The sequence below is a fragment of the Chenopodium quinoa genome, unplaced genomic scaffold, assembly GCF_001683475.1.
Source record: "Chenopodium quinoa cultivar QQ74 unplaced genomic scaffold, ASM168347v1, whole genome shotgun sequence".
Lineage (NCBI taxonomy): Eukaryota > Viridiplantae > Streptophyta > Magnoliopsida > Caryophyllales > Amaranthaceae > Chenopodium > Chenopodium quinoa.
The window spans coordinates 4,344,528-4,415,911 of NW_018743697.1; the positions used below are offsets into that span (position 1 = coordinate 4,344,528).

At 34.0% G+C, this 71,384-nt stretch overlaps 7 protein-coding genes across 8 annotated transcripts; 1 reads left to right on the forward strand and 6 right to left on the reverse strand.

Annotated features, from left to right (window-relative positions):
- Positions 1–5,837: 5,837 nt before the first annotated feature.
- On the reverse strand, positions 5,838–9,678 carry LOC110684379 (transcription factor bHLH47-like). The gene is made up of 5 exons (XM_021860835.1): positions 9,395–9,678; positions 8,720–8,855; positions 7,880–7,998; positions 7,658–7,785; positions 5,838–6,509 (listed from the first exon to the last, which is right to left on the reverse strand). The coding sequence occupies exons 2-5, from the start codon at positions 8,788–8,790 to the stop codon at positions 6,105–6,107; spliced, it is 723 nt and encodes a 240-aa protein (XP_021716527.1). The 5' UTR covers positions 8,791–8,855; positions 9,395–9,678; the 3' UTR covers positions 5,838–6,104.
- A 1,474-nt stretch (positions 9,679–11,152) lies between these two features.
- LOC110683973 (growth-regulating factor 5-like) lies at positions 11,153–14,901 on the reverse strand. The gene is made up of 3 exons (XM_021860370.1): positions 13,590–14,901; positions 12,288–12,786; positions 11,153–11,759 (listed from the first exon to the last, which is right to left on the reverse strand). Exons 1-3 carry the CDS (start codon positions 13,789–13,791, stop codon positions 11,750–11,752), a joined length of 711 nt encoding a protein of 236 aa, XP_021716062.1. The 5' UTR covers positions 13,792–14,901; the 3' UTR covers positions 11,153–11,749.
- A 4,898-nt stretch (positions 14,902–19,799) lies between these two features.
- Positions 19,800–21,706, reverse strand: LOC110683974. Its single transcript, XM_021860371.1, has 2 exons — positions 20,658–21,706; positions 19,800–20,280 (listed from the first exon to the last, which is right to left on the reverse strand). The coding sequence occupies exons 1-2, from the start codon at positions 21,027–21,029 to the stop codon at positions 20,029–20,031; spliced, it is 624 nt and encodes a 207-aa protein (XP_021716063.1). The 5' UTR covers positions 21,030–21,706; the 3' UTR covers positions 19,800–20,028.
- A 129-nt stretch (positions 21,707–21,835) lies between these two features.
- Positions 21,836–28,493, reverse strand: LOC110684380 (E3 ubiquitin-protein ligase SPL2-like). The gene is made up of 6 exons (XM_021860836.1): positions 27,976–28,493; positions 24,912–25,013; positions 23,584–23,754; positions 23,297–23,418; positions 22,846–22,965; positions 21,836–22,437 (listed from the first exon to the last, which is right to left on the reverse strand). The coding sequence occupies exons 1-6, from the start codon at positions 28,333–28,335 to the stop codon at positions 22,137–22,139; spliced, it is 1,176 nt and encodes a 391-aa protein (XP_021716528.1). The 5' UTR covers positions 28,336–28,493; the 3' UTR covers positions 21,836–22,136.
- A 619-nt stretch (positions 28,494–29,112) lies between these two features.
- On the reverse strand, positions 29,113–31,184 carry LOC110683975. The gene is made up of 5 exons (XM_021860372.1): positions 30,845–31,184; positions 30,139–30,567; positions 29,756–29,848; positions 29,504–29,571; positions 29,113–29,396 (listed from the first exon to the last, which is right to left on the reverse strand). Exons 1-5 carry the CDS (start codon positions 31,130–31,132, stop codon positions 29,273–29,275), a joined length of 1,002 nt encoding a protein of 333 aa, XP_021716064.1. The 5' UTR covers positions 31,133–31,184; the 3' UTR covers positions 29,113–29,272.
- A 3,026-nt stretch (positions 31,185–34,210) lies between these two features.
- LOC110684381 (probable GTP diphosphokinase RSH2, chloroplastic) lies at positions 34,211–38,916 on the reverse strand. Its single transcript, XM_021860837.1, has 6 exons — positions 37,839–38,916; positions 37,241–37,426; positions 36,282–36,742; positions 35,982–36,140; positions 35,517–35,868; positions 34,211–34,721 (listed from the first exon to the last, which is right to left on the reverse strand). The coding sequence occupies exons 1-6, from the start codon at positions 38,493–38,495 to the stop codon at positions 34,410–34,412; spliced, it is 2,127 nt and encodes a 708-aa protein (XP_021716529.1). The 5' UTR covers positions 38,496–38,916; the 3' UTR covers positions 34,211–34,409.
- Positions 38,917–46,982: 8,066 nt separating this feature from the next.
- On the forward strand, positions 46,983–59,456 carry LOC110684382 (exportin-T-like). Of its 2 annotated transcripts, XM_021860839.1 has the most exons (16): positions 46,983–47,365; positions 47,509–49,273; positions 49,369–49,458; positions 49,574–49,663; positions 49,794–49,883; positions 50,242–50,301; positions 50,821–50,883; positions 50,963–51,058; positions 51,827–51,991; positions 52,250–52,423; positions 52,529–52,594; positions 52,664–52,762; positions 58,187–58,330; positions 58,554–58,723; positions 58,832–58,879; positions 58,997–59,456. In XM_021860839.1, the coding sequence occupies exons 2-14, from the start codon at positions 47,519–47,521 to the stop codon at positions 58,641–58,643; spliced, it is 2,982 nt and encodes a 993-aa protein (XP_021716531.1). In that variant the 5' UTR covers positions 46,983–47,365; positions 47,509–47,518; the 3' UTR covers positions 58,644–58,723; positions 58,832–58,879; positions 58,997–59,456. The 2 variants fall into 2 exon arrangements, with proteins under 2 accessions (XP_021716531.1, XP_021716530.1); XM_021860838.1 differs by having other exon boundaries at positions 46,983–49,273.
- The last annotated feature ends 11,928 nt before the right edge of the window (positions 59,457–71,384 follow it).

Sequence of the window (71,384 nt, forward strand, 5' to 3'; positions counted from 1 at the left end):
AATTTATTCATCCACTCACAATATTATATTTATCTCCTAAAACTATGTGCATTCCCAAGTGATGCATATAAAAAAATACGGAGGGAGTACTATATTTAACTCTTAAATTTAAGAATGATGCTCCTTTCTTTTGCTGGCCTGGACCGACTTGGTCTCCCTAGACAAAATTCTTTGATCAACAATAATAAGGTGGTCTAAATTGCATTTAAGGTGATTTAAAATCGGGTCAAGAACAATTTGGGTTGAATTTAGGCCGGGGCAATAAAAGTCGTGTTAATTTCGAGTCGGGTTAGTAACAGATCGGGTTGAATTTTTAGGTCGGATAATTAAAAGCTCTGGTAGAATTCGGGTCGAGTCAGGTCTATAACAATTCGGGTTGAATTTGGGTCAGGTCAATAACAAGTCGAGTTGATTTCAGGTCGGGTTTGTAACATGTAGGGTTAAATTCAAGTCGAGTTAGGAACGTGTCAGGTTGAATTCAGGTCAGGTTAGTAACAAGTCGGGTTAAATTCGGGTATTGACGGGATAAAACGAGTTTGGGTCAATTTCGGTTCAAGTCGGGTAAGGTGCAAGTTTATTAAATTGGTCGTTGTAAACCGGTAAATCGGTGCAAGTTGTAAACCGGTAAATTGGCCATTTAAAAGAAAATTGGATGGTTCCATACACCCAATTGGACTCCCGAAGGCTATTAGGGATCATGGTAAACATTTCGACAATTTTTATTTTCGGGCGAAAAAAAGTCAAAAAATTCCAAAATTAAAGGCTAATATCCATGTTTTCAGAGAAATTCTGGAGGTTTTGGGACCCGGTGCCGAAAAGCCATGAAATTCTATGGGATACATATCAAGGTCATATAATGCCATTTGGAACCATATATGATCATTATTTGTTGTCATAAATGTTCGTGGTAGGCTTGAATTAACGAAATCGGTGCAAGTTGTAAACCGGTAAATTGGTCGTTTAAAGGAAAATTAGATGGTTCCACCCACCCAATTAGAATCCCAAAGGATATTAGGGACCATGGTAAACATTTCGACAGTTTTTATTTGCGGGCAAAAAAAAAGTCAAAAAATTCCAAAATTGAAGGCTAATATCCACGGTTTTTGAAATATTTTGGAGGTTTCGAGGCCCTGTGTAGAAAATTCTTGATATTTTAGGGATACATCTCAGGGTCATATAATGCAGTTTGGAACCATATATGATCATTATATGTTGTCATAAATGTTTTTAACATGCTTGAGTTAAGGAAATCCGTGCAAATTGTAAACCTGTAAATTGGCCTTTTATAGCAGGGTTCCACCAACCCAATTGAACTCCCGGAGGGTATTAGGGACCATGGTAAACATTTCGGCAATTTTATTTTCGGACGAAAAAAAATCAAAAAATTCCAAAATCGAAGACTATATTCACGCTTTTTGAGAAATTTTGAAGGTTTCAAGGCCCGGTGTCCAAAAGTCTTGAAATTATAGGGGATACATCTCGGGGTCATATAATGCTACTTGGAACCATATATGATCATTATTTGTTGTCATAAATGTTCGTGGTAAGCTTGAGTTGAGGAAATCGGTGCAAGTTGAAAGTCGGTAAATTGGTCGTTTAAAGGCAAATTGGATGGTTCCACCCACCCAATTGGACTTCCGGAGGGTATTAGGGACCATGGTAAACATTTCGGCAATTTTTATTTCCGAGCGAAAAAAAGTCAAAAAAATTCAAAAGTTAAAGGCTAATATCCACGCTTTCTGAAAATTTTGGAGGTTTTGGGGCCCGGTGTTGAAAAGTCTTTAAATTTTATAGGATACATCTCGGGGTCATATAATGCCGTTTGGAATCATATATGATCATTATTTGTTGTCATAAATGTTCGTGGTAGGCTTGAATTAATGAAATCTGTGCAAGTTGTAAACCGGTAAATTGGTCGTTTAAAGGCAAATAGGATATTTCTACCCACCCAATCTGAATCCCGAAGGATATTAGGGACCATGGTAAACATTTCGACAATTTTTTTATTTCCGAGCAGAAAAGGTCAAAAATTTCCAAAATTGAAGACTAATATTCACGTTTTTTGAGAAATTTTGAAGGTTTAAGGGCCTAGAGTCGAAAAGTCATGAAATTCTAGGAGATACGTCTCGGGGTCTTATAATGTCGTTTGGAACCATATATGATCGTTATTTATTGTCATAAATGTTTGAATATGCTTGAGTTAAGGAAATCGGTGCAAGTTGAAAACCGGTAAATTGGCCGTTTAAAGGAAAATTGGATGGTTCCACCCACCCAATTGGACTTCCGGAGGATATTAGGGACCACGTTAAATATTTCGGCAATTTATATTTTCGGGCGAAAAAAAGTCAAAAAATTCCAAAATTGAAGACTAATATTCACGCTTTTTGAGAAATTTTGAAGGTTTAAGGGCCCAGTATCGAAAAGTCTTGAAATACTAGGGGATACACCTCGGGGTCATATAATGCCGTTTGGATCCATATATGATCATTATTTGTTGTCAGAAATGTTCGTTTATACTTGAGTTAATGAAATCCGTGCAAATTTTAAACCGGTAAATTTGTCTTTTAAAGGCAAATTGAATGGTTCCACCAACCCAATTGGACTCACGGAGGGTATTAGGAACCATGGTAAAAATTTCAGCAATTTTTATTTTCAGGCGAAAAAAAGTCAAAAAATTCAAAAATTAAAGGCTAATTTTTATTTCCACGCTTTCTGAGAAATTTTGGAGGTTTTGGGACCCGTTGTCAAAAAGTCTTTAAATTCTATGAGATACATCTCGGGGGTCATATAATGCCATTTGGAACCATATATGATCATTTTTTGTTGTCATAAATGTTCGTGGTAGGCCTGAATTAATGAAATCGGTGCAAGTTGTAAACCAGTAAATTGGTCGTTTAAAGGCAAATTGGATGGTTTCACCCACCCAATTAGAATCCCGAAGGATATTAGTGACCATGGTAAACATTCCGGCAATTTTTATTTCCGGGTGAAAAAAGTCAAAAAATTCCAAAATTGAAGGCTATATCCTCTCTTTTTATGAAATTTTGGAGTGTTCGGGGCCCGGTGTTTAAAATTCTTGAAATTCTAGGGAATAAATCTCGTGGTCATGTAATGTCGTTTGGGCCCTTATATATGATCATTATTTGTTGTCACAAATGTTCGTAGTAAGCTTGAGTTAATGAAATCGGTGCAAATTTTAAACTGGTAAATTGGTCGTTGAATGACAAGTTGGATGATTCCACCCAACTAATTGGACTCCCGGAGGGTATTAGGGATCATGGTAACCATTTTGCTAATTTTTATTTACGGGAAAAAAAAAGTCAAAAAATTCCAAAATTGAAGAATATATATCAACGTTTTTTTGAGAAGTTTAGAAGGTTCTGGGCGTGGTGTTGAAATGCCACTATATTTTAGGGGATACATCTCGTGGTTATATAATGTCTTTTGGAACCATATATTATCATTATATGTTGTCATAAATCTTCGTGGTAGGCTTGAGCTAATAAAATCGATGAAGTTGTAAGCCGTTAAATTGGCCGCAAATTGGATGGTTCCACCCACCTAATTGGACTTCTGGAGGGTATTAGGGACCATGGTAAACATTTCGGCAATTTTATTTTCGGGCGAAAAAAAGTTAAAAAATTCCAAAATTGAAAACTAATATTCACACTTTTTGAGAAAATTTGAAGGTTTAAGGGCCCGGTGTCGAAAAGTCTTGAAATTCTAGGGGATACATCTCGGGATCATATAATGCCGTTTGGAACCATATATGATCATTGTTTGTTGTCATAAATGTTCGTAATATGCTTAAGTTAATGAAATCCGTCCAAATTGTAAATCGGTAAATTTGTCTTTTAAAGGCAAATTAAATGGTTCCACCAACCCAATTGGACTCCCTGAGGGTATTAGTGACCATGGTAAACATTTTTCAATTTTTATTTTCGGGCGAAAAAAAGTTAAAAATTCCAAAATTGAAGACTAATATTCACGCTTTTTAAGAAATTTTTAAGGTTTCAGGGCCCGGTGTCGAAAAGTCTTGAATTTCTATGGGATACATTTCGGGGTCATATAATGTCGTTTGGAACTATATATGATTATTATTTGTTGTCATAAATGTTCGTGGAAAGCTTGAGTTAATGAAATCGGTGGAAGTTGAAAACCGATAAATTGGCCGCAAATTGGATGGTTCCACCCACCCAGTTGGACTTCCGGAGGGTATTAGAGACCATGATAAACATTTCGGCAGTTTTTATTTACAGGCGAAAAAAGGTAAAAAATTCCAAAATTAAAGGCTAATATCCACGCTTTCTGAGAAATTTTGAAGGTTACGGGGCCCGGTGTCGAAAATCCTTTAGATTTTTAGTAATACATCTCTGGGTCATCTAATGCCGTTTGAAACCATATATGATCATTATATGTTGTCATAAATATTCGTTTTAGGCTCGAGTTAATGAAGTCGGTGCAAGTTGTAAACCGGTAAATTGGACGTTTAATGGCAAGTTGGATGATTTCACCCAACCAATTGGACTCCCGGAGGGTATTAGGGATCATGGTAAACATTTTGCCAATTTTTATTTACGGACAAAAAAAAGTAAAAAAAATTCCAAAATTGAAGGCTATCCACGCTTTTTGAGAAGTTTAGAAGGTTCTGGCCTGGTGTTGAAATGCCTTGATATTTTAGGGGATACATCTCGTGATTATATAATGTCGTTTGGAACCGTATATGATCATTATATGTTGTCATAAATCTTCGTGGTAGGCTTGAGTTATTAAAATAATCGATGAAGTTGTAAACCGTTAAATTAGTCGTTTAAAGGCAAATAGGATATTTCTACCCACCCAATCCGACTCCCGAAGGGTATTAGGGACCATGGTAAATATTTCGGCAATTTTTTTTACGCGCGAAAAAAGTAAAAAAAAATCCAAAATTGAAAATCCATGCTTTTTGAGTAATTTCGAAGGTTTAGGGGCCGGTGTCGAAAAGAAATACGATTTTAGGGGATACATCTTGGGGTTATATAACGCCGTTTGGAACTCGGTGCAGGTTTGAAACCGGTAAATTGGTCGTTTAAAGGCAAATAGGATGGTTCCACCCATCTAATAATTGGACTCCCGGAGGATATTAGGGACCATGCTAAACATTTCGGCAATTTTTTTATTCGGGCGAAAAAAAGTAAAAAAATTCTTAAATTGAAGGCTAATATCCATGCTTTTTGAGAAATTTTGGAGGTTTCGGGGCCTGGTGTCGAAAAGCCTTTAGACTATGGGGGATACATCTCGGGGTTAGATATTGTCGTTTGGAACCATATATGATCATTATATATTGTCATAAATGTTAGTGGTAGTCTTGAATTAATAAAATCGGTGCAAATTATAAACCGGTAAATTGATCGTTTAAAGGCAAATTGGATGATTCTATCTAGCCAATTGGAGTCCCGAAGGGTAATAGGGATCATGGTAAACATTTCGGCAATTTTTATTTCCAGGTGAGGAAAAAGTCAAAAAAATTCAAAATTAAAGGCTAATATCCACGTTTTTTGAGAAATTTTAGAGGTTTCGACCTCAACAGTAAAAAAAATCTACTCTTTAAGCAAAATTGTAAAATGGTAACACGGCTTTGTGCCGGCCATGAGGCTTTTTTTGCCCAAATTTTTGTCTTGGGTCCAGTGCTTCTAGGTTCCAAGTTCCCAACCGAAACATACAACCCACAGCCTAACACACAGAAAGCATCGTCCACTGCTCGTGCTGGGCTGTTTCGTGCTCCTGGTGGGCCCGGCACCGCACAATGCAAACTGTCAAGTGTATGCAAGAGGTTATGAATCTTATGATTCATAAACTTTTGGAAAATCTTGTTTTGATTAATGAAAAAGCAATTGAGAAGCATGACCTATGAAAGAAGCTAGTAAACATGTACATCAAGACTTAATATTGCTATAAATGCTAGAAACTCCATTGATTTACAAATATGAGACTGAATATAGTGACATAAGCTAATACATGGATTACTTGCATTCCTTACGTAGCTATATACTATAATCAGTGAGGGAATTGAAGTCGAGTCCACCAAGTTGTCTGTCTGCTAATTCTACTACACCAAGTGCAATCTATGATGTTGTCTGTCCTATTATCGTCTCCACTGGCTTCGACAACAGCTGCAATGGCCACGAGTCAGCTGGTGTGGGATATCTAGCATGAGGTTTGCTCACAGTTCTAGGTAAATTAGAAGCTGCATCAGCCTTTTGAAAAGTTTGCAGGTCAGGATTGATTGGAATGACATAGAGTGGGCCAAGAATTGGCTGTTGTGAAGATGGATCAGTGGTCGCCAATGGTGGTAACTGGCCTTCCATGAAGTGTGAAGGTGTTTCTCCATGCCAACATTCAAGAGGGGGGCTTGCGTTTAGGACAGGCTTAGATTGGCCTAGCTTCTCTTCCACTTCATTTTGCATTTTCCTTATCTGCACTTCAAGTGCAGAATTCTCTTCTTTAAGCTCATTCTTCTCTGCTGTCATCTAGCCAGACAAGAAAAAGTCAGAAAATACTGCTTATGGAAAGAAGGAACGATCGCAAAGCCAAAGTAGTCATTCAGATATAGTTGCTGAGTCGTAGCAAACATCCAGATAGGTTTTTTTTTTTTTCCCAATAAAATCTATATCTATACTTAGTATTTAAAAACACAAACCATAATTTTTCATATGACACATGTCATCACAAGTTACTCACTACCACATATGACACATGTCACCCTTTTTGATCTTTTTGTTTAAGTCTTTATACATTCTATAACTTGCAAATTCAATTAAGAAAATGAAGTGTTTTATTTCCATCATAATAAAATAAAGTTGAACCAATTGATATACATCACATATACATATGAATTGAATTATATAAAAATTGTCTTTTCAACTAATAAACTTAAAATATAACTTAAACCAATATGTCATTTCATACCCTACAATCTAAATTCCTTTATCTTTTTCCACAGTTCTACCCTCATTCTTTTTTTTCCTTTTAAGTTTTAACAATGAAACAATTACTTCATATTTCATATCAAAAGTTTCAACTATTGAAAAACATACCTACATATGAAATAACCTAGATAAGAACCCGTGCATCGAACGGGCCAAAAGGCTAGTTAGTATTAACAACACAAAGGAGACAGATGATATGCATAAATAGTAAGATGGCCACATCAAGTACTATCAATTGTTCAGAGAATGTAGCTTTGCAATTTTGGTTCAAGAATGATTTCCTATATGATATCCCTTATTCCTAAGTTCAGGCAATCAATCTAATGATACCAACAGGAAAGGCATAGAGCCATAGCAGAACTATCAGCACTCAAACATTTTTAGTTTCTGCAATCCCTTCAAAGTTCAAACAATTGTCTCCTTTTACATAATAATAACAATTTATCCCAGGACAAGCAGATGTTAGGATGAGCATATAAGCAAGGTCATTGGCTTTCTCGTTTGCAATTACATCACATTTTGAAAAAAAAGTTAAAACCGGATATAAAAAAGTGGATGCATCATATACAAATCCATTTCAAGCATCAAAGATGAAGGCCAGAATCATTGCTAAAATAGCATGCCTAATATCATGATCTTCAACCCAATAGCAAATATTAAACACAATGGGTAGAAGTTGAAGAGCTTACATATTGAGACTCTGACAGCAGAGTTGCATTCTCCTTTCTGAGGCTTTGAATATGAGAAACCATATATTTCATGAGCTTAATCGTCTCGTTCAGTACACAAGCTTTACCGTTGTTCTCTTGGTTTAAATCTACATGGAGTTTTAAGAATGAGTCTTTGACCTAAAGTATAACAGGACTAATATCTATGTTGATGAGTTCAACAAATTCAGAAAGTGAACTTACCAAGAACACCAGCCAGTTTATCGAAAAGCACATTTAGTTGTTCACGCTTCAATCTTTCTCTCTCTGCCTTCATTATTTTTTTTGGTAATTTACCCCGCTTTCTTTTGTTGGACTGAGGACTGCAAATAAAACCACTTTAAGTAAAAACATGCTTTAATCACAAATGGAATTCCCATAGAACTGAAATAAATGGAAATGGATAGGAGGTAGGAGCTTGATCATAATCCATGTAAACTCAAGCATAATCAAGCCTTCTATTCTGGTTTCAATTAAGGTAATTCATAACCCAAGCAAACTTTGAAAGAAAATTCAAGTCTCATATTCGTAATATATAATAAATCTTCTCTCTACTTTTCCATTGAAATTGTTACATATTGTATGTATGCTCCACCATCTAATTTATCTTCCTGATTACATGTCTACCTTACCTGCTCTCTAAAGCATCGCATTATTCACACACCATTTGCACTTGAAGCTAATCTGTCTATAAACAGAAGAAGACTACCCGTCTCCCCCGTCTCAGTTTTAAATAGTAAGTGGCAATGATAACTAGTATGAGCTAGTCATTTTGTAACCCAAAAGACAAATCTTCAATGAAATGAACCATTGAACAACTACACATGTTCGCAATAATACTAAAAAAGTCCCATCATGTATAGCAATCAAGGAAACATAGTTGTAAACTTGTAAATTCATACAAAGATAAGTATGATCCTTCTTTTCGCCCGAAATATAAAAGAAATGGTGAAGACTACCCCGTATTGTGCACAATCAGACTAACCATAAAATACTGCAAAATGTTTTCTACCATAATATCATAAGCTCAATCAGATTACTTACTCATCCACTACATCCTCCGGAGCATCGCTTTCCTCATTAAGAACGGGATCATCGATAACATCCGAACCCATTTGTTTCTAGTCACCAATTACCAACCTTCCCCTTTAGTTTTAGGGTTTGCTGAAAGTTTTCTACCCTGAGAAACAAAATCAATTTCAACCCAAATTTCAAATTTAGTCAATAAAATTTCAATTTGATCAAAATGCAATCTTTATCAATATCTGGCTTTAATTCCATACCATGTACTAAAAGCTTGAAGCAGCAATTATCAAAAATTTGAACATACAACCAAATAATCAAGCAGTATAATTTAGTATAATCTTCCAACTTCAATGAAGAAACACATCAAAAATTTGCAAATTTTTGCTGCTCAATCAACACAGCTCAATTAATCCGAACTACAATATAAAAACTAGACAAATCCAAGAAAATTGAACACATAAATATCAAATTATATCACCAGAAACTTGCAAATTAATTGCTTTCCAATCATTCAATTCAAACATAAAATCACTCAATTACCCACAAATGAAACAATAGCACCATGTAAATAAAAATCAAATCACCAGAATAAAACTTAAAAAAAAAAAATCCAATTTATGAACATTAAAAATCAAAACCCAATTCAAATACCCAACAATTTTTCAAACCCAACTAATTAAATTTCAAATTTACCTTGAATTCAATTTCAACAAAGAACAAGCAAACAATTGGTGGGGTTTATCTTTTCTTGCTCCTCCAAAAATCAAATTGAAGGGGATTAAATTGTAGGAATTGTGTAGAAGTTCATCAAAAAAATTTATTGTTTAAATTTGGGGAAGTTTGATTTTTTTGTGAGGAAATAAATTTCCAAATTATAAAAGGAAATACTAAAATTTGTGATACGGAGTAGCATAGTTCCACGTGAAATTGGGCAACCTCCCACTAGTAGAATGTATAAAAGCATACGCCAAACACACGCCTTGATCATGCATAATGCTTGAAATCCAACGTGTAATTTCAACACCACGCAATCCACCATTATATAAAGTGTGCTTGTCATAATTCGTGTGTTCTCCATAAGTCTTAGAAAAGGACAACTTTTGTCACAATTTTTTATTCTACGAAAAAAGGTTTCCAATTCTAAAAATGTTTGGTGGATAGAGCAATAATAATATCATACATAATCTAGTGTGTTTTGTGTGCGACTAGCTATATCATATTACTAATTGTAAAAGAATAAAGTAATTTCAATAACGATGACTGAATAATCCCAATAATACTAATCGAATAATCCCTATAATAAGGATAAAATAACCCTATAATATTAACCAAATAACCCCTAAAACACTGGCGAAGTAACTCATATAACACTAACAAGGTAACCTCCATAATAGCTTGACATATGGTGTGGCCAGCGCCCAACCATATATAAAAATTTGTGTATACGATATATTTTATATGACAGTTTTCTTAAAATGTTATTTGTTTATAAAAAAAAAAAAAAACTCTGTGTATCATATATAAAAATAATTACAAGTATAATTTTTGTAGGTAATTTGATTATTTTATAGTGGTCCACTGGTCCTTGTAAGACACAATATGGTTGATAAAAGAAAAAAAAAGTATAAAATTTTAAAGTCAACCGAAAAGCAAATACTTAAATTATGCATAGTGCAAATTATTTAGCAATTTAAAATTTATTATATTATTAGTATCAAGTTTGAGATATTTAATCTGTTAGTGTAATTACATACATGATCAACCATATTTTGGACCATAATACTTAAATTTGTATGTAATTATATGATTGCTATTTTGGAGCTTAAAAATATTACTTACTATATTTTAACATGAAAAAGTATAGGGCTTTAAGGTGTTATTAAGAACTACGTATTTGTCTAGTCAACGGTTTAAAATATAAAGCTAGCATGATTGTTTTGTGTATGTATAATTCCATATATATTGAGGGTGTATATAGAATTATAAACTTTTCAAATAACACATGCAAATGTGTAACACTTTATTAGGCTAATGATCTACTTATTGGTTTTCCGGTGATATTTTTTTAAAAGTAATGCTATCCTAGTTTTGGTAACCTAAAAGTAAAACAAATTCTACGTAATACTACTACGTGGTATTGAATTTGCACAATAACTGGATACAAACAAGATGCATGCATTCCTTATTAAGAGTACATTGGCCTAAAATTCTTTGGTACAAGTCCAGTAATTTTGGGGCCATGATGCTTATATCCAACTCAATGGGTCGAATCTAAAGTTTATAGCATGATGCTCTGCCCAACTAAATGGGCCAATCTAAAATTTTTGAAACATGTCGAACCAAACTTATAAAATTGTATTAAAAGTGCTAAAATGTACCCATTATAATGCATGATGCAAGTACCAGGACTCTAGGAGTATAATTTAGAATTAAGAGTATGAAGGATTGTAGTTGAAAATTGGAAAAATATCATTTATTGTTTATGCATAGATATGTTACAGCTTACAAGCCTAAACAGTGATATTCTAATAGAGAATTTGAACATGATCAAACCTGTACAAAATTATCGCGATTTCAAATCACTACAAGTGCCCAATAATGTACACCAAATTAAACTTGTGTACTCCATAAGTATTGAAACTGTATGAAGGCACGCACAAGACCATTGTATAACGATTATTGACAAACATATGGAACATTAAAGTGGTTGCCCGTTCAAAAACATCTACATACAAGAAAGTTCAGTGCCACAAGATCAAAACATGTTTTACATGTGATGCATGCTTATAAGGTTATTACCTTCGTATAAACTAAAGATGATCACTCGTTCTCTTTTTTTTTTCCCTCCTTTATCAAATGAGGATTTTCATTATTAATCACGATCTCTAGTTAGTTAGTCACGAACAATCATCTATGGAATAGCTTATGAGTTATGAGTCTATCGTCGTCTTATCAAGTCCAAATCTTTGATTTCTTAGTCCCTTTCGATGTCTTCGTACAATAGATCTTGATATGGACTCCGTTTGTTTCCCTAATTGCTTCTTTCATCTACAAGTACCTGTATTATAAGAAAATCGATATTTACAATCACAAAATAATCAAAACGTGTTGCAAATATAAAAAGTAGTCGCATTTTTGTATATGTGTGTGTTACAAAAGTTGATATTGCATCCAAAAATTAAATTTCAAGCAATATGTTCTACTATTTAAAGTAGTATAAATTTATTATTCACTAATACTCACTTTTATCTAGCAAAGATCATCTTTACTAGGTGACTAATAACCACACAAGAGAAAATAATCATAAAAAAATTGAATATTTTTAGCCCTAGTGGCCTCTCTCAAGATAAATTTGCCACCCTAACACCATCAAAATAAAAGGATTTGGTTAAGATTATCCATCAATCTGGTGAGCTCTTTCCACCTAAAATCCCGACCTATCCAAATTTACTAGTTTTACTATACCTTATCTGAACTTTTTTTTCCGGAATAATCTTTTAACATATAAAAACAAACATAGAAACTCGAAAATGGCCTATCTACTTGAGCAAATGTACAAAAATGTAGAGAAGTAAGAGAGTCAAACCTCATTTCTTTCTTAGGCTGATCATATGACTCAGAGTCCAATAGCCAGTGAGGGGCAGTAAAATTTTGAGTTGACTGAGTGAAATTAGTGGAATCAGATTGAGGAGACATAAAAGGGTAAAAAGTGGTGGGTTGATAAGAGTGAGCTTGAGTTTTTTGACCCATAATATAAGGATAAGTTGTAGTAATATCATTATTAGATGGTGAAATTGAGCAAGAAATTGCAGGGGAATTTGGGATGCAAGTTTTTAGATTAATTTTGGGTGATGATGTTGAAAAAGTGGAGTCATTTGTTGATGATTTTGGTGTTGTATTGGAAAAAACTTGTTGATTTTGTTTCTTAGTTTTGTTCTTTCCTCTATGCATGTGCTTCTCACAATACTTAGAATCTGAGCATGCTTCTTTTGAACACCTCCATTTTTTACCATCTGTTCTTCTACATCTTCCTGGCTCTGGGTCTATTTTTCTTCCATATCCCATTTGAAAACAACCCCATCCAACTACATGACACAAAGATTTCAACAAATGGGTTAGCGGATAATGCCATCAGTTATGTAAAATCTCCATAGGTGACCGACGTAAGAGATGTACTGTATGTGATGCACGCACTGATAGATGCACTTTATCCTATCTCCTATCCATCCACCCTTAGCAATAATTTCATAAGAATTCAATGAATGGTTGAAGATAAGGTTTGACTAGATATTAATATAGATCTCTAATATTGAACCCAATTGTATATACGTAGTACTTCGATATATATTGGCCATAATCATTAATCAACATAAAAATGTTGTACCACAAGAGTGGTGAATGAAATGACACAACAATGTTGGCCTAGGCCAAGGCATGACCCTTCATTGTCTCCATAACCCTTCACAATTGAACAACAACATTGAGCCCACCACAATCATAGACATATAAACCAAAACATTAAAAACATAATCTAGAATATGTTTAGCCTAATTAGGGTTGATGACAATGATTTTAAAGTGAAGTGATACTTCCTATTTTTAGCCCCAACAGCAATTAAACCAATAAATAGTGTCTAACCACATCTATAATAAACACATACATATCCAACAAACCATAAATCAAATATATCTACACATATATCTATCAGACTTAGTCATCTCAAATAACATAAAAGTCGCCAAATTATAAAACTATCTTCTACGAAATATTATGAAATGAAATATATAGTACTATAAATATATGCACTTGTTGTATACAAGACCTGTTATCGTAAAAAAAAAAGCAACAACAAGATTAGATGCAGAGAATAAAAGGGTAAGTAGCTTACATGGAATAGATTGTTGATTAGAGAAGAGTCCAGAAGAAGAGGAAGTAAATGGGTTTCTGATAACAGTAGAGAAGAGTTCAGGTGGGACAGGAATTCCTGACATAATATATTTGAAAGTAAGAAGTTGCTGCTCTAATTCTTGCCATTGACTTGCTGTGAAAGGGAAAGGAGATTTACGGTTATTTCTTCCAGATATCATCATCTTTTCTTTTTTCTAAAGGAGAGAGAATTTTATACACTAGTTTTGTTTCAAGATTATTTTTGAGAGAAGCATATAAATAGTGGGACTGAATGAATTCTGAAACTTCTTTTTTATCAGTGGAATTTTTGCAGAATAGTATTATTATTTGTTGGGCTTTTTTTTCAGAAATTATTTTTGTGTGAATGATGAACTGTTATGAAGATTGTATGTAATAATAACATTTGATGTTACTAGTTTAATATAGGTGCTGGCTGGCTGTGTATTACTAGACCTCAGAAATATAAGATGTATGTCTGCAGTCTGCAGTCTGCAGTCTGCAGTCTGTTCTTATTTTTTTTGATTTTTTTTTTTCATGTACCATTATTAGGTTTAGGGGGAGAAGTTGTTATTACACCCGAGTCTATCGTATATTCATGGGTATTTGTTCTCATTTTGATAATTGTTTTTCATTTTATCATGAGATGAAGAGCAAAAATCAACCTTGATTAATTATTGAGTGTACGGTACACCCGACTGTATATAACAAATTCTAACTTAGGGGCCGGAGGGTAAAATTATAAAATTATTTTAAAGAGGAAATAAATATTTAAATGTTTTGGGGGGGGGGTCAAAGTGTTAAATTTAATTTACGCTTAACTTCTAAGAAAAAAAAACTTGATTAAAAAAATAAATTCAAGCTAAGAGATGTCGCGGTTCTTGCCTGCCTGTGAGGGGGTGATGTGTTCCGTCCCTTACCCTTATTATCGAGGGATTAAGGAACCAAATTTAGAGACGGATAAGCATATACAAAGGGCATTTTGGATATTTCAACTTCAAGACGAGGTCACTACGATTCATTATTGTCCCTTTATCTATGAAAATATACCTTACAATTTACATGATACAGCACATATGAAAAACGTTACCCTGACTAGCTAGACCTAGAAGCCTCTGGTACCTCAACAATTTATTCCCATCACTTTTTATTATTATCACCATTAATTTTTTTTTTCTCTTTTTATTTTTAATGTTCCAATACTTATCCTCTCCTCCCCTATCTTGTCTTCTAAAATTGCTTTTCACAAATGTACAGAAAGTACAACGTTTACATTATTGTGCAAATGAAAGGAGGCAACATACCAATTAAAAACAATCTATAATAAGATTAATAACACTTATATAATACATATTTTACAAGTTTATAGATCTAGATTATTGATGATGATTTTATGATAAAATTACGACACATACTTTGAATTAAATCATATAATACGTAGAATTGAATCATATTATTGACATATACTATAAACTAGAATCATATAGATTCACTGGTTTTAATACATTACAGCCAGTAACTTAACCTACCATATCAAATAATCAATTATGCATGTTACCACTTGTAACATAGATGATGGACCTTAGGACCTAGTAAGTTATCTAGCTAGGTTGATACAAAGTACTTAGTTTCCATAATAGAGGTCAGCTACTCCATACAACAATAGTGAACCACGTCGTCCATTCTACCATCATCAATCACTTAAGACATTTTCTCTGATCTTCAGCTTAATTTCAGTTCGGTTTCTAATTTCCTGATCTCATAAACAATTTTGTTTAACTCAATTTACTTTAGTTCAGTTCAATAAATCAGAACAAACCCTTAATATAAGTAATGACATACGGCATACAAGTATATAACATACTGTTTTCCCGAACATTAAATATATTTAACGTAACTATTAATTTGGAACATAGAATGTTTAAGACACAAATAAAAATGTTAGGTTACATACAATAATAAACACATGCAGAATATATGAATGGATGGAGAAAGGAGGACAATAGTTGGTGTGAGAGAAATCACTTTCACGGAGTTAAGAAGAAGAAAAAGAACAAAAGCAGGACTGTAGAATTGCATGGGACTACTTAGAAAAGGGTGCCCTTTCTGATAATGATATGTTTGTTTCAGGAAAAAATAACACCAGAGATTATTCATTATTGGTACATTTTCTTTCCTGCTTACTTCTTCCCAATCTCATTATACCACTCTTACACTTGGAAGAGAGACCATATACCACACTGACTCACCCCCATTATCATTGTCGCTACGTGTCCACCCCCGGTTGTGAGATGTAAAGGCTACGCCGGCCCAGGTGGCAAATTTATCATTTCAGTTCAGATCAGATCGTCGAATTTGGTCTATTTTTGTTAACTGTGATTTTGATTTGTAGATGCAGCATGAATTTCCCCACGTTAATAATTCCACTTTAGATGAAAGAAAGAGGTGGATGAGATTTTCAGATCAAATCGTCGGATTTGGTCTATAAATCGTCTTATATTTTTGTTCACTATGGTTTTGATTTTTAGATGCAGCATCAATTTTCTCATATTCTCTGCTAATAATTCCACTTTAGATGAAAGAAAGAGGTAGATGAGATTTTAAACCAATAACATACTAGTCATATTGTTATATACTCATACTAGTTTAGTTCTGATACCATATAAAAGAATTAGCTTAATTAAAACTTTATTACGTAGTAATTTATGTCTCAGGACTGATTTTATACTCTACCACGACTTTTATCACCGACTCAAGCAAGACTTTACCAAAGGAGCTATAATTAGTCCTTGGTAGTACTACTTGGTTACCACTTTGATATAGCAAAACAAAGGATACTTTCGCATCTTATCTAACTTTGCATTTCCTTCTGCAATCTCTTTAGATTCGATGCTCTGCCATCACTAATTTAAAACTAGAAAAAATAACATTCAAAAATAATAAAAATAGATGCTGTTTACCAATGAATATGATTGAGCTAGTAATATAAAATCACATCTAATCAAAACATTGCCAAAAATTAAGAGGTTGAAATGAAATGCAAAGTTAAAGTATACCAAAAAAAATTTGTACACAACATAATAATAATGAAATGTACAATATGACACGATACTAGCATAGTACCATGTATGTTTTGTCACCGCATGTTTATGTCGGTAGATGGCTTAATATACATTTCAATACACTTTTGCATTGGGAAAGTAAGTTCGATATTATTCACATTTTTGGATATGTGATTCAGAGTAATTGTGAATATCTGTAAAATGAATTATGTTTTGGTTCATCTGTATTTAGGTTTGATTTAATTATTGTCATAAAAGAATTTTAATTCAAGATGCATGTAATAGTTAGACTAAAAGTACCATAAAAACAATAATTTAATGTATGTATTGATTATAAAAGATGTAATTCATTTTGAGAAATCTCTAGGAGGACACCTACGAATGTATGTCAAGGAATTGTGATTTTATTAAGTTAAGAAAAGAGAATAAAATAATGAATGGGTTTAAACTTCGTAAATCTTTTCTTTTCTTACCCTCATTTACATAAGAGTTTCGCTCTTACATCTTTTCTAATCATTTTAAACTTCTTCCATTTTTTTCAGTTGAAACGTATTCTTTTTTTTTAAAAAGGTTATTTTTAATTGACACGTTTTTCTTTTGAGTAAGTTTAATTTCTTAATGTATAATTCTTATTTGTCCTTACTAATGACTTTAAATTGATTTGTAATTTAATTAGTTTGGCGGGTAAGGGGTATTTTTTCTCTTTTAACATCTTTTGACACGCCTTATGTAATTACGCATTTATATTAAGTGTGTCAACTAATAAGATATAACGGATGAAGTGTTTCTATGGATAGAGACCCTAAAAGTAGTGTGAATTACCCACATACAAGCTTAGAAAAAGACTGTAAGGTGATATTTGCGTTACATTGCGTAAGGATATATTAGATTTTCTTATAATTTGCAAGATGTTTTTGAAACACAGGAAAAGGTAATAAATATTTAATTGTAAACTCAAACTTGCATGTGGTTCAATTCTTTGGTACTTCTACACTTCTAGTTTAAATATTTTCGAGTTAATATACTATTTTTTAATGGTAAGAAGAAGTGTATTACAACCTCCGTTAATTATTATGTGCAACTTTAAGATATTATTTGTGAGATATAAAATATTCTAAAGTTACACATAATAATTAACGGAGGTAGTACTTAACATCTCCACACCCGATAATGAACCGCCCTTCCCTTGTTGCTTTGCTTAGGTAAATTAGCATGTATTCCCATGTGATGTGGTCAAGTATGTATTGCCACAAAACATCATGTACAATAATAGATTGCACGGCTATTCTAGCTAAGTACTCAAATTGCACGGCTATATTGGTTGAATCATGATTGAGAGAATATGACGAATTGACAAAGTATGACATTTCAATTACACCAAGCTAGTAGTTTGGTAGGAACTAGCCATTGAGTTAGTTGAGTTAGTTTTACTAGTACTCATATATTCGTTGAAATGCAACGATAAATCCTTTATTTATTGTCTTGTTATGTACTAAATGCACATAATCCCTACAAATTGTCTTGTTATGTATCAAGTTGTTTGATTCCACTTTAGACCAAGACTTACCATCTACTAAAGTCTCAAGGTGACCATTCGTCGGACATGTTTTGTCCAAAAAATATTGGTCATTATAGGTGAAGGCTAAAAAAATGTGAAAAAACACGAAATTATAACACTGTAGTCACAATCTCTCATAATTAAAAACTCGAGAGAGGTGAGAAGTGATGAGTTAGACCAATATATTTTAATTAAGTAGTGGTGATTGATGAAGCAAATAGTGTGGAAACGACCAATAGTAACATATGAATGTTGTTATATATATAGATGGACATAATCACATAAATAAATTAAAAAAGGATTAACCATGCATAAAGATAAAATCTTACAAGTACGCTATCTCTACTATTCATACTTTTATTGATCTTATAAAGAAGAAAAAGAGAATTAATAGTCTAATATCTCATAATGACACTTGACAAAGTACGCTAAGTAAGATTAGAAATTAAGGAATAATAGTGTGGTACTAACTAAAGATGTCCCTTCATATAATATAGTCCTTACTTCGTATGTGCGTGGTTGCTGTCAAGCATGCAAAATCCTCTGTTCACTTTGATGCCCTATATAACACAAAGTTGAACAAACAAAAAATAACAACAATCATATTAACACAATTTTGTACATACATAGCAACAATCAACTAAATATGAAATTAACATTATGTAATAGATGGACTCAACCAACGTCAACCCTAGTAATAATTCGAATTGTACATACTAATCTAGGTAGTAGCTAGATCAGAAACAATCATTTTTTCAACAACTAAATTTGTCGAACATGCTAATACACCATACATGACTCCTATTATAAGTTCTATACGGATTGTAGACAATTTGTATGTAGAGTCAATAGAGAAGTGAATAATACCTTAAGGCAATGCGTAGTAAAAGAGCACCAGCGGCGAAACCAGCTAAACCAACTGACCAATTCGAGAGTGTTTCGGACCAGTCCTTTGCGTTCTCTAACTGAGCAGATAATTCCGCAACCAACTCCTTTTTGCTCTTGGATGTACTACAGTACAAGATCGAAATTAACCCGTTTTAATTTCATTACATATTTCTTATTAATATCGTAGAAAAAACGTAAAAAAGAGCTGAAAATTTGCTTACAGAAAATATGGAAGTTCTTTATAAGGTTTAATATTTGGAACCCCATTTTCCAAGCTAAAGATGCCAACAGCGCTAATAACAACACCCACTGGAAGGATTTTTTCTTCAGTAATCTCATCAACTTGTAGTTTAAAGCCCTGTAACACGTGACAATTTAGTATATGCATACGTGTATATTACTGTCGAATAATAATCAAGATAATACCTCTGCTTTTATAGTTGACACCTTTCTTTTATCACGTTTGTCAAAGTAAATTTTAGCAATTAATATCTCTAATTATATATCAACATTGTATGTAAAATTATAAAAAGTATATAATAAAGTTACATTTGAGTGATTCAAACGTCTCACATGAAGTGTGTTAACTAAACACTGGAGAAAGTATATATATATATATATATATATATATATATATGATGAAAAATAATTATGTAACAATTGTACAAGTACTTACATTATTGTCACTGTGATTAAAAATTTCTCTCTTATCAGAAGAGACTTTTTGTAGAGGAATTTGAACATCGGTATCCTCTAAGTTGATCACAACGTATTTGCCGCTTAAAATTGATATATTGTGATTTGTGCTCTCTGCAATGACGAAGGGAACCTGGGACGAAAAGATTGAGCATTTCATAGACATGTAAATAAGGGACGGAGGAAGTACCATATTATATGGATACAAACAAAATAAGTTACAATCTTATGTTCGACTTTTTGCTAATGTTTTGATATATACCCTCACAAACTAGGGCTAGGTTCCCTTTCAAAGGACTATTATTGTCAAGACGAAAATAGAATTGAGCTAGCTTGAATGCATTGTAGAGTATACAAATGAAGATCATGAGAATGGCAATTACCTGTCTGCGTTCCTTGGAGACAACTTTCTTTCCCTCTTGTTTCTTGTCGATGATGCCCAAAAAATTAGATTTTTCATTATATCCGTGCTTCAATTAAAATAAAAAATAAAAAATCAAATCAGTCAAATTTGAAGAACTTGTGCAAAAATTATGGTCAATATTGTTTAATTTTCAATTAGGATCAAAACAACTTACTAGCAACATAACATAGAATGAAGTTTGAGGCTAACCAACAATTCACATGAAAATTATTTTGTCAAATATAATAATAATAATAAAAAATGATATAATCATATAATTATCATTAAACTTTAACAACTTCATTCCAACAATCTATTAAGCAAATATAATTAAAATTCATGACATAATTTAGAAATATAATCACAACCCTAACCTAAAACCCTAATAAAATTATAATGATATATTATTTTATCTAAGAAAGAAACTAGGAAGGTCATACTCACAATGATACTTCTCTCAACCACAACAGCTTGCTGATGGGTCTTAGAGGACTCAAGAATATTCACCGATGTCTCCGGTTCCGGTACACCTTGGACCGTATCAGATGCATGAGACGGTGAAGAGCCCTGGTCTTCACCTCTATTAGTTACATTATTAAGTAAGGAATTCGGCAAAACAACACCGCGAAGGAAGACAATTTTTTTGATATCATGGTGAGGAAGACTGCCTATGAGTGTTTGTAAGCCGGATACATAACATTCCGGTATATCACGAAGGGTTTCGACTGTGTCATAGGCTTGCTGAGTCTTAGCCTTCTCTAATGATGCAAAATAGGCTAGGGCAGCCGAGGAAATGGTTGATAATATCACTGACATTGTTCTTGTTTTGTGTTTTTTTGTTTTGTTTGGAAGACACTGAATATGAAATATTGAGGGTTTTGGAGGAGGGAGAAGTGAAATTATGATGACTTTCTAGTCAAGAAATTGAGAAAATATAGGAAGTATAGCTGTATAGTTGATAAATGATAAGATATACTTTGTAATTTGTATATTGTTTTCTTTTATTTATCTTTTTAAATTTTAATTACTACTCGTACTATTATTTTCCTAGGGTATAATTTTCATGGGATATAGTTAAATATATCTTGTAGATTTTTTAATTTTTTTTTAAAAATAAATTTGTTTATAAACATAACCTTTAATGTAAAAGGTGAGCGAGCAATAGTTATATACTCACGGGTGTATCGTACATCTAAAAAGAAAATGATATTGATGAGCCGAACCTGAAATGGTGGTAAATTCTAAAGAGAGCCATCCAAGATGGTCTGGAGAATACAAGGTCTTATGCAAGCTGTAACAAATAACAATGAGCCCCAAGCAGCAGTGTCTGGCTTGCTGCAGTGTCATTTACTGCATCAAAGCCACCAGCAGCAGGGGAATTCTGAAGGTGTACACAGATGCAGGGATCGTGAAAGGGGGTTGGTGTTGGGCTTGGCATAGCAGCTCCTGACCTGCTGGGTAACATGATTCTCCCGCAGTGCCAAGGTCCATTGTTTCTGCATATTCTGTAAGTAAATCAAACTCTGTGACAGAGTTCATTTAAAAAACAAGTCTCAGCAGTTTTGAATTTTGTTGGACTGCCCAACATTCAAAATATTCATAAATGTTAAGGAAGACAAAAGAGAAAGGAGTAATATCACTATATTAGATTAATTTAAGACCAGAAATAGGAGAGTAGAAAATTATGTACATGGCAAAATTGACTCCTGCGTCAGGATATTGAAACATAATAGACATATAACGGTGGAGTGAACGTATAAATATCAGGAAGCAAAGGGTTCAGACATTTGCTAGAACAATCTTCCTATATTGCCTTCTTTAAAAATCGAAGTTTTTTAGCGACTATGACGTTTGACGTCTATGAGACATATTCACAAAAGCTTCCTCTCCGGTACTTCTAAATATAGACATTCGTTGGGTACCTCAAGTGTCATATATCCTGACAGAACCACGAATAACCTGCCGACAAACAGGACATTTTGGAGCTAAATCTCGTTCAACTGAAAACGCACATCTCTGGCAACAAACCAGATGTCCACACGGTACAAATGCAGACCTCCGTCTCCTCATTAGGCAGATTACGCACAACTGCCCGTCAGGAACATCTCCAACTTCTTCAACTTCAGATTCGGGACTGCTGCTGCCACTTTCAGGAGCAACTCCAGAATGGTTTTGCTGCTGCGCCCTCCTTTGCTCCCGCCATTGCTTCCACTTATTCCAGTTCCTGCAGATGATCAGCGGGCAAGCAACCGAAATTAGGCCAAAAATCTACAGTGATAGATCAATCTCAAATGGAAAAGTTGAATCACTTGCAGGATTTAAAAAAAAAAAAAGTTTAAAAGAGTTTCTGATTAAAAATTTAGTCAAATGCCTTTGCCTACTCTAAACAAATCTGTATGTTTGAGTCAGGCGGTCAGCTATATGAAATAGAATGCTTTCAACCAATGTTACAATTCATCAACTCATAATAATAGCATTAGATTAAAAATTATGGCATCAATGGCCATAGGCACATAAATCTTGAAAGACACAACCTCATGATCTTGTTTGCGTCAAAATCAATTTCAATCTATGCTATTTACATAAAAGAAGCAACCACATAGGTTAAAGGAATGAAGAACAGTAACAATACCTAACAATCGCATAACCAAGTACGCCAATCGAGACTGAACCAATAACAATACCACTCCACAGTAAGATCTTCGTCCTGAAAGAGAGTTGTACTAATATTTGATCCTTAGTCAGTTCAGACCTGCAGAAAGATAAAGCATAATATAATCAAACAAATAAACTAAATCCAACAAGTCATGTAAAACAGTTCAAAACATAAAAACACTTCAAAAATATAACTTAGTCTAGACAATATCCAGTTAGCAGCAAATAATCTGGTAACCAATTCACACACAAGTATACAACATTCCTGAAACTAACTAATAATCTGTAAATTTAAAAGCACGTTCATTTTTTCATTTCATTGCCATAGTCTAAAGCAGATGAGAATTATTAAAACCCTGCCCACAAGGTCCAAGTATATGGAATGATCGATACAAAACTACATACAGCAATAAAGCTGTTGGCCTTACAGAAAGCAAGGAAGATCTCTGCATGATTTTATCTCAAGAGCCCCACTTTTTGAGGAACAAACTCCAACCGCAGTGACTTCCTTTCCAAGAGGAAGAATTTTCTCCTCATCAAGCACGCCAACCTTCAACCCAATATCATTTTTCATTAGCAAGAGAAAGAGGGCCAGTTTATTAATTTAAAGAATAGGATGGCCAGGGGGTGGGGGGTTGATAGAAGTTGAAGATTGGGAGAAAGAAAAGGGGAAATGAAAGGTATAATCAAGTGAACAGCAAAGTTAACAACTTACAGGGTATTCATGCCCAAAAAGTGCCTGGAGAAAGGTATATGGAGAAGCCTGAATTGGTTCCATATGATGGTAGACTGTAGTTAAAGGCAGTGGATGATTTGAATCATCCAAGTCAACCACAACATAATCAGAGTGTGACTGTTGACGGCCATCAACAAGAACAAAAGGGATCTGAAAAAAAATTAAAAAATAAAAACAATGACAAACTTCATTTTAACGTAGTCATTAGGATGAACTCAACAAAGTCATATTCTTCAGTATATAAAGATGTAACATTCTTAAAAAGATAAGATAGGAAAACAATTCTTCATTTGAATTAGCTGCACAATGTTATGCTTACATATTTCAGGTTGCTGCACAGTTATATCAAAAAACATTATTGCATTTTCATTAGCGCCGAGCCGCCCACACTATTGGGCACTGTCTCACTTTTTACACTGTCAATTAGTCTCTGTTTTACAGCTAATATTATTAGACTACCCATAATGCCACTCCCTCTAACTTTATCTACCTTTTTCTAACACCTGCTTACCATTTTACTCCATCTTGCTACTATATCAACATTTTTCTTACATCCTTTCACTTTATTAGAAATTTTGTTAATCTATGTATCTACATATAGAGCGAAAGAAATACACCAGAAAAAGCTAACACAGAATCCTTAGATCCTAGATATGGTTCAAATTTGACCTTTTAGATAAAAACAGAACATAATGCATGAAGATGGCTGAAAATATGCTTGCTACATTCTCGAAAAAGGTCACTAAATATCCTAAAATTTGCATTTCGATAATTCGATTTACCGCGTTTAGCAGTTTTTGTCAGGGTAAGGCTTTACCAAAAATTCACCATAGTTAACTAATAGATGAGTTCATCCGGCTGCATACTTAATACTCAATATAAAACCTATACAATCAATCAAAGCCTCAATTTCATAAGTGGGGTTGGCTAGATATACCAAAAGGATCATTCCGAATAGTCATCCACAAAAATCTTCCTCCATCCTTTACGATCAAATACCTCATTCTCATACAAATCCATATGCTTCATATCCTTCCTAACTCCTTCCAAGTTCCAACCAAGTCATTTTTGGTCTCCCTCTACCTCGTTTAACCTCTCCATGATCCCACTCTTCCACCCTTCGTACCTATACAAACACTATTGCAAAACAATACAAACACTATTGCAAAACAAAAACAGCACTAATCATGAAGCAAAATTCCTGTTTAGGCCAAGACTGAGATTTCCGATCTAAACATATCAACATGAGAAAGAAAGCAGAGAAAAAGTTACCCTATATAGGAATCACAGGGCCAACTGAAAATTACCGTTCTTGTGGATGTTGTTCCCGGTTCTCTCCAGGCTTTGGCCAAGACAGCGCGTAAATCAGGATACCATCCAAAAAATCCTCTCCATTCGTTGTATATACACTTCACACATCACAGTAATGACCAAATTAGATACAACACGAAAAGGGAAATTATACTACAGTAGATTCAAGAGAAATCTCACAAACAAGTTTACTATCTCTTTTCAATCATATAATAAAATGATAGACTCATAGACATAAGAGATAATTTTATTAAATTTGCACGATGTGAAGAAATAAATATAGCTGCATCGTCAAACATACAAGTCACTGATGCCAAATAGCTGACTGAAAGTATCAAGATGCAACTTGGCCATAACTCTATAAAACCCAATTCCTCTCAAGCTTTAATAAAGAGACCCAAACATGACTCCCCCCCCCCCCCCCCCCCTCTCTTTTTCTTATCCAATGGAACAAATAAAAAGAATATTCATAAAACCACAGCTAGTGGGAAATTGTTGAGTTTACAGTACCTTTAAGCATATAACAAGAATTATAGCAGATCTGAAATAATTACATTAAACTCCTACAGTGGAAAGCACATAAAGGATAACATGTGAGATTTATATTAATTCAGCATCGGCATCGCAACATTCGCAAAAAAAACTAAACTAAAAAAAAAAAAATGAATCTTTCGAAAAAGAAAAAAACACCTATTTATGCCTACCTCAAAAAAAGTAAAGAAGAACATTCACTCCGTATCATTGTATCAATCTTCAATATTTCAGTAGAACAGTAAAATTCACTTCTTATGGCAAAGGTTTTTTTAGCACATAACACCACATTATTATGTCAAAAATGTTTGTACAACTGTAACTTAACAGCTCATAAATCCTCCATAAATTTCCATATAACTCAAAAGAGGAATGAAGAGATACATACAAACTGACAATGAAAACAAGCTAGGATTTTAACTAATCTCAAACAGAGATAACAAAACCGGTAAAAGTTATTGAATAAAATGGATGGGGAAAAAAATAATAAATAAATCAATCAAAAGGATCAAATAATAAACAAACTTAAAGCACAGGTTTGCAGAGATATTAGATCTTATTTTTTAGATAAGATACCAAAATTGCATAAACTGTATAAAGTAGCACGCTATGGGCCTTATATATGGGCAATATGGCTGTAAATACCAGGGGGAAAAAAGTCCTAGTTGGATATAACTAGCTACTAGAGCAAGGAAATATAGTGTCAATTACACATAGAAAAGAAAAGAGAAAGTAAAACTTGAGGCTTCTTAAATACCACAAGTACATGATACATAGTTAGGGCAACTGTGGGCTTCAGGCTTGAATCTGGTACTTCATGCAAGGCCAAAGTAATTCTTCACTGGAATCATATAGTTCACACACCTATTGCACCAATCTACTGCCCACACATATGCCTATGTGCCCGTGCAAGTGTCTGCCTCACCAATGACAAGACATAACAAGCTACTTCCTCACCAATGCTAAGGCACGACAGTAATTGCTATATGCGCAATGCCATCAAACCTGTAGCCTAACTAAACTATTCAGTACTTAATGCACACCTTCTCCAGAAAACAACCCTACGAAATGGCCACGATCACATCCAAGAATAGCAAAAGCATACTATGATGACAAAAAGATACTACCTCTTCAACAATTTCATAATCCAGTTGGCTCTCTAAAGCTCCATAACACAAACTCAAATCATTACAAGCACCAATAGCACTAATTAATACTGATCAGTGACCACCTTTAAAACAGTGCAATGAACAAGATAGTACATTATACCTAAGGTTAGTAAGTTACTAAGGGAACTACATACACTTAATTAATGTCAACTTCATTGCCATCTTTTCAATTTAAATCTGCACCAGATAGCGAATCAAAATTGCAGCAACAAGAAACAGTATTATCCCTGCTTACCTCTAGACTCTATTACTACAGAACCATCATGAACAGGGGCCAATACTACTAACAACCCTTAACAATATCCCCCAGCAGTAGGTCCTAGGTCATAGACTGTTAGTGACTGACTGAAACATCTGCTGATGCCTGAAGATTAACTATAATGCAATGGCAGCAAGACAAGCATCAGCAGAAAGCTCAGAGTTTTATGGACCTAACCTCCATAAATTCTTTATCAGATAAAATCCTACGGCTAAACAAGGATCTGAATGGAGTAGCAATGTAGCATACATACAAAGTAGCAATATTGAAATTGTTATGGTAACTAGTTTCTATTTACTCCTCTAAACTCGCTCTTGTCTTGCCTCGCAACCACCCCATCACAGCAAAATATATAAGACCTTGGCATCAATTTTCTGAATGCATTATGATCTCAATCCTCTTCTCTGTGCACTCATAATTCCCAAACTCATCCTTCCTCTTCTCTGTACACTCATGATTACCAAACTCATCCTCCAATCTAACTTCCTAATCCAACTTTTCATTTTATGATACTTCAAAATGACTATCCTACATCCAACATACTTGTCACACTTAGCACACAGGTCGACTAAAATAATACCATTATCAGTCATTTCTAAGAATACTAACAATCCAAACAAGGTCAGTACTCCACAACATTCCCTAAAATAGTCGATTGCAATTTAAATTTAAACCAAACAATAACATCAAATCGATAATTAAAACTAACAAGTAATCAAACATCCCATTTCAAGTGATAAAACAATATATATATATATATATATATATATATATATATATATATATATATATATATATATATATATATATATATATATATATATATATATATATATATATATATATATATATATATATATATATATATATAATCCCTAATTCATAATAACAGTTCATCCTACAGAAAAAACACCCAAAATAAACCAATCATACTTATAGTTCTCATTCTACCAATCATGAAAGCATATAAAATCAACAATTTCACAAAATTTAATTTCCAACGCAAATCATACTAACTTCGAAAACTTCCCACAAATTCTTCGACTAAAACCAACAACAATTTTAAAATTCACAAAATTTTCAGAAAATGATGAATTATACCTTCTGAGATCGCTGAAGAACAACACCACGATCACCAGATTCATGAGAAACAAGAACATCAGGCCAAAAACTCTTCCAACTTCCATTAACCGCCGACTTCGACGCAACCAAACCTCGTACAACCACCAAAACCTCGGAATTTCTCTCTCCTTCATCTGAATCATCCTTAAGCAAGTACCGTAGATCCGACACTTGTACGGAAGGTGCTTCCCGTATTTTCCGGAACGCCGATGACGTGGCGGCGAACTTGGTGAGACTTCGAACTGCCACGTAACCTAGGGCTAAACCTAGACACGCGCCGTCGCCGGCAAGAAGTAGCTGCGCCGCAATCGCCGCCGCTGCTTGGTCTCCCGCCGACATTGTTGGTTGAATTGTGATGAGAGAGAAAGTGAAGCCGTCGGAGATAAATATGTACCGGTCGGCGGTTTGGGCAGTTTCGTAATTTTACTAAGTGGATAATTGGATGAATATGGGCTAAGTTTGGATCAATGATCAAAGTTAGGAGAAATGAAAAACATGACTATTTATTGTAGTACAATGTACAAATTATTAACTTGGTCCAAGTAAATATGATTTGCTTGGTCCAAATTTTAAATGCTAAGGCTTAGTTTTTAAAGCCCAATAGCCATTAAAATAAAATAAAATAAAATAAAAATTCTCTTTGAGTTGATCAAACAAATCTTTATACTTCCTCTGTTTTCATTTAATTGACGCATTTGATTTAGGTACATATATAAAGTAGAGGAGAGATAGTGAGAGAGAATGAAAAAGCAAGTGGAATAACTTATAAATGCAAGATATAAAATTTACCCTAAAAGAAAACGTGTCAACTAAAAAAAGAACTTCCTAAAAAGAAATACGTGTCAACTAAAAAGAAACGAAGGTAGTATTTCGTATTAATAAAATGATAATTTCGCTAACTTTCAACCACAAATCTCCAAAACTAGTCTCCAATTTCTATGAAAATAAAATTACATAACTTTTTAAGTTTTTACGTCGATTTCCTTTACAAATTTGTGATGAATTATGTGCGTTATTATGGGTGAATAACAATTGTATATATACTTAATTGAGTAGCAATTAGGGAACTTTTTACGAGAAAGGTGTGTGTATAGAAAAAATTACAAAAATTATTGAATAACTCAATATCATATTGAGTAATTAAGTCAACTGTTCATCTCATTGAAGAAATGGCTAATTAAAAATTAATCATTGCAAAAGCATAAATAGTTGAGTAGATAAATACAACTTGAGTAGAAATTGCCAAATCAATTCACTAATCAGCCGCTCATTTCTACTATTTATGTAATTGACCAAATACAAATGTTTTGATCAACTCATTCAATTCATATGGTGAGTCCATGTTTACTCCATGCCCGGTTTCCTTAATTATCGTTAACGTTGCTTTAGGCCCCAATTTCCTGCAAATTTAGTCCATTATAATCACAATCATAAACTAGTTAGTCTTCTATAAAATTCTTGAATTACTCCATAAACTAAATTGGGGTTTACTAGTTTAGTGATTGACCTTTGTAGCTGATGAGCTATGTGTTTGGGGAAAAAGTAGTCTTGGTCACCCCATACAAGAAGTGTTTCCTACAATATAATATTACCAAACACATACGATTACTCAAAGGGTACTCGACAAACATATGTTGCACCAAATTCCGTTGTTTCAAAAAAAATTGTTCATGTAATGAATTCTAACACGAAAACTTAAGATAAAAAAAAGAGTCCGAACAAAATATTAAATGTCATTTCTTGTTTTCAATTAATTTACCTGTGGCAAAGCAGAAACCGCGGAGTCTACTTCTCCAGATATCAAACTTCTAAGAAGCTCTTCTTTTTCCTCCCTGTTCTTATGCTCTGTTACCTAAAATGCAACAAATTTAATAACTACATGATTTATAATACTATATCATTTTCAGCATGACTAAAAATAATGGTTGCACCATTTCTCTTTAAATAGTCAAACTTGAAAATTTTTGACCCATAAATTCTTGCTATTATATAAAAGAAAATATTGTCGAGTAATTCTTGTTAAAAGTGTCTCAATATGTATATAAGTAATAACTTTTTACTATTAAATTAATGCATTGAAGACGGTAAAAAGCAAATGGTGCAATAAAAGATGAAGTATATGATTAGTAAAATATAACTGACCTTGATGAATTCCCAAAGTATAAAATCAGGAACTAAAAGTGTAGGATCATATTTGTATATAGATTTTTCAACCAACAATCTAATAGCATCAGGGTCCTTTGGTACAACCGTTTTAATCACTTCCTCTGGTTGTTTCCCAACCCTACTTAGCTGCGCAACCTTCTCGTCATCGGTCGTTCCTACGCCGGAGCTAACGATCACGTTCTTCTCTATAATGTCAGGGTATATCTCAGCCATGAAGTAGCCCACCCAACCTCCATAACTAATTGAGTAAACTGTGCACTTCTCTACACCAAACCCTTTCTTTAGCCCTTCCATTATACACTTGGCTTGGAAACGAGGCGTTCGGTCTGTGTTTGTGGTGTATGACTTTCCATAGAATAGCAAATCTGGTATGTATATGTTGAATAATTTGGATAGTTCTCTTATCTGCTCAAACATGATTTGGAAAGATTTTACTACATTACTTATAAAGTTTGAGACAAATAAGCTCAATTTTTGTACGTGTTTATAATAAGGTAACGCACGTTTAAATTCTAGGTAATCAATTAGCAAATGGTTGTTAGAAAAAATATAAACTTGTACATTCATCTAAAAAATTTGTCCAAGTCACAAAATTTACCCTTTAAAGTGAATATGAGGGTTTTTTAGGATTGAAATCAAGAATAATTAGCAAGAAATTAAGCACATAGTTTAACATACAAACCTGAAGGCAAAACTGCCACCGCGCTTCACCACCACAACCATGGACGAGGACTAAGTTAGGGCGATCATGACGTCTATAATTCGAGATCCAAAAATGCATAGTAGTTTGATCATCTAAATCAACCATGCATGGAGAGAGGCCACAATAATAGTAGTAATTAGAGAGTAAAAAAAGGCCTATGGGATAAAATATAGGCGGTTTATTAAACTTTATTACGTTATAGATAACTTTTTTTATAACTATGAACAAGTTGATGAGATATTGGCCAAAATCCTTAGCATAACCCATTTTATAAATCTCCAACCTTTTAGTATCTCTTCTTGATTCAATGATTCTAATATAGTCTAATTTGTTTGTTACATATATATATATATATATATAATGAAAAAACCTTATATTATAAAAATATAATACTAATTATATGATGATGAAGGAATATGATCAGTTGATCCCATGAAATAAGCCTAAGGTGAGAGTTTGTAACTTCTTAAGCGAGTTTTAAGCTTATGTTGGGAATTATTTAGATTAAAATGAGGTGTATTGTGTAAGCAAGTTGTTCGGGTCCAATTAAGCCAATTGGGTCTAGTCATTAAATGATCCAATATTCCAAGGTCAAGGCCCAAGTCTCCATTAAGCCAAGTCAACATAAAGTCAAGCGGCCCAAATTGTCATGGTCAGCCCGTGACTAAGTCTGGCCCATTCATTCTCATCCCTTTGTCATGCTAAGGTATAAAAGCCTTCAATCTTACCATTTATGGGACATTCACAACTAAAGCCTCAAGCATTAACTCTCTTGCATAGCTTTTCTCTCTAAACACTGTTTGACTTCGGCATCGGAGGGGTCTTCCTCGGATCCACCCCCGAGGCCAGTTTACGTGTGTTTGCTGTGCAGGAAACCTTCAGTCCAGCACTACTTGGACCGGACGAGTCTTCATCCACTTCATCGGACCTTCGGCTAGGTCCCATTGTTTTCACCCGAAACAGCAAGTATCTTCTTTTATAAACTAAAGTCACAAACATTAAATTAAAGGCATAAACATGACGGTTGAATGTGTAGTTTTGTAGCTTTAACGTCCAAAAAATGATAACTTTTATGTAGTACATGCATGTGACTTTGTGAGTGTTGTATTCTGTTTAGTTTGTTAATTGCTTTTGGAAAATTACGCGTAGTATTAAACTACTATTGTTGCATTGGAAGTTTTGGAACCGTATTATCACTATATTAGTTTTTAATATGAAGAAAGCTGGGGAAAAGAAACAGTGATATGGATAAAAAAGATAGATCTATGTATATTTTAAATTCGAAATGAAGGTTGTTCTGAAAATTTTAAGGTTGATGATATCTAATATAGGAGGACAACATAACAATTAATTAATTTATTGAGATTATCATGTACGTTGTCCATACCTATCAATCACCATAGCGATAATTACGCTCCACAAGTTTTAATTTTATGTCATGTTTCCTCATTCTTATTGTGATATTTTGATAGAGTATACGTCAAAAGCTAGAGTTGACACTACAGTTAAAGTCCAAATTTGATTTATGTACTCTATAAAAATTAATTAGCATAGGCGCATAGCAATATAAAGCTTCCATTAGTCTCATCTTGTATGCTCCTAATTTAAGTTTTAGTTTATTGAACATAGATAATTGAACTTATTAGGTTTAGGCGTTCAGCAACCCCCTCTATAGTTATTTTCTAAATTCCAATTTTGTGGCTAGAGAAAGCTTAACATGTAACTTAAGAATAATTTAAAGATGGATATATATTTGGTAACTTTAAATTATATACGTAGTTTATGTTTACAAAGATCATAATAATTTTTCATGGTTAGATGAATGTATGAGCAAACCTACTGTATATAAAATGTAATCCAAACAACCAATAAAAGTATTTCGTTGTGGGTATTTCAACTCTATGTATTAACAATTTAACATGATTCACTAATAAGTAACTCTAGCCGTGGCTTATTGCACTGTATAAGAGTTTACTTGTATGTGAAAGCAAGAATTCTAGAATCTACTAAAGTGAAGTATATACCTTACCTCCAAAACTTCTCTAATTCAAATCCTTCTCACATCCCAATGTCAATCAATATGTTCGTTACCTTTCCCTCCTTTGCCAACTTTATGGACGGCTACTTTATGTCTTTTTTCCACCCAAAACTCCATACTTTACAGCCATATTCCTTCGTCTAATACCCCCTCTCATCCTCTATATAAGCCCCTCTTCACCATTCTTAATCTCCTCCACTCTTTCATCATTCATCTTTTCATCTTTTGGTGTTTCTTACGCGTTAAGAACCACCAAATATGGCTTGTACGACTAGCACCTACGCGTATACAAGCCAAATTTCATCCCAAAGACCGATAGCTATGGCATTAGCATTCGTTTCAGCTGTGGTGCTATCCCCATTGTACAACACAAAGAGCAACGATACACGATATGACATAAGATGGAACTCTGGCTTTGTTCTGCCTATGGTTCTAGCAGGACTTATAATCGCGATAAAAACTACCTCATCACCATCATCCTCGTCAGTGACAGGATTGCGAAGAACAATCCTGTCATCAGATCCTTCGTCGGTGTTTAGGGTTGGGGGTTCGTCGTGGGGGCTTGCTGGGGTTCTAGTCATGCTGATGCTTGTATTGTCCTGGCAAGACTCTGTTCAACATTTTCTTTGGAGATGAGAGGAAACACTACAGTCCTGTGGCTAACTGTCTGAGTGCCTGCTACACTTGTGTTTTCTGTTTCAGATCAATAAATCTGTCTATTTTAGTGACTTCATAATGTAATTCAAAATATATAAAGGTTCAGTAATATACAGTTTTCTTTTGCAGAATTATGGAAATTTGATCATGCTCATTGTTATTCTTATCAGAATTCAAAAGCAATTATATTTCAGTTATCAGATTATCTGAAAGAGAATATGATTTGTAGCTAATACACAGTTTAACTCGAAAAACAAAATTTTATCGATCATGGAATTAGTGAACAACTCTCCGCAGCTGACATGCATATGGGGGTTTCAGTAACTACTAGCCAACATAACGATTTCAAGAGTTATGCCAATAAGAACTTCTGATTCGTTACAATAAGGTCAATACTACGCCCGGTATGGGCGGTATTAATACCCATGTTTATACACTTCTATTTATAGTATATACTCACGATCTCGGTCATTAGTTAGACGTACCATATAATCAGATAGCAATTTCCTCTCAGCAGCTGACTAGCATACCCTGTGATGTAGTATTCAAGCCTGGAAAAGGGTCACTGTGTTAACTAAGTCACCAAACAAACCGTAACAATAACCGAATCATATAGAGGAGATGAATAATAAAGACAATGCCATGCAATGTGTGGGAATATAATTTCTTTTTTCAATCTTTTCATTTCTTCAATTAATCAGATTCAGTTAGCCACAATTTTATATACCCACAATACAAATTAAAGAACATAAATTTTTTTCTGTACAGATGATATATTTACATGAACAGATTGTGTTATTCAACCGTAGTCCTACAAGTCTACAACTAAAGATACATCAGCATTCATTGTCAACTACTCCAGCCAACCACACTGGCACTTGTGACAGCAGAGGCAGGTTTTGATACCGATAGACCTCGATTGTACATGCGCTGAATCTCTTCCCTGTACTCAACCAGAGACTTGTCAGGAATCGCTGGAGTTAGCTCAATCACATCTCCCATCTTCAGCTTGCACGTCGGATCACTAACAGGATGATGGTTCAGCCGAGGCCTCAACTCTTCCTTCATGGGGAAACCATAAGTCAAACGGGGGCTACCATGGCCTGTCTTTTCTAATAGATCCATCATGGTGGAGTTTGGGGGGAATTCGCGAACAGACATCTGAAATGAAGAAACATGCCAAACTCATAAATGCACAGACCTGAGAACTAACAGAGAAATAACGATATTTCAAGCAGTTACTGCAATGACAGTAAAGGGAGCTTAATCCGAATAACAGTTTCAATTATACATATCCTATACAGCTATGCCATTCTAAACACACAATTTAGCATCACTCTATAAACAGCTTCCTGTCTCTGCATACAACTGCTATTTTACTCCCACAAAAAAAAAAAACAAAAAAAAAACAAAAAAAAAAAACAAGAACACTAGAGAAGCATACTATCAATCAATACAACCATATATCCAGGTCGGTTATCAAAAATACCAACTCTCTATTAAGGTTCAACCTCGACTGGGATTCGAGTATCCCAAACAAATAGGAAACACACACAGAAGTAACATGGAAAAGCTATATTTTGCCCATAGGCCCCATGTAATGTAGAGAGAGGACAGGGGAGTTTTGAGTGAACCGATGTCAGCTTAGAATCCCCTTCTAAACCAAATTAAGTCTTCCTAAAAATGTTTCAGACCACATACTAAAATAACTACTAAGACGACACATAATATGGAAAGCTATATTCGGCTACAGGCTCGATGCAATATAGAGGGAGGACAAGGAGTTTTGATTGTGCCAATAAAGCTTAGAATTTCCAAACCATATGACTACCCCTACAGTCTCCTTCGAATTTTCAAACCACAACACCACATACTAAATTAATCACAAACATGGGAAACATATGACATTGTTGTCCAAACTAGAAAAGATAGAAGGTGGAATATCAAAAGACAAACCTTTTCATTCTCTATCAAGATAACAAATACAGGTCCATCTTCATTAGACTGAGCATTGTAGGAATATGGGCACCCTTCAGCATGAGTTGGGAATTTACAGGGTGGCTTGAGGGAATCAGCATAGTCGATTGATGGTTTGTCCTTGTTCATTGTCTCACACTGCCAGTTGACGACCCATCTAGCCCACTCCACCATTTGAAGCACAAATGAGGAGTGTTGAGATTCACCCTCCTTATACCTCCAGTGCGCAGCAAATCCATACTCTGCTTGTAGATGCATTTCCCTAGTCCGTATTTGAACTTCAAGTGGAACCATTCCTTCACCGACCACAACTGTATGAAGGGATTTGTATCTACAGACAACAAAGAATATAAATTAAGAAATAAATCAGCAAAAATACTCCGTAATGTTTACCTTGTCATACTCATACATTTAACAAAATAACAAATAGCTTATGGTGCTTACCCATTGCATTTTGGACAATGAATATAGTCCTTGAACTTTCCAGGCACTTCAGACCACAACTGATGAACAACTTTAAGAGCTCTAAAACAGTCTTCCTCGTTCTCAACAATCAAACGCAGTCCGTGAATATCATGAATCTGGTCCATAGTCAGCTTCTTCCTACACATCATTGTATATACAGTTAGCCAAATAGAGCATATATAAAGGACATATGCCCATCATTCCAGAATAAGTGAAAGATCTGGAAGGCTGACACAGAGAAAACTCCGTCAAACAACATAAAAGGATCAGAGAGCATACTTTGACATTTTGCGATGAATACTGTATAAGCTTTTGTGACGACCAGACAAGTCATGGTAAGATATATCTTCACCCTTGAGAGCTTCTTCAAGTTTCCCGATCTCTGATTCGATCATTGCTTGATCAAATGACTTCATACGCTTAGAGGACAATTCATTATATTGATTTGGATATAGATGCTTGAAACACAAGTCTTCTATTTGTTCTTTCCAAGTAGAGATACCGAGTCTGTTAGCCAGTGGTGCAAATATCTCCAATGTCTCCTTAGCAAACCTCTGCTGCTTGTGGGATGGCAATGCATCGAGTGTCATCATATTATGCAATCTATCTGCCAGTTTAATCAAGACTGCCCTAGCATCAGCCATAGCAAGAAACATTGTATGCAACCGATCTGCTTCAATGGTTTTATTTGCTGTGTTATTTTCACGTGCAAGCTTGCTCAAATGGCTTAGTTTTGACACCTGAAACAATGGCATCCACAATTTATAAGCCATCAATAGAACGAATTGTAGAAAATTCCTGTGCCTACTGCCTAGTTGGTCACATTTCACATATTCAAATGGCATCTGCACGAGTGCAGATAAAAATGTCAAAGAATCCCCCTTATTGCTGTAAATAAACACAACTGTCCTGCAACTGTACACCACGCATGAAAAAACAAATACATCCTTCTCAATTATAGGATTTAACAAAGTTCAGATGTTTAGGCATACATCACCTTCACTGTATACAGCAACTTTGAACACACTTTCTAAACACAGAATATATGAATACAAAGAATGTCACTCAAGAGCACTCTTACCAACAGAGAAAAAAAAAAAAGGCAACTGAGGCAAGTAATTCACAGTTCACAAAAATGGATACAGCAAGTATAAATAAGCAATTTAGAAACTAACAGAATCATCACATATTCACAGCTGATAAAGCACAGAATTAAACTTGGGTCTCTGAAGTCTTACCCCATGAACCAAATCAGCCACCCCAGATCCGAAGATGCTTAAAATATAGTCATAAGTAACAAAAGAATCATCAATTGTGTCATGCAATAAACCAGCAGCAACAACAGTCGAATTCGCCCCGATGTTTGCCAAAAGCACTGCAGTTTCCAAGCAGTGATGCAAATATGGATGTCCACTTGCTCTCACCTACACAAACAAAAGCCAAAACATAAATTTCATTAACAAATATGACCAACATTACTTTCTAATTAGCTATAATCATGTTAAACTTACAGAAAAAGTAAAACTGGAACAATCAAATAGATTTCATATGATCCAATACTAAATAGTTTGTTTTTTAAAATAAGACAATGCATTCCATATATTACTAAAAATAGAAACTTTTTACCATCTTTCACACTACTCAAAAAAGTTTCTTCTATCAGTTCATCCTCAAATATCAAATATAACAAACATACAAATTCATATAATTATATAAAAGCATCAAAAAAATCGACTGCAGATTAACATCAGTTTTTCTCATTGAATTTAAACAGATAAATAATACAAAATGTAACAAAATTATACATCAAAAAAAAAGGGGGGGGGGGTGAATTACCTGCCCTCTGTGAGCCTTTTCAGCCTCATAAAACGCCTTGATCACAAAATCTTCATAGAAAATTTTATTCCTGATTTGAGCACTTGCTAACAATTCCTCAACACTACCACCAAACACAAAATGATCTTCCATATTAAACGTAAGCTCCTCCACTTCACGATCCAAACACGACCCCAACGAATTCCTCACGAACCCATTCAACAACCCATTCGTTGTATTATTAACCCGAAAAGAACCCGAACCCGAAAACGATCCCGAAGCAACACTATTACAGCTACTGGAAACCGAAACAGGACCCTGAAACACCGAAACAGGACTCTGAAGATCTCTCTTCAACGAAGAACTCAACGACGAGCAATTCGAATACCGAAATGAGCTACTCAAATTGTTGTATTGATGATGAAGATGATGATCATCCAATCCTACCTTTTGGAAATCCTCATTTACTGAAGTAGGAGAGTGTTTCAGAAGACATGATAAACCGCCGATTATCGGCCGTTGAGAGCTTGAAGATGATGATTGCGAGCTCGTCGAAGGAGATCTACCGCTGAGATCGAAATCATAAGAAGATGAATGAGAATTGATTGAACATGGATGCGGTGTAGAACACACGCTACTCGGTGGACTCGCATACAGCGCAATCGTTGAAACCGCCATTAATGGAGCTCAAAAAACTCAATTGAAACCGAATTTCGAGCTGAAATTCAAAGATTCTTCTACTAATTTTCAGATTTTCGAGCTCAATATATACAATGAAAAGATTGAAATTAGGTAGATCTAAGATGACTAATCTTTTGGAATTAGGGTAAAAACAAATGAAGATGAAGAACAATCAAAAAGTCAAATTATAACAACTAAAATAGAAATTTACAGTTTTTCGAATCGAAATTTCAGTATGAATCTAATTTTTTAAGCGGCGATTGAATTTGAAGTTGAAAATTGAAGAAAAGTCGATGTAAATTGGGGGAAACGGAGGACAAACCCTAAACCTAGAATTTTAGGAGAGAGAAGAAATGGCCTATGTGTGGAGAAGAAGATTTGCTTTAAATGAGGGGGGGGTTTATTTCAATTAACTTTTTTAAAATTATTTTTATATTATTAAATTATTTAAATAAAAATTTAAATGAATTATAATGGTTTCTACGATATTCAGATACTTTGCTTGCTTGTTTAATCTTCATCCTCTTTTATTTTGGTTGATAGCCAGGAGGACGGAGACAGTGTAAAGACCAAATTGCCCTTGGATAATACCGTAATTCACGGTTGAATTGATTAAAATATTGTTTTTGTGTAATTATAAATAAATGTATTATTTAAAAAAAAAAAAAAAAAAAAGTAATATTGTATTTGTAATGATTAGATTAAAGAATTGATTAGTGTCCAATTAGGCAAATTAATAGATAAAATAGATGTCCATCTCTTCAGACATTTGATTTTTTACATTAGTTTTATATTAGAGTGGATAAGGATAAGTTTACTCACTATAATAATGAAGGAGGTTGGCAGCAAAAAAAAATGGAGGAGGTAGTGGATAAGTTAAGCGGAACAATTATTATTTTATTAGTTGTACTAAATTAGTCTCGTGCGATATATGGTTCGAATTTTTTTTTTTAATACCAAAATTAAAATTAAAAATATTCTCGAACAAATAATAAATCAAATATTAAAAAGAATAAAAACAAATTTAAAGATTATAGAAATATTGAATGATCAAAGGGGTACATGGGAAAGAAAAAATAAAGAATATAATGTTTTCGAAAATTAATGCTAGTAATAATATAGCTGAAAACAAACGAAAATTATATTATGATGACATCATATATAGTTTTGGAGAGAAAATTTTTAATAATAACATGACATGTGTCTAATTTTTAATAATAACATCAGTGGTTGCCTACTTTTAATAAAAGAACGAAGGGAATATTAGTTACTTCCTTTGTTTTTAACAATTAATATCTCTAATTATCAACATTGTAAAATTATTAAAAAGTGAATATTAATAAAATATACATTGAAACGATTCAAACAAGATCCCACATGAATATGTTTTGTCTTCTATATAAACCACAAAAGCGAGTCAAAGAGTGTTGTATGAATAGTACAAAAGTCAAATTGTGTCAATAAAAAAACGGATGAAGTATTAGTTATGGAATTTAGATGAAACTTTTTTTTTAACTTCTCTCTATTTTTTTTTATAAAATTTTGTATTTTTGATAGATTAAGGGTAATGTTTGTTCACTTTATTTTTATTTATTTCCGGTCTAATAAGTTTAGATAAATTATGTTCGGTTCAGAAATTCAGTACAAGTTATGATAAGAGTTATCTAAATTCAAATTACAACTAAAATAAGTTTAGTTAAGCTCAAATAAGTTCGGTTAAATTTAGATAAGTGAAAATCAGGTGAATATAATACACTCTAAATTTGTCAATACATTTTTTTTTTTTTTACTATGGCCCTGTTCACTTCACCTTAAAAAAAAAATATTCGGTAAAAATAATTTCAGTATAATAAAATTAATTTCAGTTCAATAAAAATAATTTCAGTTTAGTAAAAATCAGTAAACTTAAAGAAGAAATATAATAGACATTAAGTAAAAATAATTTCACTTTAGTAAAATTAATTTCAGTTCATCAGTAAAAATAATTTTTGTTCATCAAAAATAATTTTAGTTCAGTTAAAATAATTTCACTTCAACAAAAATAAGGTGAAGTGAACAAGGCCTATGAATGTTGCTCATGTTTGACAATGTGTATTACGGAGTATGTTTTAGGCTAAAATGTATTGCAGATAATTTATAAGATATTCTTAAATTAAATAGTTGCAAGTTTTTTTTTTTTCTTAAATAAAGGAAAAAGAAAATGAGATATTACAAGAAAAAGTATGTTTGTGACTTGATAAAAATTTTTGTCATAAAACCTTTCATAATAAGTGCTACTCCAAATAAAACAATAATAATAATAAGTACGGAGTATTTTTTTATATCGTCTATAATTCAACATTTATTTGATCTTTAATAGGCAAATTGATCTTTAATATTTATCTTCAAATAAAAAACTCATGCGAATTATAAACAATCATTTTTTTTTTTTTTTTTTTGAAGGATGATAAACAATCGTTTTATTGTCCTAAAAAAACAATCTTTTTATAGACATGCTAACCATAATTATAATGCTGTAAAAATTGATATTAATAGATTTACCAAACCATTACAAAAAAAAATTAAAGTTAAAATCATATCGTTGATTCGTTTCACTACTCTAGTGAACACTAATCATTCATTATTATTTCACTAGCTATTATAATGCATAAGAAATTCTAGCTAGTTCTTGATGTTTAAGGCAATCGTTGACTTAGGCCTTGTTTAGTTCACCTTATTTTTACATATTTCAGAAAAAATAAGTTCAAATTAGATCATATTATAAAAAATAAGTTCATATCAAATAATCGTTTTATGTGCAGTTTTTTTATAGCTAAATATCTTTAATTTCGTGATGGAAAATTATGAAAATCACATATTAATACAATACACATTATTATTTATTAAGAATCTACTATCAATACCTCACTTGATGTATTTTTTTCCGTATAGTTTATCGTATATCTAAGGTCAAAGTTTGGTCAAATATGACATTCTGATCATATTAGACTAGACCAGATCTAATCAGATAAGCAAAAATAAGGTGAACCAAATAAACCCTTAAATTTTCTTGTATTAAAAAGAATCAACAACTCTTGAGTAAGTTATTAAATAAGGAGTATATGTTTTTAACATGTTTAGTCGCCAATACGATGATAGAAACTCCATCCTTTTAACACAACTAAGAAGTATCTGAGTTTGAAATCGACGTGAAGTGAGAGTCTTGTATAATCGAAATACAATAAGTGTCGTAATATCTAATATCACATACTTCGTACATAATAATTAAATACACTTGCGTGTATTGACTAAGCTGTAAAATCTACATCATTTTTTTATTTTATTTTTTTGTTGGTAAAAAGAAGGGGGTTCATTTAAGGGAGGGGGGGGGAGATAAGGGAAATCCCTCAAGCCTAAAAAATTTGATCCTTAAACCTAATGGATAGGAAGTGAAAGCGATGTCAATACTCCAACACCGAAACCTCATGTACATCTTACATCGTATAATGCTATTAATTAATGTATACATCTACAAATACGAATATACGAGATTTTAAAAATTGCACGGCAGGTGTATACAAAAGCGGGTACATATCTTGACGTATAACTAAACATGTTGAAATCAAAGCAAGATAGTACTTGTACTTGGTAGTCTTTTATATGGAAGATGCATGGTAGTCCATACTCCGATTGCCAAATTGGTGGCAAACAAGTAGCAAGGGCATATGCATATGCATGGGACCAACCATATTTGTCTAAGTTCATGACTTGTGACAAAAGAAGATTCTCCTAATTGCTAGGGAAACAAAGAAGAATCCCTTCAAAGATAAAGTATCCAACCAAAATACCACTACTATTGGGATTGTTGTCGATTTAGCTGAGTTATTTTAGAAAAATCCAGGATTTTCATGCTAATTGCTGCCGTGCTGGCTAATGCGTGGCTACTAGCTAGTTTAAGTGTCGCTTTTACTAGAGTATGTGATTTTCTTTTGGCTTCTTTATTAATTATCATGCTTAAATTTATTGGCTAGCCAATGAGGATTGAGCAATTGGTCAAATTATATTACTCGTATGAATGTTCTACTAATTGCCATTGTATATTACACTTGGATGGTTTAGCTGATTAATTATATGTAACTTTTGTCAAAAGAGGTGCACGATGAATGAAGTATTCATTACAAATTTACTCTAGCATATCTAAGCCTATTTAATTTACCTTTAACTCAATAAGCTTTGTATAAATTTAGTTAGAGCCTGTTTTCATCAGATTAATTTCAGTTTAGTTCAGCTCTAACAAGGGCCTGTTCATATTTACTTAATTTCAGTTCAGTTCAGTTTACTTCAGTTCAGCTCCAATTGAACATCAGTTCAATTCAGTTCAACTCCTAATTTCCTTTTCTCATAAAATATTCATTTCAGCTCATTTCAGTTCAGTTCAGTAAATGTGAACAGACCTTAAGTTCAGTTCATTTTAATTCAGCTCAGTTCAGTTAACGAGAACAAACCCTTACTCTATAATTGTTTGTTGTTAATTTATTATACTAGTACTACGATATGTCTATATGTAGTTCCTCTAGAATTGGAAGAATGAATGACACTTTGTCACTAATCCCCCCTCCCCTAATTACGGCTTCCTACTTTAAGCTACCCCTCCAAATGAAATCTCTCTCTTTTTTTCTCCACCAAAAAAAATAAAAATTTGAAATAAATCCTAGTAAAAGAAACACGTGAACTGCACGTGTCACTGTCAGTGGAAACCCTCTCGATGCCACGTACTCCTACTAGTCTACTACCAACAACACACGTAATCAACTAAGCCGCCAACAGTAACCAAAAAAATAAATAAAAAATAAAAACTAATAATCCTCAGCAATTGCTCATAAATTGAAGGTGGGACATTGATCAAATACGATTAAATTCACAACCCCACTCAATAAATCAGATTAATCAACAGTAGGGTGCCACGTAAGACGTGATATATATGATCGTTGATAGAGTCCATGTATGTCGACTGTTGTCGTTTATGTTAGATTGTGATTTGTGAGGGTGCATGCATATTCCTCCTTTATTTTGGTCTATTTATTCTAATTAGAATGGTTTTCAGTCAAATCAATTGCAACTTGCTTAACCAAAAACAGGGAGTACTATTCTTTAAACACTTGGATCTTTTATTTAAGGTTGGTAGCATTGCAAGAGTTAGAACCATTCTAGTCTTTGAGGGTGGACTTTTACGTTTTTCTCTTTCTAATCATGTATCAAATCAAATATATGTGATTTTGTTACGAGTGTAAATATCTACCTTTAAAAGATGCTTTCAGCGTTGACTTAGAGTAATACCCAGTTAATTTCTCAGATAAACTTTTGTTTATCTAGGGGTATAACTGTATTAAGTACTAGTGGAGGAGTATATGCGTCTTTTCATGTATTAGTTGAGGGGTAGATGTGTAATTTCCTCACCAACAGTAAAAGCAAACAGTAACTGGACAACTCACCAAAAGTACTGAATAAATGACCCTGTTTTTTCAATATATTTACAAAAATTCCGTCAGATTAACAAAAATTCGTTTATCTGGCACATTAACTTGTATTTTCCCCTTGATTTATACTTTTAAATAGTTTATATTATTAATAATAGTCAAAAGCGAGCTACTATATATATATATATATTTTTTTTTTGCTTATTGAAAACTACTCTTGTTAGACAAAGATATTAATACAACATGTAATTGGTATTATTTCATTGTCATTAATCAACCATTTTATTAAATCTAATAATTATTGTGTTAATTGATGAGGTTTTTATGTTACTCCGTACAATTTTGGGATGACACTTTAGTGCTCTTTGGGGGAGTGAGTATGCCAGACCCTTTCAATCTCCCTTAAAGGATTCGTCTACTTAATTAGCTCGTCCAAATCAAATTGATCCGTACAAGGTGTTGTTAATAATTTAATGAACTTCTTTACATTTATATATTTAACTATTACAGTAGTGATTACTTAATATTTTTAATAATGATTAATTACTATGAAGTAATTGATAAATATCCGAATATACTGTACTAATGAGAGTAATACTTGGACAAAAACACACATTTATTAGCCCATCCACCTATCTATCAATACTCTTACTATTATTAAACCCCAAACAAATAAATTTCATCTCACCACGTGTCATCCTCCCTAATTTAACAAATGTTCAATTTAAATGTGTATCAAGACTTAAACCCACAACCTCTAAAGCTGATCATTAACGATTTAAACCGCGTGCCAACAAGCCACGATAAACAAAAGCTTAAAATAATCAAGGTGGTGTATGTAAAAGGGACCTCTAAAAACAAGGGAATGAAAAGAAAAGTGCTTGGTGCAATGGTGCTTAGACCAACAGGCAAATTGCGTGGCGTAGCAGAGTAAGAAGTCCGTACTAGTAACATTAATAGCGTGCAAGCAACAAGGAAGCCGCGTGCATGTAATGAGTTGGACAATTAGTATGCAGTCCGCACACGCCTTTGCTACAATTGCCACTGCCTCACTCTCTTCTCTTCCTCTTTTAACGTTTTTAACATGTCTTCATAAGTTGTTGATGCTATTTGCCTAATTGCTAATACCAAAAACTAAATGCCAAAACTATTGTCACAACAATACAACTGATTTTGCTTCAAGAGTTTATGTTTCTCACTTCTATTTGACGATTCCGTTTTCTATGTTTCTTTTTTTATTCAATCTAACTTCTACGCATACCTTTGACAAATTTGTATGGTTATTGTCTTATTGAGCAAAGGTTATTGTCTAAGTGAACACGTGGAGAATTTGCGTAAAGTGTAATGGGGACTTTGCGATGTTAGTTTATATACACTCGGGTGTATCGTGATCGTGATCGTGAAGACAATCCTCATATACTTTATCTAAATAATTTCACAGCTCTTATAATACAAAGATTCACTAATCAAGAGTAAAATATAAATTTACTATATAAATTGTTTTTAACTTTTTTTTGTTAAAACTAAAATATTTGTGTACACCTATGTTGACAATTTGCTCATATGTAGAGTTGATGATGAAATGAGGCACTCAGGCAGGTATGTCCAATTGTCGTCCAAAGAAATCAAACATACTTGAATACAAATTTGTAACTCATGAAGAACTAGTCGCAATAAAAACTCACAAATAACATGTACAAGCTCCCCAAGACCCCAACTAGTACGAATATGAATTGTTCTCTACAAATAATAATATTTTCCTGTAGACTACTCCATATTATAATAGTAGCACACTAGCACATTCAATTTAAGACTTCTAATACAATCTTATTTAAGACTTCTAATACAATCTTATTTGGGACGGAGGGAGTAATATGTACAACTATAACACACGTTCTCAGGTCAAAGTCACAATAAAACAAAAAACGAAAACTATCAATAAAGTCAACAATTTATGAGAAATCACGTGTAATTTAAATTAATATTTCTTTATCCTTAAGAGCACTAATTTTTCATTTAAAGAGCTCGTCAAAAAAAAAAAAATCATTTAAAGAGCTATATTTATCATTTTCCTTAATTCATATTTCGTAATTTGTATTGATTTGCATTAAACGTTGCATCGAATTACTCCACAACGACCACAAGTACTGATTTCTACTTCTATGCCTAAACTTTTTCCCAACATGATAGCATGCTCTGGCATGATGATGATGTTTCGCTAAAATATCAGTCCAACTTGCAAAATCGCATAATGAGTTTATGATATTGGACTGGATTTGGTATGGGTGTTTATTATTCAGACTTCATAAATCAACATATGGGCCTGAGAGTTGTTTATCGGTAACATCCAACTAGTAGACCTTATAAAATGTACACACTGGGCTTTCTCTAAACTGCCCTGTAAATTCACAAAGAGTTTATTATATGGCCCATTGATATATTGACTTATAGTTATGCCTAACAAAATCAGTTTTGCTATCACAAAGATAAGTTTTAGCACACATACAATGACACAAATTTCTCAATAGGTATTGATAATTTGATATGGTGAAAATAAGTTATGATATGATTAATGTTTCACATAAGTTTCAATTACATGAATTTAGACCAATTTAGGCTAACAAAACAGAACCTTATAGTAGCCTGCAATTTTTAAAGGGAAGAGTGAACACTTTGCAATTTTGCTCAACCTTACATTTAATGTATTGGGTATTATATACATTATGCTTTACCATTATAAGAAATTTAATTACTTTACAATTTCCTTCCCTAAAGAGTTTATGAAAGAGATACCCGTTAATTATTGAGATAGCCGCATTAATTATTTTGCTATTAATGATCCTAAGAAATTTACGTCATAATTAAATTCCTTTAAGTGGAATAATCTTAGAAAATTATGCTATAATTGTCTATGTCTAACAAAGTTTGCTACTTATAGACTACCAATAAAAAAAATCATCGGTTATTCTTTTAAGGATTATATAATATGATTAATATGAATTAAGAATAATAGATCGTTTGTAATTTAAACAAAATATAATTAAGTTATAATCGAAGTATAGATTGCGCTTTAAAAAATAAAACACACCTAGGTTATAACATGACACCTCATAAATCGCAAAACCCAGCTCAAAGACGATATCCATCGGCCAAGTAAAACAGCAAGAACCCTATATAAATTCACAAAAATTATCAATTTGCACCGCAATCATGCTATTTTCGTAATTAAAAACACTTAAAAACCCAATATTCTCTTCTCCTTCAAACCTCCTCTACCTTCACTCTCACCAATGGAACGCTAATAAATACCCAACAAGAACACAACTTTCTCTCTCCTCTTTCTCTCAAAATTACCCCCAACAAACCCATTTAATTTCCTCAAATTTCCCAACATTTATAAACCCTAATCAGGTTAGTTTCGTACTTCACCAGATCCCTTTCTCACCCCTCAATTTCACACTAAAAAGTTGAAATTTTGTTAATGTTTTATTAATACAGTTTGAATTCATGATAAAACTCGGAACTTAGGGTTTAAGATTGATTATTTTTTGTAGGGTTTTTGTGATGAATTTGTTGATTAATCCAGAAATGGATGACCTAGAAAAAGCGATTTTGATTACTTTTGATGAATCTGGGACTATTGATTCTGTGTTAAAGTCTCAAGCAATTGAGTATTGTCAACGAATTAAGGAAAACCAGACAATTTCTTGCATTTGTGCTCAACATTTGTTTACCAGTAAATTTGCGCAAGTTCAGTTCTGGTGCTTGCAATGCTTGCACGATGGCGTTCGAGTTCGTTACTCGTCGTCGATGAGTGTCGAAGAGAAGGAATTTATCCGTAAATTGGTGTTCGCAATGGCTACTTATGACGGTTTTGATGATAATAGTAAGAATTTAGTTAAGGTTTTAGATAGTCCTGCTTTTATTAAGAATAAACTTGCACAAGTTTTGGTTAATTTGATTTATTATGAGTACCCTTTAATTTGGCCTACTGTTTTTGAGGATTTTATTAATCGTTTGCCTAAAGGGACAGTAGTTATTGATATGTTCTGTAGATTGTTGATTGCATTAGATGATGAATTGATTAGTTTGGACTATCCCCGCAATGCCGATGAAGTGGCGGTTGCGGGCCGAGTTAAGGATAAAATGAGGGAACAATGTGTTCCTCAGATTGTGAGAGTTTGGTATCAAATTATTATGACGTATAAGAATTCGGATTCTGAGCTTTGTGCTAGTGTATTGGATTCGATGAGGAGGTATATTTCATGGATTGATATAGGTTTGATTGCTAATCAAATGTTTATTCCGTTGTTGTTTGAGTTAATCTTGGTTGACGGGTTTCCTGAGCAACTTAGGAGTGCTGCCGCGGGTTGTGTGTTGGCTGTGGTGATGAAAAGGATGGATTCACAAGCGAAGCTTAATCTGTTAAAGAGTTTGCAGATTAATCGTGTATTTGGTTTGATAAATGAGGAGACTGATGTTGAGTTGTTGTCTAGCATTGCCACTTTGCTTACTGGTTATGCAGCTGAGGTTTTGGAATGTGCAAAGAGATTGAACTCTGAGGAAGGAAAGAGAGTTTCGTCTGAGCTTTTGGAAGAGGTATTGCCGTCTGTATTTTATGTAATGCGAAGGTCTGAGGTGGATGCAACATTCAATACAGTGCAGTTTCTTTCTGGTTATGTAGCTACAATGAAGAATCTGTCTCCACTAACTGAAAAGCAGATGGTTCATGTGAGTCAGATTTTAGAAGTGATTAGGGCACAGATTTGCTATGATCCCATTTACCGTCATCACCTTGATGTGTTGGATAAAATCGGGATGGAAGAAGAGGACAGGATGCTTGAATATAGGAAGGATTTACTGGTTCTGCTCCGTAGTGTGGGGCGTGTAGCTCCTGAAGTTACTTATTCATTTATCCAAAATTCACTTGGTAAAGCTGTTGATCCTACTTCTGAGAGAAATGTCGAGGAGGTAGAAGCTGCACTTTCGCTTCTGTATGCGCTTGGGGAGTCTCTGAGTGATGAGGCAGTGAAACCAGGGAGTGGGCTTTTAGGAGTAGTGCTCACGCTTTTATCAACAAGGTTCCCATGCCATTCTAATAGGCTGGTTGCTCTTACTTACTTGGAGACTATTACGAGGTACATGAAGTATGTTCAGGAGAAAGAAAAATCTATACCCGAGGCCCTGGAAGCTTTTCTTGATGAAAGAGGTATACGTCACCCCAATATTATTGTGAGCCGGAGAGCAAGCTATCTCTTCATGAGGATTGTGAAATTGCTGAAATCAAAGCTAGCTCCTTTTATTGAGACAATTTTACAGGTGACTTTGCCTTCTAATGAAATGAGTTTATCATGTGGATAGGATCTGTTATTTTTCCTTTGTTTGCCTAATTTTCTCTCTGAATTTACCCACAGAAATTGCATGATGTCGTTGTTCGATTTACAAGCATAAGTTTCTTAGATAAGGTGATGATTGAAGCTGAAGATGGAAGTCACATATTTGAGGTTGTTAATGCTATCTATGCTGTATATGCAATGTTGTTGTGATTGTACATCCACTACATCTTTTTTCTTTTTGCTCCTGAATTGAAGACTATATTGCTTTCTTTATGTTTCATAGGCAATTGGCATTCTGATTGGGATGGACTCAGTGCCCCATGAGAAGCAAACTCATTATCTCAATTCATTACTCACACCCTTATGTCAGCAGGTTAAGAGTTTGTGGTCATGATGTCTAAATATATCATTTTTGCTGTTTATGTACTTTTTTGATGCATTGATTAAGTGCTAGATTTTATAAATACTATTTGACGTTTGTTTTGGAAATATTACGTGTGCAGGTGAAGACATTAATAGAAAATCCAGAAGATTCTGCAACAAATATTTTAATCATTCAGCAAATCGTTGTGGCTATAAATGCACTCAGCAAGGTTTGCCCCTTTGATGCATGCTACATTGCTACATGCATATGTTGTAATACTGATTACAGATTTTGAACTGGCTTTGTATTAGAGAAGATCATCAATTAAGTACTTAGTGCTGTGAATGTGCTTTTTTTAGTCTAAATTTTCTAGAGCTAAAGCTAGTGAATTTCGGCAGGGAATAGTATGCTCGAAAAGCCTAGTCTTTGCTAGTTGTAGGCTTGTAACTGTGTTTTTGTCTTGTACATAGATGTAATATGTGTAATTATATCTAATCTTTGAGCTTAAGTGTCGAATTGATTTGGCACTCTAGACTCCCCTGTATTTAGTGTTATTGATCTGATTACATCTTAATTTTTGCATGCAGGGTTTTAATGAACGTCTTGTAATTGCCAGCCGTCCAGACATTGGTTATATGTTCAAACAGGTTTAATATTTTTCATTACTGTTTACTAATTTTCTTTTTCAGTTTTTTGCATGTTTTACACTATGATATGAATATAGATTTATGTGTTGGAGTATGTGAAGTTATAATTCAGAGAGTGCTAAAAAATAACAGCCACACTTGATATTGACATATTTTTGTTTACTTAATGCTTCTTTAATAAACCTCCACTGGTAACTGTCTGTTCAGTCCATGTTAAAGGATTTTGAAATTTCTCAACACATCTTTGTATCTGACTCTTGGCTCCTTGATCTGTAATCGAATCTCTGTGATATTGACTGGCTGTGATGTCTCTAAAAGAAATTTTAATGCCTCTTTCTTTTAACCATTGTAGTCTATGTTCCCTACTTCCCTGTCTTTTCCTTAAATGCCTGGATCATGCTTTATGCTGTTGACACCCGTTTTCTCCAAGACAAATGCTTTGGTTTTAAAAATACTTTCCCTTTGAGTGTTCGCTTTGTCCAGTTATGTAACTTTATTTTTATTTTTATTGTGGTACAGACATTAGATATACTACTCCAAATCCTTGTTGTCTATCCAAAAGTGGAGTCCTTGCGCAGTAAGGTATGTAGTATATGTCATATTATTCTGTCAAGGTGTTATTTAAATGTTCTTTGCTAAATCTTGCCTTTTTTTTTCTTAGGTAACATCATTTATCCATCGCATGGTTGAAACTTTGGGCGTGTCTGTATTTCCTTACTTGCCAAAGGCATTGGAGCAGCTGCTTGCAGAGATTGAGGTAAACGTGTGAATTAATACTCTCTTTAGCTTCCTTAAGCTGTACTGAGATGGCTCCCATTCTTCAAGCTTGAGGTTTGTATAATGATATGGATTGCTCTAGAATAGTACTGTTTTTTCTGGATTGAGTATGATCAGGTTATCGTTTGCTAATGAACATGCTTGATGCTTCTCTGTTCTTTGCATTCTTACCCTTTTATTTTTCAATCCTGATTTTCCCGTTGCTCATAATTTCGATATAGAGAATGATTTTAATTTGCATTTTCTGTAGTGCACTTAATTATATGATTACAATACCTTTTCTAACTTAGGCTACTAGAAGAAAATAATCGATGCATCAAACATTAATGCAAGAATTCATAGTTGAATAAGGATGTCGGCCACTTTGTTGAGATGGGGATGATGATGAAACAAAAGGTTTTGTTGCCACTCGCACATTAACCAGTTAGAAGTATTTGGTCGTGCAGCAATTTCATAATTTATGTATAAATTGCTTGTCTGGCTTCCTTCAAGAGTTGGAGATGGCTCTTGCGGTGGAAAGCGGAAGGGCATTCTCTCTGCCTTTCAATGTTACCTTTTAAAAAATAAAATAAAAAATATTGTTTTTTTTGGTTGTATTAGTTTACTGTGCACTGCTTTGAGTAAGGTAGCAAAAGGAATAAAGGACTGAAAGATCCATTGTGTATTTGTATGACATTTTATGCATTTGTATAGCAGCCATTAAGTTTCCTTTGATCATTTGACTAACTTTACTACGTTTTTGTTGCAGCCAAAGGAGCTGGCTGGAGTAATTGTGTTACTGAATCAACTTATATGCAAATTCAACACCAAGGTTCTTGACATTGTGGATGAAGTATTTCCAACTATTGTTGCGAGGGTATTTTCTGTTATTCCGTTGGATGAAATTCCTTGTGGACCAGGTAGCATTACAGAGGTATGTTCACAATGATGTGGTCCTTTTAAATCTCACCCCATAGTCATGGTAAAAAGTGATTCTTAAATTACTATAATGGCTGAGGATGGCAAACTGGGTTTGTAATTTTGTATACAGAATGATTGTTACCATATCAAGTTGCTTACTGCTATGAATTGCATGCAATATTGTGTTATTAATTTTTGCTCTACAACCCAATAAAGAATGCTTTGAAGACTAAATTTATATCCTTGTATAATTTACTTCTTTTTATTGCAGGATGTTCGTGAAAAGCAGGAACTTCAGAGAACATTATTCACATTTTTCAATGTCATAGCCACACATGAATTGTCTTCAGTTTTCATCTCTCCTAATGCCAGAGAGTATTTAAATTTAATAATGCCGCTGCTATTGCATTCCTCTTGTAAACATAAGGATATTACTGTGAGAAAGGTGTGTTCTTCTCTCCACTCTAGTTCAACTGGTTTTTCTTACTGATTGCACTTGACTGGCTGTGTGGTAAGTTAGTATGATCTAAACCAAGCTTCTGCCAATTAGGCATGTGTGCAGATATTTATCCAATTAATCAAAGACTGGTGCACTGGTTCATATGGAGACGAGAAGGTTTGTTTTTAAATTTCCCCTATGTAATGCTATCTTATTAAAGATCTTTATTAAGCTGCTGCCTTTCAGGTACATGGCTTTCAGAATTTTATAGTGGAAACCTTTGCAGTAGAATGCTGCCTCAACAGCGTGTTGGATAAGTCTTTTGAGTTTCGAGATGCAAATTCTGTGAGTTGATATACTATGGTCTATTTACTGCTTTTGTTATGCACACTATTTCTTACCAAATATCTGATTGCTTCATATTTCTTTTTTTTTTGTTCTATCAACGGTTCATTCTCATATTATGATGACGCTTAGTGGGTTATTTGCTTTGTTTGGCTACTTCCCTCCAACTTTATTGTCGTTGACTCAATGTAGTAAATTTAGCATTTTACTAGACAATTTCTACCCATTTTGTTCTGAGCTCGATGATCTCAGCTTTTGTGTCTGGATGCTTTGTTGTATTTTCCACTGTCATTGTGTTTTTTTGGAATCCTTGTGCATGCGGTATGCAATGCTTGAATTTGTTCACACTTTGTTTAATTTTAGGTATTTTGGTATTTTGTTGATTCCCTTGTGCTGCAACATTTTTTGCAATTTGCAGTCTTCCTTATTTTTAATATCTATGTGATATAACTCTGGTTTTCTGTTATTCAGTTGGTTTCTCACGAGTTATGACCCTTTTTTTAAAGGAAAAATTGAAAAGAACAGTCCCAACTTTTGTAAATCCGCTATGAACAGTCCCAACTCCCACTTTTCTATTATCTATAAACAGGTCAAACTATTGTACTACCTCCGTTACAGGTTATGTGCAACGATTAGACATTTTCCCTCTCTGATTTATGTCAAATCGTTGCACATAACTTGTAACGGAGGTAGTATAAATTTTATATGAATGGTCCATGAGTAAGGGTAAGCTGCTATAGCAGGTAAATAATTGTCACGTGATTTCCACATGATTTTTAATGACTTCATTTTTATTTTATTAATTTCATACCTTTTAATTTCTATGGTTACTTTGTTTTCTCACATTTGTATTACGTACTACTTTAGTTGTGTCATATATTATGTTTGCTATTGTTATATTGATAGTCTTTTGGTACGTAGTTAGTGGGAGGATTGATTACATAGTTGTACGTATTAATTAGATTGTGATGAATTATGATTATAGATTGCAACAGAATGTGAGGGTAAATATTTGGATATGTATTACCCTGATTACTGATTTTTTCACCTAATCAAATGATCAGACATTTTGTGTTTCCAATTGAATATGCCATAAAATGTTGAAAACCATCAAAGTAAAATACATCTATCCGAAACAAAATTATATTACTTGACATTGTTCAAAAGAGCATGCCAAAAAGATTACCATTAAAAAAGAAAAAAATTCAGTACTAAATATATCATTTGTCATGACATCAACTCCATAATTAATCACATGATGTCGAAGCTTGACTGTTTGCAGGGTACATAGCCAGTTTAATATAATGAGGATTGTGTGAGCTCTCCCTGATCATCTCTTTGTCGATCTCTTTATCCAGAATTCTGCCAAAAATAATTATAAATATTATATACTTATATAAATAAATTAACGTGAGCAATAATTAAATATGAAAGAACTACTCACATTTATTGTTGTTGTTCCATCCGCGGCAATAAAAAATCCTAATCCTCCGCGGCAACTGAACCATCTTTTTCAATTACACCAAGCCTACCAGCAGCTGCTTCTCTTTGCAATGTTTGAGCTAACTCAAACAACTCACTATTACAACCCCTAACCCTATCTCTAGCCACCTTTAATTCATCATCACTACTTTCAGCTTCATCTACAATTATTTCTTCCTCGGATCTTTCTTCTAACTCTTCTTCTATTTGCACATCTAATGTGTCTAGCTCCTTCTCCACTTCCTCATCAGATTCTGCAACTCCATAACCATCATCATAAGGCTCATACAATGGGTCAGAAGTTTGTTCCTCATCAGATTCACTGACTAGCTCATTAAGAGGTATAGGACTATCTGGTCTAGGGTCATACCACTTATAATATTCCTCATCTTGATTTTCTTGTGTAAGGGGGTTATTTGTGAAGTTGCTTCTGCTGGTGAGTTAACAATGCTGGTGTTATTGAGTTGGATAGATTTTGGTTGGGAGAAAAGGATTGAAGTGTTCTTGGTTTGACAAGATTTTGATTGGGAGGCAGTGGGGAAATCGTCAAGGTTAAGGTTATCTAAGATTACCAGTTGGGGTGGATTTTTTTTCCATGTGTGGGTCACTAGGTGGGAGCACTTTTTTCTAGTTGGAGTCAATTTTTCAGAATTTTTTATGTAAGGTTCTTTGGGGTTTTTTTAGTTGTGTTATTAACACCTGATGCATTTGAAGAAGGGAGGATAGGTATCATCTCTGGCTCATCCACTCCAAGTTGCACATTCAAGTCAATTTCCTTTTTGTCAGCATAAACCCTCCTCAACCCATCTTCAAAACTCATATTTGGTGCTGAATAAAAAAAATACATCAACTTTTTTATACCCACATTTCTGAACCAATTCTACAAGTTACCACCAACACAATTCATCAGGATCAACGGGAAACGTTCTCTCTTCTCCACCAACATATTTTAACAACCCAATTGCATTCTTTTTAAAAAACCCCATGCCAAAATCTGGGTGACACTAGTTCATCCATTAATAACCACAACCCAATTGCATATGTATACCTATTTCAAATTAGATGAATTACTCAATTATATAGTCATACAATTCAACTAAATTCACAAACCTAATTTATAATAATTATAAAATTGACACAAATATCACATGCTCATACGATTAATTAATTAACCATTCAATATGAACTTTAATTATGTTAACTCCTTTGTTGTGGGAGGCTTCATATACCGACAACAATTTGATACTAGCAAAATAATTTCAAGATTTACAACTTACCCTTGTTACCGAGGAAATCAATACCCAATTTCCGCTTCTTTGATGCGCAACATATACCTACCCACCAAGAAGAGATAATTTCTTTATATTTGGTTGTTTACTTAAGCACATAGGAATCCTTTAATGGTGTAAGTGTCACAACAAGGGAAGATAGAGAGAAGACTGTAATTTTACAGTGTTGGTAGTTGGGAAAGAGTAAATTAATACAAAAGTCAAAATAAGAAATGAAAAGGTAATGAAATTAATAAAATAAAAATGGAGTCACTAAATTATCATGTGGAAATCACGTGACAATTATTTACCTGCTATAGTAGGTTACTCTTACTCATGGACCATTTATATAAAATTGGTATAATAGTTTGACCCGTTAGGGATAATAGAAAAGTGGGACTGTTTATAGCGGAATGACAAAAGTTGGGACCGTTCTTTTCAAATTTTCCTTTTCAAACAGTGTCTCTGAAGTACTGGGTATCTTGGTATTCTGTTGATTTCCTTGTGCTGCAATATTTTTTGCGATTTTGCAGGGTTTTTTATTTATTTATTTATTTTTTAAGTATCACTGTATAACACTGGTTTCCTGCTATTCAGTTGTTTCTCATGAGCTATGACCCTATTTTAGACAGTGTCTGCTGAAATACTGAAGTGGGGAGTTTAGCCAGACATTTTATTATCATAATAGTAATCTCTTGTAGCCTGTTAGGCAATGCCAAACATGAGGTGATTGGGCAGTTATTTTTTTTGGGGGAGAGAGCGGTGCGTTGCTACATTGTTGTTTTTTTTAATCAAATTCCTTTGATTGGTGATGGGAGGGTGACAGGCTTGTTTGAGGTATGTGCTATATTATCAATTGCCTCACTTTTTAACCTGAATGATATGGAGGGAAGGAGAGGGGAGGGAAAATGGGGTCCATTCCTTCTGTTGATTGAGTATTATTGGGAAAGGGAAACATAAGGATTTGAAATTTTTAAGCAAAGATATTTTAGTAAATGCCAGTGCAACAGATACAACAGCCGAAAAGGCTGATGAGATACTGAGCATTGTAAACCAGTCACCTAAACGCTTCTTGCCAGAATCACCATTTTTTAAGTTCTGTAGTCTGTCTTTAGATATCCCCACCAGTCCATCACTACACCCATACTTGCAGTGACATGTATTTGTTCAAAATTGGTTCACTCAACTTACAGAATTGGCAATAGTTCTGAAGCTTGATGAACCCTAGTAGCAAATATCCAAGGTATGCAAATTGAAATCCAGCATTTGTGCTATTTCTTCCATATCCTTGTAGGCATTTTGTTATTGAAAGGACATATGCCTAAACTAAACATGGACCTTATAAGTTCCCTTCCAAATCTATCCGATTTTGGAATAAGTGGAAAGAATTTGCTCATCAAGGAAGAAAAATGTATTCCTTATAATCCTTTTCCTTGCCAAAACCTATTTTTATCCAATGGTAAATGGCCCCTTCCTCTCTTCCCATTTCTCTCAAATGCTTCTCCTTCCCTCTCATTCCCTGCCCCCCTTTCCTTCCTTAATTCGTTTCCAAACAAACTATGATATTATGGTCTCAGATAATTCACGATTCAGCTAGTAAGGTGGCAGCTTTATCCATATGGATGCTTCTGGAGAGTATGATTTGCTGAAAATTCAATGCTAATCAATCATCTTGATAACAGAGATTTGGGTTGGCTGTTTCAGGGCGGTGTAGGTTATACCATTCCAGCGGTCATCCCTGTTTCGAGGGGATCCTGTTAAATTTTGAATTCAGATATGGTCATATGAATAGGATTTTAAGTATCAACTCTAGAGAATCTTGCCAGTGTTCATCTCTGTTTCTAGGGATTCCTTGACTTAACCTGATATGATCACATGAATAGGATTGGGACAATTATAAGCATGTACTCCAGAGGTTTTCATGTGGTATATTACTTATATTTACCGTTTCAGTTATTAAAATTGTCGCATAGGCTTCTATTCTCCCTTGTTAAAGTTCTCACTCACTGTATACTTGGAATTAACCATAACTGTTTGGAGGTTAGCTGAAGTTTCCATCAGGTAATGAAATGGATGCCAATTATTTTAATTCCTTGAAGTCTCAGGAATGATACCCATGGGATCAATTCCCTGTCGACACCATTGCCCAATTGTCCTTTGTGTCTCTCTTTGCATCCTTAAAAAAAGTTTCCGTCTAGCAAGGAGAGAATGGAAAGTCTTGATACCAGCTTTTATTGAAGATGGAGAAAGCTGTACTTTGCTTGTACTTTACTATGAGATCCAACATTTGTGGGAAGGACAATAATATGTCATTAACTTTATGCCATTACTTTAGTGTTGAATAACAACTCGCTCAAGTTTAGAGGAGCATTGAAAAGCCGGCCCATTGTTCTGTGAAGCCTGAGGACTTTTAATGCTGCAAATTTATTCTCAAATCTTCCAGTTGTACATTTACGTGTGTGCGCTTTATTACAAGAGGATTTTAAGTGTCAATGCTATCTCCATTCATGATTTATTAATGTAATTAATTAAGTATTTCCATAGGTTTGTAAAGATTGATATGTTTTGTAAATGACCAAAAGAAAGCTTTCCATTGTTCCTCAACTGATCGTATTTTTACCTAGGATCTTTATTCCTGCTTTGTAACAGTACTTTCCTTTTTTTTATTTGCCAGCATGCATTGTTGGGCGAAATCATAACAGCCCAGAAGGTCATATATGAGAAGTTTGGTGATAACTTTCTTTCTGAGTTTTCCAAGGGTTTACAAGCTAAACACTGCTCCCAAGAAATGGCTGAGCAGTATTTTCAGAAATTGCAGGTTCGGATAAAAACTCTGCTACTATTACGTTTCCAAACCTTACAGCTTTTGTATATTGCATAGGCTTATGAACTTTGATGATATTTGAATTGGAACTTCTACTTAGTCAAGTAGGCTTTGTTTCTAATGGTTGTCCTAGACAACATTATTTTGCATTTTGGTTTCCATTGAGTTGGCAATTACTTTAATGTGTTATGCCTGTGTTGGTGACTTTAATTCACAGAGCAACGAATCCAAAGCTCTTAAATCATTCTACCAGTCCCTCATAGAGAACTTAAGACAGCATCAGAATGGAAGTCTTGTTTTCAGATAGCAATTTCGAAGGATGATATGACTATTGAAGTTTCTTATCTCATTTTATCCCAATTATAGCTCCTCCTTTTGTCCGTACAGGTAAATTGTTTTCCGAATCTGGTTATGTTTGGTCATTTTTTTTTGATTTATAGTTTGACAAATACTCCGTATCCTTTTACACCTCTTGATCTTTTTTTCATGTTGCAGGTTTTTGTGATTGTATATATTTATGGTATTTGTTCACTGGATCATGAGGTAAGTTGACATTCATTTTTGTCAAGCAAACAGCCAATTATCACTCTTGTAATGTATAAGTAACAGGTCTTAAAAAATTAGATTATGTGACTTAGTTTAGATATTTCTCTTGAACAGGTGTAAATTCCGGGAAGCAGTTTTGTTGTTTTAATATGGAAAGCGTGAAGCTCATTGTATGTGAAAGTGGCATTTTATTCTACTTACGCTTCTGAAGTTTCATCCCAAGCTGAATCAACCTATCATATAGCCATCAGTGTGAGTTAGCAAGAACTCGATTATTTGGTTAGCTAGGTTGGGTGTTTTGTTTATATGTCTACAATATGTTGTGCCATTTGGGCATTGAAAGAAAAAGGAATAGAAAAGTAATAATTTTTTTTTAAAAAAGGGCAAGCAATATATTTCAGCTTTAGTTCTTCTGGGCTATAGTAGGATCTGTATTCATCTGACGAGAATTTAAAGTGCAAATTAGCGTTATAGAAGGCATTCTTTGTATTTGTGGGATATGTGATCCCATAAAAAAATTTTGTTCATTACATTAGACTATTAATAGTAATGTAGTATAGTTGAATTAATCTTATGTTTAACCTTGCTCTATCTTTCATCTCTATCTTCATTTCCATTCTTATTGCATGGACCTTAGTTACACTACGCATATAAAGAGAATTCCTAATGCATAAATGTTGGAAGACATTTAATGAACCGAACCAAGTGACATTTTAACCTTTGCACAATGGATAGACGTATGAAAAAAAGTGAGGATTTTGATATATGACTTCTTATTTCTCACTGCTAGCCAATTAGCCTTGCATGTTATGCCCCTTGCCTTAGTTGCCTATAAGCTTCAGTCCAAGTATGGGTAACCCTCTCTTTGTGCCTAGGTTCTATAATGGATTGAACGAGGCGCTAGGTTCTTGTACCTAGCATGCTGTATTGCCTGTATAATAGGTGGCCATCTTGCCAAAGACGAAACATCATTGGCATTCTCTTCTTCACTCTGTTTTTCATCGCGTTTTTCTACCAGTTCATTATTTTCAATCTGGTAAGAGTGTTCCGTGCTTCCTTTATCGCTTCATTGAGCTTTCCTGTTTATTTGTCCCATTGTCTTTAGAAAATGTGTTGTTTGTTGTGTAGAGACTAGAGATTCAACGAATACATTCATAAAGCATAGAATGTTGAGGGTATTTGCCATTTATCAATGCGTGTTGACCTTCTTGCAGTTGCCTTAATTGATTCAATTTTTCTTAGGTTTAGATTGTACCTTGTTTTCTCTTTCTGGGAGATCGTTATATTCTCTTATAAAGTGGTGAGGACAAAAAAATGTCATCTTCCTTCGACTAGTGTTTTTACTGCTCCCTTCTGGAGTGATGATACGATTATGTCTAATTTTATAATTGTGATATGTTCATATACGAGTAATAATAATTATTATTATTATAGAATTTTACGCAATAACTTTTGAAGAATAGAATTCGTGAGTTTTAACTTTTAAGAGGTGTTAATATATTACATCTGTTTTATATTATTTAAAACAATTTGACATAAAGTGATTAAAAATGGCTTATTGTTGCAAATAATATACAACGGAGATAGTAATAGATATGGTGTTGCTTGTGCTAATTTCCTTTTTAAGAGTTGAGTTTGTAACTTTTTTTTTTTTTTTTTTTGACAACTTAAGTGTTATAAATGAGGTCATGACCTTTATGGCTTCTATATATGATAGAAATAAAAAAAGTGTTCTTATGATTGTTTTTATTAGGAAAATGCTATACAAAGCCTTTAGGGCTAAATATAAACATTAAATTTACACTTAAAAATCGTAAAAAGTTCAAAAATCATAAAAATATAACACTAATTACACTGATTTACGCATGTTTTTGTCATGAATTTCTAATTTTATACAATTTTCAAGAGTGTCTTTAATGTTTATATAGCCATTAGGGCTACATATATCATTGCCCTTATTTGTATAGCAAGATAGATTTGTCACTGTCTAAGTCTTTCCTCTACCTTCGCCATTGCACTACCTTGATACACATGTGGATCATACTCACATTATTTGTTAAAACATTGCTTTCAAAATCGCCCCTACAGGATCTATGGTCTAAGGATGCAATTTTTCTTCATCAGAAATCTATGGATCAAAATAGAAGATTTGCATTATGCATATACTAATCTCAAAGAATAATGGAGAAAAGTATGTGTTACACTTTTACGCATTTCAACAGAATGTCTTTTCAACTGTCATCAAAGCTTTCAATTTTGTGGTTGTAGTTGTGGTCGGCTTATATCTTTTCTAAGTATATCCATCTATCATCTATCATCTATCATCTATCATACTTGTTTTTGTCACCATCTTCGTGTTCAAGTGCATTTGATGAAGGGTTTGGTTAAAATTAGACATAGTCCACGATGACCAAGACTACCAAGTCATTCTAAACTGAGATCTAAGGATATTAGGTGAATTTTGCTTCCCTACCACATCTAACGTTGCTTAACATTATCTGACGTGCATTATGTACACGCTGATGCTAAATTATTTCCTTCGTTCTTTTTTAAATCACAAGTAGAGTTGTCAATTCGGATAAATGGATCGGGTTTGGGTCGGATAAGAATGGGTTGAGTCAACTCAGATCGGGTCAATTCGGATTAATTCCATATTATATGCGGGTCGGGTTAGGGTTGGGTAATGCTTGAGTCGGGTCACGTCGGGTCATACTTCTTATCGGGTTTGGGTCGGGTTTAGGTCGGTTTAATAACAGGTCGGGTTACATTGGGGTCGGGTGAACAATAGGTTGAGTTTAATTCAGGTATAAACGGGTTAGGGTAATTCTCGTGTTCGAGTCAGGTTCGGTTCAAGTCAATAATTTGCGGGTTAGAATCAGGTTAGTTTATTCTCGGGTTTGAGCCGGGTCCGGTTCAAGTCAATAATTTGCTGATTATAATCAGGTCGGGTCATTTTCAAGTTGGGTCATTCTCTGGTTCAAGTAGGGTTCGGTTCAAGTCAATAATTTGCGGGTTATAATTAGGTTGGGTAATTTCCAAATCGGGTCATTCTCAAATTCAAGTCGAGTTATGTTTAAGTCAATAATTTGCAGGTTACAATCAAGTCGGGTCATTTCCAAGTCAAGTCATATTCGGGTTCAACTAACTATAAATAGATAATTATCATTTTTATCAAGCTAATTATTTCCTTTGACTATAATATATATGACAATGTAATAGGGAACTATAGTCTATAATTTAGGAAGATAACTAACTCCTTTGACCATACAACAAATATATACTATATTTATCTCTTAAATTTGAGGATGATGCTCCTTCTTTTGCTGGCCTGGACCGACTTGGTCTCCCTAGACAAAATTCTTTGATCAACAATAACAAGGGGGTCTAAATTGAATTTAAGGTGATTTGAAATCGGGTCAGGAACAATTTGGGTTGAATTTAGGTTGGGCCAATAACAAGTCGTGTTAATTTCAAGTCAGGTTAGTAACAGATCAGGTTGAATTTTTAGATCAGGTAAGTAATAGGTCTGGTAAAATTTGGGTTGGGTCGGGTCGGGTCTATAACAAATAGGGTTGAATTTGGATCAGGTCTATAACAAGTCGAGTTGATTTCAGGTCGGGTTTGTAACACAGAGGGTTAAATTCGGGTCGAGTTAGGAACAGGTCGGGTTGAATTCAGGTTAGGTTAGTAACAAATCGGGTTAAATTCGGGTTTTGACGGGTTAAAACTGGTTTTGGTCAATTTCGGTTCAAGTCGGGCTCGGTGCAAGTTAATTAAATTGGCCGTTGTAAAACGGTAAATCGGTGCAAGTTGTAAACCGGTAAATTGGACATTTAAAAGCAAATTGGATGGTTCCACACACCTAATTGGACTTCCGGAGGGTATTAGGGATCATGGTAAATATTTCGGCAATTTTTATTTCCGGGCGAAAAAATTTAAAAAATTCCAAAATTGAAGGCTAATATCCACGCTTTTTGAGAAATTTTGGAGGTTTCGGGGCCGGTGTCGAAAAGTCTTGAAATTCTATGAGATACATCTCGAGGTCATATATATAATGCCATTTGGAACCATATATGATCATTATTTGTTGTCATAAATGTTCGTGATAGGCTTGAAATAATGAAATTGGTGCAAGTTGTAAACCGGTAAATTGGTCGTTTAAAGGAAACTTGGATGGTTCCACCCATCCAATTGGAATCCTGAAAGGAATTAGGGACCATGCAAAACATTTCGGCAATTTTTATTTCCGGGCGAAAAAAAGTCGAAAAATTCCAAAATTGAAGGCTAATATCCACGTTTTTTGAAAGATTTTGGAGGTTTCGGGGCCCAATTAGAAAAGTCTTGATATTTGAGGGAGTACATCTCGGGGTCATATAATGCCGTTTGGAATCATACATGATCATTATATGTTGTCATAAATGTTCGTAGGCTCGTAGCATGCTTGAGTTAATAAAAACTGTGCAAGTTGTAAACCGGTAAATTGGCCGTTAAATGCAAATTGGATGGTTCCACCAACCCAATTGGACTTCCGGAGTGTATTAGGGACCTGGTAAACCTTTCGGCAATTTTTATTTTCGAAAGAAAAAAAGTCAAAAACATTCCAAAATTGAAGGCTAATATTCACGCTTTTTGAGAAATTTTGGAGGTTTCGGGCCCGGTGTCGAAAAGTCTTGAAATTCTTGGGGTTACATCTCGGGGTCATATAATTCCGTTTGCAACCATACATGATCATTATTTGTTGTCATATATGTTTGTGGTTGGCTTGAGTTAATGAAATCGGTGCAAGTTGTAAACCGATAAATTTGCAGTTTAAAGGCAAATTGGATGGTTCCACCAACCTTATTGGACTATCGGAGGGTATTAGGGACCATGGTAAACATTTTGGCAATTTTTGTTTTCTAGCCGAAAAAAAGTCAAAATTTTCCAAAATTGAAGGCTATATCTACGCTTTTTGAGAAATTTTTGAGGTTTCGGGACCTGGTGTCGAAAAGTTTTGAAATTCTATGGGATACATCTCGGGGTCATATAATACCGTTTAGAACCATATATGATCATTATTTTTTGTCATAAATGTTCTTGGTAGGCTTGTATTAATGAAATTGGTGCAAGTTGTAAACCGGTAAATTGGTCGTTTAAAGGCAAATTGGATGGTTCCTCCCACCCAATTGGACTCTCGAAAGGTATTACAGACCGTGCTAAACATTTCGGCAATTTTTATTTCCGGGCGAAAAAAAGTCAAAAAATTCTAAAATTGAAGGCTAATATCCACGTTTTTTGATAGATTTTGTAGGTTTTGGGGCCTAGTTAGAAAAGTCTTGATATTTGACGGAATACATCTCGGGGTCATATAATGCCCTTTGGAACCATACATGATCATTATATGTTGTCATAAATGTTCGTAGCATGCTTGAGTTAATAAAAACCGTGCAAATTGTAAACTGATAAATTGGCCGTTTAAAGGCAAATTGGATGGTTCCACCAACCCAATTCGACTCCCGGAGGATATTAGGGACCATGGTAAATATTTCGGAAATTTTTATTTTTGGGCGAAAAAAGTCTATAAAATTCCAAAATTGAAGGCTAATATCCATGTTTTTTTAGAAATTTGGGAGGTTACGGGGCCTAGTGTCGAAAAGTTTTGAAATTCTAGGGGATACATATCGGGGTCATATAATGCCGTTTGGAACTATATATGATCATTATTTGTTGTCGTATATATTCGTGGTAGGCTTAAGTTAATGAAATTGGTGCAAGTTGAAAACTGGTAAATTGGTCATTTAAAGGAAAATTGGATGGTTCCACCCACCCAATGGGACTCCCGGATAGTTTTAGGGATCATGGTAAACATTTCGGCAATTTTTATTTCAAGGCGAAAAAAAGTAAAAAATTTCAAAATTGAAGGCAAAATATCTATGCTCTTTGAGAAATTTTGGAGGATTCTGGGCCCGATGTCGAAAAGTCTTGAAATTGTAGGGGATACATCTCGAGGTCATATAATGCTGAATTGGAACCATATTTGATCATTATTTGTTGTCATAAATGTTCGTGGTAGGCTTGAATTAATGAAATCGGTGCAAGTTATAACCGGTAATAGGCCATTTAAAGGCAAATTGGATAGTTCCACCCACCCAAATGGACTTCCGAAGGGTATTAGGGACCACGGTAAAAATTTCGGCAATTATTATTTTCGGGCGAAAAAAGTGTAAAAATTCCAAAAATAAAGGCTAATTAATATCCACGCTTTTTGAAAAATTTTGAAGGTTTCAGGGCCCGGTGTCGAAAAGTCTTTAAATTCTAGGGGATAAATCTCGGGGTCATATAATGTCGTTTGGAACCATAAATGATCATTATTTGTTGTCATAAATGTTCGTGGTAAGCTTGAGTTAATGAAATCGGTGCAAGTTGAAAACCGGTAAATTGGCCGTTTAAAGGCAAATTGGATGGTTCCACCCACCCAATTGGACACCCGAAGGGTATTAGGGACCATGGTAAAAATTTCGGCAATTATTATTTCCGGGCGAAAAAAGTGTAAAAATTTCAAAAATAAAAGCTAATATCCACGTTTTTTGAGAAATTTTGAAGGTTTCTTGGCCCTGTATTGAAAAGCCTTGAGATTCTAGAGAATACATCTTGCGGTTATATAATGTCGTTTGGAACCATATATGATCATTATTTGTTGTCATATATGTTTGTGGTAGGCTTTAGTTAATGAAATCGGTGCAAGTTGTAAACAGGTAAATTGGCCGTTTAAAGGCAAATTGGATGGTTCCATCTACCCAATTGGGCTACCGGAGGGTATAAGGGACCATGGTAAACATTTCGGCAATTTTTATTTTCGAGCCAAAAAGAAGTCAAAAATTTCCAAAATTGAAGGCTTATATTCATGCTTTTTGAGAAATTTTGGAGGTTTTGGGGCCCGGTGTCGTAAAGTCTTGAAATTTTATGGGATACATCTCGGGGTCATATAATGTCGTTGGAACCATATATGATCATTATTTGTTGTCATAATGTTCGTGGTAGGCTTGAATTAATGAAATTGGTGCAAGTTGTAAACCGGTAAATTGGTCGTTTAAAGGCTAATTGGATGGTTCCACCCACCCAATTGGACTCCCGAAAGGTATTAGGGACCATGCTAAAAATTTCGGCAATTTTTATTTCTAGGCGAAAAAAAGTCAAAAAATTCCAAAATTGAAGGCTAATATTCACGTTGTTCGAGAAATTTTTGAGGTTTCGAGGCCGGTGTTGAAAAGGATTGAGATTTTAGGGGATACATCTCTGGGTCATATAATACTGTTTTAAACCATAAATGATCATTTTATGTTGTCATAAATGATCGTGGTAGGCTTCAGTTAATGAAATCGGTGCAATTTGTAACCGGTAAATTCGCCATTTAAAGGCAAATTGCATGGTTCCACCCACCTAATTGGACTCCCGAGGGTATTAGGGAACATGGTAAACATATCGACAATTTTTATTTACAAGCGAAAAAAAGTCAAAAAATTCCAAAATTAAAGTCTTATATTCACGCTTTTTGAGAAATTTTGGAGGTTTCGTGCCCCGGTGTCAAAAATCCATTAGATTTTAGGAGATACATCTCGGGGTCATATAATGCCGTTTGAAATCATATATGATCATTATACTTTGTCATAAATGTTCGTGGTAGGCTTGACTTAATGAAATCGTTGTAAGTTGTAAAATGGTAAATTGGCCGTTTAAAGGCAAATTGGATGGTTCTACCCAACCAATTGGACTCCCAGAGGATGTTAGGGACCATGGTAAATATTTCAGCAACTTTTATTAACGGGCGAAAAAAAAGTCGAAAAAATCCAAAATTGAAGGCTGATATCCACGTTTTTTAAGAAATTTTGGATGTTTCGGGTAGAGCTGTCTATTCGGATAAACGAGTCGGGTTTGGGTCAGTAATAGTGGGTTGGGTCAACTCGGGTCGGGTCAATTCAGATTAATTCCATAACATATGCGGGTCGGGTTTGGTGGTTGGTCATGCTTAAGTTGTCGGGTCACGTCGGGTCGTACTTTCTTATTGGGTTTTGGTCGGGTTTAGGTCGGGTTACATTCGGGTCGGGTGAATAATAGGTCGGGTTTAATTTGGGTTTTCACAGGTTAAAACGGGTTAAGGTAATTCTCGGGTTTGAGTCGGGTTCGGTTCAAGTCAATAATTTGCGGGTTATAATCAGGCCAGGTCATTTCCAAGTCGGTCATTCTCGAATTCAAGTCGGGTTATGTTTAAGTCAATAATTTGCAGGTTACAATCAAGTCGGGTCATTTCCAAGTCAGGTCATATTCGAGTTCAACTAACTATAAATAGATAATTTATCATTTTTATGAAGCTAATTATTTCCTTTGACTATAATATATATGGCAATATACTAGGGAATTATAGTTTATAATTTAGGAAGATAATTATCTTCTTTGACCATAAAACAAATATATACTATACTTAACTCTTAAATTTGAGGATGATGCTCCTTTCTTTTGCTGGCGTGGACTGACTTGGTCTCCCTAGACAAAATGCTTCGATCAACAATAATAAGGTGGTCTAAATTGCATTTAAGGTGATTTGAACTCGGGTCAGAAACAATTTAGGTTGAATTTAGGTCGGGTCAATAACAAGTCGTGTTGATTTCAAGTCGGGTTAGTAACAGTAGATCGGGTTGAATTTTTAGGTCGGGTTAGTAATAAGTTTGGTAAAATTCGGGTCAGGTCATAACATGTCGGGTTGAATTTGGGTCAGATCAATAACAAGTCGGGTTGATTTCGGGTCGAGTTTGTAACATGTTGGGTTAAATTCGGGTCGGTTTAGGAACGGGTCGGGTTGAATTCAGGTTAGGTTAGGTTAGTAACAAGTGAGGTTGAATTCGGGTTTTGACGGGTTAAAAAGGGTTTGGGTCAAGTCGGGTTCGGTTCAGGTCAATAATTTACGGGTTACATTCGGGTCTGGTCATATACAGGTCTGTTCATGTTCATGTTTGAGTCTCACATAATCGGGTCAACTCGGGTCTAGGGTTGGTTTCACGACGGGTTTAGGTCATCATTTTTTTGGGTTTAGATAGGTAGATTAAATAATCGGGTTTGAATCGGTATTTCAAGTCTGGTCAACTTTTGACAGCTCTAATCACAAGTTACTTTACTATATATCTTTTTGGAAAGTTGTAAAATCAATTACAACAATACAATAGTTATCTAATGATTCTCTTTATCTCTATTCTTTATAACACGTGCCCTTTTTTTGTCTTTATTACACTCCTCGATCTTCTTGAACACAGAGTAATTATTTATTTACTACTAGGTACTAGGAACCAGGATGTCACTAATCAAGTAATTAAGTTACTAGACGGTATCAAATGAAGGAGTAGTTAGACACACTACATAGTCAACATCTTGTCTTCTCAGAAGGCATTCTTTGTTGCTGAAATGAATGCTAAGTAGTTTTGTTGAAGCCACCTACCAAGCTATCACCCCCATTCTATTAGCTGTAGTAGGATCATTTGACTAAGCAAACATTAACATTAATTATGTGTAAAAATGACACCATAATTATTAGTTTAAATAAGAAGGGTGTTAAGTAGCTTAGAGTAGTGTGCCCAGATCCTAAATCTCCGAATGTTTAGTATATAAACGACTTGTATGTGGTTTATTTAGGTGTGAAAATATTAAAATTTGAGTTTGTAAAGATAAAAAAATCTAGTGTCTTAAGCGGTGGTATACTGGTATCTTGTACATTTATATAGTGAAAGAACACCATTGTCTATTGTTATGCACAAAGTACAAGTGGACGGCTGGAAGCTGACAAAACGATTAGTTTCATCGGTCAAAGATTTAGAAGGGAGATGATACATAAAATTTGTGATCAAATTTTGGTTATATAATATGTCTTAAGTAACTCTATACGTACAAGAACCAAAAAAAAAAAGATACGTCAATGAAAGTGATATATTGTTGAACTGTTGATATATACTTTGCCTATCTAAATACTTCTTTAGTTTCTGTTTTCTCACCTTATATTACTCTTTGAGGTGATTCATTTGAGATAGACTCGTACTACACAACTATACAAGGGCCTCCAGTTGCAAACAGCCAATCCGTGTGAATGACAACTGTTGGATATATGTGAAGACTGGTGTTTGATAAAGCCTTAGAAACGAAAGGGTGTAGTTTTTTTCAATAAATGAAACTGGCCAATTGAGGACAACGCATACAATAATCAAGCTAGCATCAAATCAATTTTGGCATGGTAGCACAATTATATGTTTTGAACACATGCAATGACCTAATTATTAGATTTTGCACTTAGTAGCATCGATGAAATTAGACTTTTGGGGATTTTTATATCTTTTATCCCTTAGCAAGGACGTTTGGCGTAGGACCCTTACCCTCAACATTATGTTTGCCTTTCTTTTTTGGTGTTGGATGTGCAAGGTAAGGCCACGACTCTTACAACATTGACTACTACTAGCCTCTATTACTCATGTGACTCATGCATGTACATTAGTACATGTCTTTCTATGTTTCATCCTTTTGTTTTTCATTGTGTTGTCCAATACTCATGGACCACCTTTTATCTCAATTCTCGAATATACCACTCCATTAAGTTAAAAAAAAAAAGGGTCTTTGGGATATATCTTTTTTGTGAATTTCTGGTGTTTATGTAGATCAGAATAATTGTCGCCATAATAATAGTAGGAAGATAATTAGTTTATAAGGTTTATGATTACCTCCTCTTAAAACCATCTGATTTGTAGATTGTTGAACCTCAATTAACATATTTGGTAATCGTCTCACTTTCGGTTTATTTAAATCAAATATATAAGCATAATCTTGATAGATAAAGGGTATAGAGTATCAGCACTAACCATAACCTACAACTTAACCACAATCATTATCATTATTTAATAGTGTATACAATATTGGATTGCTACAAATTATTGGTATCTCTCAATTAGTTTCCAACTAAATTAAAATACATATCCCAAAAAGTTTTGTGCACCTATTGTTAACTCTAGTACTTTAATTAGTAGGGGAAAAAGCAATCTGAAGCGTGGGCTCTCAAAGCTACTTTCTTATGAATACTTAAACAACATTATTGGCAATTTCTAATCTTAAATGCATTTCATGGGATTGGCTATATTATGAAACACCCAAACTTAACACCTTTATAACATAATATTTTAACTTTATTTTGTAATGAAAAGTTTATAATGGGAGAGCTTAAAGAAAGTTCCATTAGAAGGTAACATAAAAAGATGTGTTTACTTTGGTAGGAAAACTAATCATTTACTTAACTTTAGGTGTATACGGAGTATCTACTTCCATTTAAGGGTTTTTAAAGTTAGAAGTGATGACATAAAATTGAAATTGCTCATAATTATTTCTAGTCTTTACTTATATTATGAATTAGGAATGATATTTATCCAATTAATTAATGCTTGTAGATATTGATTCTTGCTGTAAACCATTCTAATTGACAAATTGAAGATGTAAATTGACTAACTAATACACTAAAACCTTCTATTGTTAGGTAAGCAAGCACAAATTTGTCGCTTCTTACTTCTTGGTTAAGTTTAATTAATTTTTGGTGCACAACTTTGAAAGTTCTATAGGTTAGAAAGCTTTAGATTATTGAAAACTTAAGTAAGAATTGACGTACATATTTGGTTTCTAAACAATTACAAAGTCATAATTAGGTTGACTAAGCTAATGACCTTTAATTATTTCATAGTACGTCGTTCGGATTGACTGGTTTACTACATGTAACACAACTTTGTTTTCAATTTCATGCTACAGAAAAAAGTTTCAAGAAAAATCCTTTTAAATACAATTAATAAGTTCAAATAAGTGTAGTTAGACGTTGATTAGGGTCGTCGAGCTAGGGCTACCTTAAGCTTTATATCATTCTGCTTATGCACGTACACTTTCATCTTAGGCATGAAGAAGGGCTATTTGAGGTTGAGCTAGTGGAGTGTTGACACTGCTCCCCTTTTAATTTCATCTCATTGTGGTCTAAGGATCATATATCTTAGGCCTCATTTGTGGTATTTTTCTTATATTTTTACACTCTCAAGTGATGTAGATATAAAACTATTTGTGTTAGAGACATCATCAATGAAGAGTTGGATTAAAGAACTAGAAATAATTGTGAAATTGGAGTCTTAAAATGCAATTACTTATGCATCAAAAATCTGCTTTGCCCTTGAAGTATGAGATTCTTAGAAAACCAGCTCCACAATTATTAATTTACAAATATATACTAACATGTATTTAAAAATATATCAAAGGTTATTGCGGGTTTGTAGACTCACTAGTCAATAACGGTGCACTAGAGAATAATATTGTAATCAATTGTGGGAAAGTGACGATAAATATTTCTTTATCATCTCATGTACATAATCATTGATATAGATACGTTAACATGTTTGCTTTCAAAACAGACTATATGAGCCTTATAAAATTTCTTGATAGAAAAGAGTCAACAAATTGCATTGTT

Bases quoted from the DNA above. Each gene is read 5' to 3' on its own strand.
- LOC110684382 (XM_021860838.1), top strand. From the start codon at position 47,519: ATGAATTTGTTGATTAATCCAGAAATGGATGACCTAGAAAAAGCGATT. The intron at 50,302-50,820 runs GTTTAATATTTT...ATTGTGGTACAG, and splicing joins TTGGTTATATGTTCAAACAG to ACATTAGATATACTACTCCA. The intron at 58,331-58,553 runs GTTCGGATAAAA...TTTAATTCACAG, and splicing joins AGTATTTTCAGAAATTGCAG to AGCAACGAATCCAAAGCTCT.
- LOC110684381 (XM_021860837.1), bottom strand. From the start codon at position 38,495: ATGGCGGTTTCAACGATTGCGCTGTATGCGAGTCCACCGAGTAGCGTG. The intron at 37,427-37,838 runs GTAATTCACCCC...TTGTTTGTGTAG, and splicing joins AAAAGGCTCACAGAGGGCAG to GTGAGAGCAAGTGGACATCC. The intron at 35,869-35,981 runs GTAAGCACCATA...TGTTGTCTGTAG, and splicing joins CATTGTCCAAAATGCAATGG to ATACAAATCCCTTCATACAG.
- LOC110684380 (XM_021860836.1), bottom strand. From the start codon at position 28,335: ATGTCGGCGGGAGACCAAGCAGCGGCGGCGATTGCGGCGCAGCTACTT. The intron at 22,966-23,296 runs GTAAGGCCAACA...ATCTTTCTGCAG, and splicing joins AGAGATCTTCCTTGCTTTCT to GTCTGAACTGACTAAGGATC. The intron at 22,438-22,845 runs GTATTGTTACTG...GATCATCTGCAG, and splicing joins CTTGGTTATGCGATTGTTAG to GAACTGGAATAAGTGGAAGC.
- LOC110683973 (XM_021860370.1), bottom strand. From the start codon at position 13,791: ATGATGATATCTGGAAGAAATAACCGTAAATCTCCTTTCCCTTTCACA. The intron at 12,787-13,589 runs GTAAGCTACTTA...TGTGTCATGTAG, and splicing joins TAATCAACAATCTATTCCAT to TTGGATGGGGTTGTTTTCAA.
- LOC110684379 (XM_021860835.1), bottom strand. From the start codon at position 8,790: ATGGGTTCGGATGTTATCGATGATCCCGTTCTTAATGAGGAAAGCGAT. The intron at 7,999-8,719 runs GTAAGTAATCTG...TTTTATTTGCAG, and splicing joins CCGGAGGATGTAGTGGATGA to TCCTCAGTCCAACAAAAGAA. The intron at 6,510-7,657 runs GTAAGCTCTTCA...TTGTCTGGCTAG, and splicing joins TGCTGTCAGAGTCTCAATAT to ATGACAGCAGAGAAGAATGA.
- LOC110683974 (XM_021860371.1), bottom strand. From the start codon at position 21,029: ATGTCAGTGATATTATCAACCATTTCCTCGGCTGCCCTAGCCTATTTT. The intron at 20,281-20,657 runs GTGAGTATGACC...TTTTAATTGAAG, and splicing joins TGGTTGAGAGAAGTATCATT to CACGGATATAATGAAAAATC.
- LOC110683975 (XM_021860372.1), bottom strand. From the start codon at position 31,132: ATGGGTTATGCTAAGGATTTTGGCCAATATCTCATCAACTTGTTCATA. The intron at 30,568-30,844 runs GTTTGTATGTTA...ATGTTTGAGCAG, and splicing joins GGTGGCAGTTTTGCCTTCAG to ATAAGAGAACTATCCAAATT. The intron at 29,849-30,138 runs GTCAGTTATATT...GTTGCATTTTAG, and splicing joins TACTTTGGGAATTCATCAAG to GTAACAGAGCATAAGAACAG.